Genomic DNA, 72,089 nt, shown 5'->3' on the forward strand with positions numbered 1-72,089 from the left:
AATATATAGAGGAGAATCCTGAAGTAGAGAACAAGCAACCGATAAAGATAATTTAACTAAGGGAGAATCCTGAAGTTATCTATTCTTTGGTCTGTAAGAGAAGAAATACTTTCTCCCATATTCAATGAGATGCTTCTATTAGTTGATAACATAATTTTTTGCTTGATCTTCCAAGGCTCCCAATTAACTTTTGACCTCATTAGTTTTGATGTGTTTTGTATTAGACATGATGCTCCTACATTTGATCTCTTTGTATCCGACCAAATTAATTATGCTGTTGAATATTTTTGTTGTCCCTAAGCAGTGTATAATTTTAAGAGAGTAAAAGAAAAAGCTTATCTTTAATTAAGTATAAAATTCATTTGCATGTTTACAAATTATTGTCCCCCAGCAAATGTATAATTTAAAGAGAAAGAAATTATATGAGAGATAAGCTCGAGAGTTACAACCCAATGGACAAAGACGTTGCACAATCACAAAATGAAGATAGCGAAAAGCTAAAACAAAATTTCAGTACAACAATTGATTAAAAAAAAAGTTTCAGTACAACCACCAAAAAAATAAAGTAAACAACCCTTATTCATTAGCCACCATTTTGACAGTGTAATTGTCTTTCATTGGATCTGAAACGATAGAAATTACATATTATTTTCGTGCTCTATTTTCATTGACATGCTTAGAATTTCAAGAAATATACATGAGAATGATGATACCTGGCTAGGACCTGCTGGTGATATTGTAACGAGAAATAATTGGATGTGCTCTATTTTCTTTTGCATATTTAGCAAGAACATAAGCAACATTATTACATTCACGGGGTACAGAAGTACACTCTAAACCCCTAACTACCTGCAACATCCTACTAATTTCTGTGCACATGTTAGTCTGTACTTACCCGATATAATATACCAAAAAAATAATAAACTAAAGACGATTATGGTGATATGTTTACAAAATAAATAATTTAGTCCACCTTCTTAAAACGGGGGGTTATCAAGGGGAAAAATCTGAAGACGCTTTGACATTGTTTGATGATTTGTTGAACAAGATGTTTTGATGTACTATTTTTCGGATTCCATTTGGAAAGTGGATCAAACGGATTCATGGTCATGGAAGTCAATAATTATGATATATAATCTTTCGCAAGATAAAAGGGAAACGAAGGAAGTCAATAGTTATGATACTTTATACCAAGACAAGAAAAAATATTTTACATCCAAAATAGCGATGATTCCTTACACAGACAAAGATAACCGTTTTAAGGCCAGGACAAAGAGGATGTGGAAGAATGCTAAAAAGAATTCTCTCTTCATTACGTTGTACACCTTGGGCTTAATATTTGATTTAGCATTTGTTCATTCATTTTATTTTCTTGCACACCAACTAAGATATTAGCTTATTTGTTTTTCTATGTGTAAGAAGAATATCATGCTTATAGCTTACTGATTTGTTACCCTTTTTTTTGTTACCCTTTCTTTCATAATAAATACTCCCTCCGTCCCACTATTAAGTGACCTATTTCAAGTTTGCACAATGTTTAAGACAAGCAAGGGAAATGAGTATATTTAAGCATTTTTTACAATTATGCCCTTATGGATAATAACTAGTGAAATTTTGAAATGATTTCTCTCTCAAACTACACCACGGATGTTCGCAAATTTTATACCATTGAAAAGCTTTTTAAAACACCTACGTAACGAATATAAACATGCCCGTCAAATTATGCATATTTTTACAATCAATTAAAAGGATAATTTTAGGAATATCTCCTTGTTTAGTGATATAGGTCACTTAATAGTGGGACAAAATCTAAAAGTAAATAGGTCACTTAATAGTGGGACGGAGGAAGTATATAACAAACATCCAACATTCCATAAGCAATAGCCAGCCCCGTACATCGCACGGGTGAAAAATTAATATAGTTAATAGTCAACAAAAACATGAACGTGATGGAGCCTGAAGTTGTATTCAAACATATCATTCCCTGAATAAGTTGAAATAAGAAAGAAAATGCTTTAGCATGAACCACGCTTTGCAGGCTATATATATTGTATAGGTAGTGACTAAATACAATCCAAACTAATGTTAAATGCAACCCTTCATAAATTTATTAATTTTATTGATTCGGGTAAACAAAACCCTTCATTTATTATTTTTATTGATTTAGTTTTAGGCTGGGTTGCACTTAGTCACGGCCATTGTATATCTTTTTTCGGAGAGATTTTTTCTTTTTTTTGGAAAGAAACGCACAATCTTACTTTTGAATAAGGCATTGCCAAATTCTCTAACCATACTCTACAGGCTGTGTTTGATAATAGAGACAGGAAACAATTCTATGAAAAGTGATTCCATAGAATCAGTTTCCTGGGAGAAACAAGGAAAGTCTTTCCATGAAATTTCATGGAATCAAGTTTAAAACATATTTTAGGCCACGTTTTTTTAACAATTCCATGGAAACAAATTTTCGGCCAAACGACGGAATACACGTTATTTTCATGAAAGGATGACTATTTTCATGGCGGCATCGGGACACTAATAAATTAGAAATGCTGCTCATCTGAAACACATAGCTAATAACAATTTATGTGGATTTTGGTATCTTTTCAAGGAGATGTTTTCTCCAAAATTTAGTGAAAGAAAATATGTCGTTACAATGAATTAAAATCAGTAGAAATGTCTAGTTACATGGTATTAACGTAGAACGTTGATTGACGTGAACAAATCTTTATCCGTACTGTATTTACCAGATTCACCAGAAGTGTAAGAGCTTATTGGTGTCGAATCGATGTATACTCGCTCATCCAAATAAGAGTAATGTTGATTATGGACTCTAGATGAGTCCTGCATCTCTATTTTGCTCAAACTTTCTAGCTCACTAGAAACTTCTTTCATTGTAGGTCTTTCGCTGCCCTTTAAGTTCAGGCATCTCATTGCAAGCTCTGCGACAACAAGGACCTGTTGGTGGTTTCCGTCATTTGCTATTCGAGGTTCAACAACCTTGAACAAATCATTTCTCTCCATTGCATCTATGAAATACGAAGCAAGACTTCGTTGTTCTTGAGATTTCGTAAATGAGAGGGGTTTTTCACCTGTTAAGAGTTCTAGAAGAACCACACCAAAACTATAAACATCACTTTTGTTCGTTAGTAGGTTAGTAGTGAAGTATTCTGGATCCAAATAGCCCAGCGTCCCTTGAACTAGTGTGTCAATTTGGGTTTGATCCAATGAGTTCAACCTTGATGCGCCGAAATCAGCTATTTTTGCAGTAAAATTATCATCTAACAGTATATTGGCAGATTTGATATCTCTGTGAATGATTGGGACAGAAGCTGCGGAGTGCAAATATGCAAGAGCACCTGCACTTTCGGTTGCAATCCTTAAACGAACCTTCCAAGAAAGGAATGGTTCCCCATCCTTTTTCTTGTGGATATGCTTGAAGAGGTTACCATTGGAAACATATTCGTAAACAAGCAAAGGAACTTCGGCCTCCAAGCAACATCCCAAGACTTTAACTACGTTTCGATGGTTAACCTGAGTTAAAATAACAATCTCGTTGATGAATTGTTCGATTTGAGTCTCATCAACTATCTTCGACTTTTTAATGGCAACTATACGTTCATCCGGTAGAGTTCCCTTGTAAACTATCCCAAAACCTCCTCGTCCAAGGACTAGTTTATCACTATAATTTTTGGTTGCCAATTCCAATTCCTTTGCAGTAAATATCTTTGTAGTCTCGACACCACCTTCGTAGGAAGATATCTTTTGTTTCAACAACAAACCACCATTTTGTTGAAATTTTTTCTTTTTCAGTTCGTTTAGCTTTCTGCTTTTGATGTTCAAGTGTATCAATGTCGCAACAATAAGAAATAAGAACCCGAATCCAATGCCTGCATTGACGTCAAGTTATTTTTTCATGTTTAAGTACATTACTTATCCAATCTAGGGAATTATGAGCAATGTGTACACAATACGTACCAAGAGTGACTTTTACTACTGGAAAGTCCTTGTTTCGCCGACTGCAACCAGTCCCACGCTTCCTTCCATCTCCCTGACTGTCCTTTGGACATGTACAACTGAAACTTCCCATGGTATTCGTGCAGGTTCCTATACAAGGATTATTTTCTTGATCCTCACACTCATCTACATCTGTTTATCCTCGCTCACCACACATAAATATATATAACACATCAATTAGCAAAAGGGTTGCAGATATCTTCAAGTACGCTATATTGCTTTAAGATACAAGAATTCAAATATAGCCTAAAGAACTTCATAAGAACACGCACGAGGCCCTGCAGAATTGGGAAAACAACGAGTTCTTACCTTGGCATCCAGGGCTTAGATAAGGGTTCCCAACAAATCCTGCCTTGCAAGTGCAAATATATCCAGGAGTTTTATCTGAATTGTGACAATTAGTATTTCCTTGACATGCAAAAGTGGACAGATCTTTTTGTGCTTCTTCGCAGGTCTTATTACCGATAGACCAATCAAGCACAACCGGTATATTACTCCCTTTGGTACGAAAACTTGCCCCGTCTAAATCCGAAGCCTTAAATGTGTACTTGTCAGTCTCCGATATGAACGAATAACTACAGGGACTGAAGGAGATATTAGTCTTCGATGTTTGGTTAGTACGGCTTATAAACCACTTTATACCTTCAGGTACCGGTATCTGACAACACCCTCTTCCGGAGCAAGATCCATCCGTTATACTTTCTTTAGTTTCGCATGTCGTGGAGCACACTTCACTGAGGTTCTTTCTAGGAGCATATAGATGAGCTAAAGAATTACAACCGAGCCCGAACAGTGTGTTCTTGGTTGATGAAATTGTAAATGGTGTGCTCAACATATACATATAACTTAGTGGTTCATCTAAGGCCGGAACATCACCAGTTTCATTTTGATAACAAATTGTGGATGGAGCGATTCTTACACGTAATTCGCTTTCTGCTATACTTGTGAGTTCAATCATATGATGTTTACCTGTAGTGAGATTTGTACCAAGCCATAAGAACGGTTTTGGAGGGTGGTAAGATGTATCACATGTGACGTTGTAGAACGATAAATCATCTCCAATAAGAGAACATCCATTTTCGTTGGGACCTATACCAAATGGGTATGTAACTGCGATGTCACCACAATTGGCTTGGCAACCTGGTTTCACCTGCGGCAATACAGTTGTTGATGATGATGTTAGCCTCGAGAGCAGCAGCAAAAACAATAAGAATCGTAGAAACATTAGTAGTATACAGAGAATAAAGATATTCCTTGAATTTCTTTGTGATTAAGGTATAAAACTTATCAATTAGTATGATGGATGGAGAATTTAGAAGGACTCATGGAGGAAGGAGAAATGAAGACGGGCAAGAGGAAAGAAGAAGGCATAGTATAAAGATGCTCCTGTATTAAATATTTGTCATTTGACTTTTTGGATAATAATTATATGGCCGGCAACCAAAGCCACAATAATTATAGACACTGCCGGTGCAGCTATGACCTTGACCAAACGGTTGTTAGTTTCAAGCTTAGCCGCTGATAATCAAATCCAAAAATACCACGAAATTCACTAAAATCAACAACTAATTACTTTTATACTGCTGTGCTGGAGAAGTAGTTTCATCCAATACGACAGTATTGTTTGGTTAGTTCACTTTATTTGTAAAGTAACTGGTTTGACTCACTGGTCAAGACCAGAAACAATTTACAGTAAATTTGAAACACGTGTTCAAATAACTCCACCACTTGTCTCCACATGCTGCGGTGGTTTTAATGGTTGTTTTTGTTTTTTTGAATAACTCATAGCAAAAGAGCCCTAGTTATCAATGGTTCCTCCTCCTTCGACAACTGCCGCTTTCTCCTTCACTCCAGTCTCTTTTCTATCAGCGATTAAAAGAAATTTTCAGGCATATGCAGATGAAAACAGAGGGTAGCAAAAGAGTCTTCATCATCTTCCTGTAGCTAGAGTACTTGGGTTTCTCTTATTCTCTTGATTTTTATTCTGGGTTTCGTATGTTTTAGATTTTGGGTTTTCTACAAATTCATTCTGTGCTACTGCAATCGATCGAAGTTGATACTTCCAAGCTACAAATCAATGGGGGTGAGTATAAAAACTTCAGTTTATTTTTCTTTGTAAATAAGCAGAGATTTATTTTATTTTTCTTTGTAGTTTGAAATTTTTTGAAGAAGAAATTGATCAGTTTCATGGATATTCTAGATATGTTTGAACTTGTAATCTGTTCATTCGAATATATGTGGACGAAATTTCTTATCAATTTGTGTGATTACCTCAGGAAAATCGCAATTTTAGGAAATTTTGTAAATTAAAAATGTTGATTTTCATTTTCCGGGACATTTGTTGTGTCTGACGTTGTGCATTTTCTTGATCCAGAAGGCCTCCTTAACGGTTGGCCAACAAGGGCATGCAGCTATTTCCACCGACACTAAGTGGCATGAAGAAGAAGAAGTTTACTTTCCAGTCTTCGTCGTATTGGTCCTCTTGAAGTAGTTTGTATTGTGAAATTATGGAAAACAAAGAAGAGGATTTTTTTTTCTTCATATACGTGCAATTCAAATAACACACGGAAGCCACCAGTTTCAGAACACAAACTTATTCAAGAGGACCAATACGAAGATCATGTTTTTTTCTATGCTTTTCAATCGTACTACAACCCAGCAGGTTACTTCTCATACTCATTGTTGTTATGTTTTTTTTTCCCGATTTTTATTTGAATTGCAGTACAATGATCTAGCTTCTAGTTTTGTTAAACTATATGTTGAATTCATGCAATGTTTAGTACATGTGATTATGATTTACAAACCAAGATGTATGCAGTGAGTTAGGGCAAAAACAGTGTCGTATGTGTTTTCCTTAAAAAGGACAGACTTAACCCTTATTGTTGAAGTAAAGACTTGGGGCTTTTACTTAGATGCAACTCCAGGTAGATTTATCTGTGGATGAGATGAGATAAGAGTAGAAATTTTGCAATGATGAGTCCACTATTTCAGGCCAGTAGGCCGTAATAGTTGCTTTGAGTTCTGTGTGGTTCTTGCAAAACGTAAATGACTGTGGTTGGGAAGAACATGTTTGGTTTGTCTTGCCTGCTCAAGAAGTCCTACTTAGGGCTGCACATGGGTCGGTTTGGGTCGGGTTTGGCCTCACCCACCACCCAACCCACTGATGGTGGGTAGCAGAAGTTGTCACCCACAACCAACCCAACATAACAATGGGTCGGTTTTCACCCGACCCACATTACAATGGGTTGGGTCGGGTGGGTGGTGGGTTACCCACCGTAAAATACGCATTACAGTTACATTGCATCAAAAAAAAAAAGTTACAGACTTACCTAAAACTCTTACAAATGACAATTAAAGAACTGACCCAATTCAAGTGTAAACAAATGATAATTATAATCCAGAGAAGTAAGAAGTTGGTGCAAAATTGCAAAGTGCATACAAATTACAAGAAATGAGTTCAATTGTTCGAAGCTCAAAAGATAAAAGACTATTCAAGGAAGTGATTGAAGAAGTGAAGACTGAAGTGAAGTTAGCGATTTAGGGTAAGGCATTATATATCACTACTTCAACGGCTGTGATTCATCTAGGATAGGTAATCTAAGGGTTAATATTAACTAAGAAATATTTAGGTGGGTGGGTGGATTGGGTCGGGTGAGGGAAGCTTTGACCCATAGTCGACCCACAATACTATGGGTTTTGATGTTTTGACCCATAATCGACCCGCTCCTAGGTGGGTTGGGTCGGGTGTGGGTAATTTCAGGCGGGTGTGGGTTGGGTCGGTGGGTTGAGTCGGGTTTGTGCAGCCCTAGTCCTACTACATCATGTGGCTCTTAACAGGGAGCCATATTTACGGCATGTGTAGCACTCCCAAGAAAACAAGAAAGGCACCATGGTTACACACTAATAATAATAGTAAAACCTTTTGAGCTTGACTCCAAATGGTTTGAGGGGTAGTTTTGCTTATCAAATTTCTCCAGACATTACTTTTCTTAATAGAAGAATGGTTCGGTGGTTCATACTTCATAATAATAACCCTTCCTTGTGAATTGAAGGAAAATCCGTCGGTAGTTTGTTTGTCATAGAATGTGGAGGTCATATACTCATCACCAATATTTTATTGTTGATGTACATTAATCTACCCAGTCACGTGTTAGTAGCCGTCGATCCTATTATATAATAATCTAGAATACCCATATTATTTTCGACGTGGTATAATAATATAAAACATCCATCTTATTTTGGACGTGGATTTTTAAAAATTATCTTTTGGAGCCATTACCGTGCGTTACTCAATTTTAGCTTACCTAACATTAAATTCTTGTATTAGTAAAGCTTCAAAAGCCATAATCAAGATTTGTGGTCGCATGCTCATATAGACTATTCGGAGCAATAAAGTACATTAACCCACTTAGCAATGTCTTAGCCAATTTTTACTCTCCGATCTAAAAATAAAAGTACCCCCAAGAAATAGAACGAAAATAGAACAAACATTGTTGAAGATCATTCAATTTAAGGTTGACATAATCATTCTAGCAAATTCATGATCATTCTTACATCCTAATACAGAATTAAAAAAAAAATAATCAAATTCAAACATATAAATTAGAAGCAACAACACTATCAACACGAAAATTCATCAAATATAAATACCTCTATCAATGTGAATGCAACCGTTAAATTTGATGGTTCTTCGTGTTGATAGTCTTTTTGCTTTTAAATTGTGTACTTCCGGTATTTGGGTGTAGGAGTACTTGGAATTGAATATTATTTTTCTTCGGTTTTGTCGGGTTTGCTGAAGCTAACGCAAATTCTGATTCAAACACAATTTTGTTGTTAAAAATTTAGTAATAGATCATGAAAAACACAAATGGAATTTAAAAAAACGATGCTTACGTTTGATTAGATTGAATTAAGGTGTAATCTTTTAACTCAATCTATTCAAACGTAAGTATCATTTTCTTGGATTTCATTTTTGATGATCTTTTACTTGGAGATAAAAAACGAGCGGCAGTTGAGAATATTAAAGATGAGGATGCTAAATTTGCTATTTCAGAATATTAAAGATGAGGATGCTAAATTTGCTATTTACTTTGCTATCGTTGCTGGAGGAAGTATAAAACTTTTCGAGAACTTGATTCAGGAAATTAGATTTGATATTAAAGTGGACCAAAGATGGTAGAGGTATTAGATTTGGTGGTTCTTCGTGTTGATAGTTTTCATGCTTCTGAATTGTATACTTGAATTTGGTTCTTTATTTTATTCCGTTGTTAGGGTGTGGAAATACTTGGAATTTGAATATTATTTTTATTCATTTTAATTATGTTCAGGGATTTGCTAGAATGATTATCTTAACCTTAAGTTGAACGATCTTCAAAATATTTGTTTTTTCTTTTTCTGTTTATCTTGAGGGTATTTTTAGACCTGTTTATCTTGAGGGTATTTTTAGACCGGATATCAAATGTTGGGGAAGACATTGCTAAGTGAGTTTATGTACTTTGTTGCTCCGAATAGTCCGTATAGCGTATGACAAAAATCTTGATTATGACTTCTGAAGATTTACTACTAGAAGTATTTAATGTTGATAAGCTTAAAATTGAGTAACATGGACTAATGACTCCAAAATATGATTTTTAAAGATCCACGTTGAAAATGAAAGGGTTTTTTAATTTGTATAGTAGGGTGGGCGGCTAATAACACATGACTGAGAAGGATAATATACATCAACAATAAGATGTTGGTGAGGTGAGTATATGACCACATTCTGTTCATAATGACTACTACAGCTCTAATACTAATTCAACTCAATAATTGAGATTGTTAGTATGCTCATGCAGAAGTTGTGAAGAAGGGTTACTTGCAGCTGAATAGGCTTAACAATAATGTTGATCCTATTGTCCTGTCAATGGTCTAATAGTCTAATACCCATGAATTCCAGGTCTTTTAATTTCATAGGTGCTAGGCTTTAGCTGAAGGAATCAGGGTTGATTTTGAAGCTATTCGTTAGAAAATAAAAGATACCGGAGATGGTTTGATTGTTCTAGGTTTATCTATGGCATAGCAATCTACTATTCCATTCTTCATATGGTAATAAACAATAATGGTCATGCTGATAATATGAAGTTCCGTGAGAAAATCTTGGGCAACTTTGTTCACATCGGAATTGGCACATGCATATCTGACATTAGAATTTGGTAGCATGTAGGAACAGTTCCTCTAAGATCTTGGATTTAATCTCTTCTCACTGAATAATAAACCTCACAAGATTTTTTCATCTCATTTTTTATCAACAGCTCTTGGTTAGCAGCACTAGAAACAGTGGCTGTTGTAGCCTTAGATTTGATGATCTGGGAGAATTATGCTCATCAACATAGGTTTTCTCACCCTCCCTCTCTCAGAAAGTACAAGTTATGAGCTACTGTGGTAAAGATATTGTGCACTGGACTTTTACAAAATATTACTTATTTTGTTATACATAATTTTATCATGTACTGTTGTGACTGGCCCCCAAAACTTCATATAATAACAAACTCATATCTCTAGAATGTCACTCCAGCTCCTTGTGCTACTAATATTCAAGTGCAGCGCACAAGCCAAGAAACCCATAACAAGGAAGTGTAAAAGAGCAGTTAAGAAATCCATATTTCACAATGATTTTTCGAAAAATTTCTTATTAAGGAAGAGATGATGTGTAAATTCTCCTATTCTGGGTGGTTACAGTTTGTCAGATTGTCAATCTATCTATCACATTTGAGGTACCAAGCTCTTCTTAATCAGTGGTAGCAATGAGAGGAAAAGATTAATTTGTATTCAGTATCTAACTACAATCAATACAACTACTGGTGCGCTCTGCATCTCTGAGGTGTGCACTGTTTGCTACTTGCAATTACTTTTGTTCTTGAATTTGTACGCGCATTCTCGGGTTCATGTTGATAAATTACTTTCTGTTTTCCTTATTCATTTGAGTTCACCAATGTTTACTGTGTACTAATGTGCTAGTACATTCCTTCTTGTTACAAATCCTTGTTCCTCTCTGCTCACTGTCTGGTTCTTTCATTCGTGATATTGCAGCCTGGTAGAATAAGGTATCTAGACCAGGTCCTGAAGAAGGCAGAATCAGAGTTGCAGGATGATAAATGAAATGGAATCATGGATATAAGAGAACAACAGCCACTAGCATGATAAATGAAATGGAGTCAGAAGATGGCTATCTGTTTTTCTTACTATTGATAAAGAGGGTGAGAGGAAAAGAGAGACAGAGGGATCCTGCAGTAGCTATAGATCTTCATTAGGTGTATGGATGAGATTTTAGAAGGGATCATAATAATGAAATCCAGCTGAGTGACATGAATTAAGCATGAGAAAGATTAGATCTATAATACTGCAGTCTGCAAGCAAAAGTGAAGGTTTCACTTGTTTGAGAAGAATTGATGTTTCCTTTTTTTTCCACACCATGGAAGAAGCTGGAGGGATGTATATCCATGATATTGTTCTCATGAAATTTTTGGCGTCGAAGGCATGACCTCAGGTAGAAATTGAACCATAAAGTAACGACAAAAAAAGACAAAAAATATATAAAATCTTTACCTATTTGTTTTCGCGGGCATTACATTTTTCTTAGTTTTTTTCATGTAATAATTTAAACATGGTTGTTTTGGTTTGTCACCTTGAGATTTTCTGCAAATTCCTGCTTTTCGCCAAGCATTAAGTAAGATATGACTCTTGTTCATGAATTTGGTCTATCATGATGACTCTGGTTCTCTCCATGGGGATTTCAGTATTATCTGTCGGTATTACCGTATCAGATAGACTGGCATTTTGTTTTGTACTTTTACATACCAAATTAGAAGCAAAGATAAACAGAGAGTTAAGGCTGATGCAACCCCCACAGTGACGAAGACGTTTCTGAAGCTATAAAAATGAAGCTGCTGGCTCGATGCTGTATTATCATTCTGGGAAGTATCATAACATGCATATGAGTGAGTACCAAACCATTTTCCTTCAACATCTTTCGTGTTTCTCTCTGTGAACTCCAAAACCCTCTGAGAAACATAGGATACCAGTGGAGACTCTAGTGGAAAAACCTGGTACGAAGCAAACGGATCTTTATAAAAGTAATAATCACCATAACAAATATTTAAGTATATGTGAAGAACTATGATGTACTAAACTTGGATCTAAGAGAAAGGAGGACATACAAAGCCGAAGCCGCCAGCTTGATATGTAGGTCCAGCAACTGTGAACTCACTGCAATGGCGGGCCAGGAAAACTTTAATATAAGGTATCTCATCGTAGATTGCAGACAAGCTTCTATTTCTTAGAGCGCTGGCGTACTCATCTATTGTAGAAAGTTTAACGAGCTTCGAGGGGTGATATCCTAAATCATTGATCAAGAGGTCGTGTACAAATGATCCATTTTGGTACCCAACAAATCCAGTAACTCTATCGATTTGAAGATTCTTGACCGTCAACATAGATGTTAAATTTGCAATGAAGCATCCCATTAGAATGTAAACCGCAAAGCTCCATAGGCTCACAATGAATCTAGAGTAGTTGCTTTCAAGTTGCTCTTCTGGAAAACACGTAGCGCAAATGAATTTCATGAAAGGGAAACAAAATGCTCCAGCTAACTCAGATGAAGCAAATATAAAACTTGCAATATATATACTTGTACTTACTATGTGCAAAAACTGAAATTGAAAAGCTAAAGGAGAGATATTTCCCCAATTGTTGTGATAATGGTCCTTGGAATTCTGAGTTTTTGCCTCTTTCAAATATCCAAACACAAAACCCAGTCGGCAGGAAGAATGCGATGGTTGTAAACCACAGATCCTTTGACCAAGACCCTAGAAACCACCAGAGTCTATTAGTGAGGTTTTCGTCTCGTATAATCATGCGAACTCCAGGTTCTGTATATGGCTGACTAAACTCCACATGTCTTGATCTATCAGCAACAATAGTCACATCTCCAACGACAGCATCAAATTGCTGCATGTTCTCACAATGAAAACCAAAGCCAGTAAGAAAAATTAAATATTATGGTTTTAGAAACACGTGTGGTAAATGATGAAAGTATGAAAATATATATAGAGCGCTGTATGATCACCTTCATGTAGACACAGTAAGTTAGATTACTGTAATTCCCTGCTGCAGCTCCATTTATTTGATATGGGACATAATCATATTTATATGGCAATCCATACATCACGTTTTCAAATACATCTATTGAAAAGCCAGTTACCTTCCACGAGTTAGTGTAGTTATCATGGCTAGCATTCATGAATTCAACAAAACCAGTTTTATAAGGGACTCCAACAGTTAGGGTAATAGCTGTTGGAGTATCTTTGGACCCTCCTGGCCATGTAACACTTGCAAGGTCATCATCATTTGCTGAATAGTGTTTTTGCATGTCATTTTGATTTAGGGTCTTCGAAAAGCCAACCCCCGGTGTCCAATACCCGATTGTTCGATCACTTCCACCAAGAAGGTTAACAATTTTGTAAGTATTTGACTTTAACTGCCCATCTATAAACTGAATCTCACCACTGAGCCCTGCAAATCTTGCCGCCAGAATTGTTTCTAATAATTTTGGACCCATGAGAGAGACACCATTGTCAAACAAATCAGAGACATTTCGATTTTCTTTCTCATTTGCCGGCGGTGATAAAGAGTTTTTATCGTTAAAACGCGGCTGAACTTTGTTAGCTACCATAGCCATCAGAAACATTACATCATATGCCTGCAGTGCATGTATGTTAGGTTGTGGTCTATATAATTTTCGATTATTCTGCTTAAAACGCTTTTGGTATTGAATACTAAACTTTTTAAGAGACTTGGTTTCCGGCACATCAGTTTTGACACCGATAACACCATCCATGGAACTTAAAACGGAAGGCTCCATGTAGGACATAACATCAGCAATGGCGGTCGTGATAATCCACACATACCCTTTACTCATCATTCCCTGCTTATGAACATTTAAGAAGAAAGAGGCAGCTAAAGAGGGTGACATATGAACAATGAAGACCTTGGATTTCATGCTTTTTAATTTAAGCAAACTATTGTTGATTATCGTTGCATTTTCCATGCTCGGTAGGATGGTTCTATTAGATACTTGAGCATCAACATCAGAAAGAGCAACTGTAAGGGATGGCACCAGAGCGGACCCAATTGGGCTATCATCATGAATGATGGATAATTCCTTAAACTTGTATGCTTGAATGATGGCCGCAATCGCCTTTACTTGTGACGAGTCATTTTGGGCAACTCTAATAAGGTAAGGAACTTGAGTGGAAGAAATGGACGAATGGGTAGGAGATAAGGAGAGGATTGGTACATGAGCTTTGCTAGCAATATATGCAACAAATTCTGCTCCTACCGATGAATCCAGGCCTATGATTGCTTTCACCCGGACAGTGTTTATCAAATCTAAGGCTGTAAAGTAAATAATGGAGCAAGTTAGTACACCACACAAAGAAAACAGCATATTTGAAAGCCTATGGCTATGCGCAATTTAGAAAGAGTAAACAAACGCATTCCGTCAGATTTCTGGTTCCAATAACCACAAAATTTTCTAAAATATATTCTTATAATAACTGTACGTTTTAGTTTATTTGAAACTCCAGGCAGCGGTAAATCTGTGGTCTCTCAAGCATACACTACGGTTCACAATCATGACGTTTATATATGTTGTTCGTGAATATAAAAAATTTGGTCAATCAAACTACGTGATTAGCTTAACAATGATATACTTTGCAAACGTGCCTGCAGTGGTCGCAGTAATAGCGTCACCTTTCGAGTTCCGTGTATGAGTAACTACCCTCGTAGCCTGATTAGGATGAGATTTGTAGAAATCGGAAATTGCTATAGAAATGCATGTATCAGTAACATTCCCGACTGTCGAAGTTAAGTCGAGAATCACTCCAACATGAAAAATGGCTATGCCGTTCCTGACTCCATTGTTTTGAGGTTCGACAAAGGAAAATGGAAGACAGAAGAATAAAAAGATGAGAAATCGACTCATTTTTTTCATTCTTATAAAAATGAAAAATCACCTACCTCAATGCTCTGATTTGCTAATTTGTTCATATTTATTAGCTTCTACGTGGGTGTTGGATATACAAGAAAGATTTAACGGAAATTTCCTGGTTTTTACATTCGGCTGGCACTATCGTTTTCTGTGTCCAGATAATAATTTCTATCAACCAAAGATGTCAGCGGCAATCGTAATGACAAAGTGTTTCTTCATAACAACTTAGACTGTAACGGATGTAATGGACTGGCACCCGAATGGAAACCCGGTCATTATCCAAACGTTAAGTAGTTATATGTGAAACTCGAAACGATATCAACACTTGACAAAGTCTCTTAGTTATACTCGATGTCATCCCGATTTTACGACTGGTCCGGTTGAATTACCTTGCCATGTTGAGACTACGGTATTTCATGAGTGAGTCATCAGCTGAATTTTTGTCCAACCACACATACACCATGTTCAACGTGGGAGCAAAAGTGTACATTTTGACCACATTTGTTAAGTAGTCTATATCAAAGTCTTCTCCCGCAGGTAACACGTCGTGAAATTTTTCTTATTGGTCCGGGAGAATTTGATACCGACAAATTTTGAATTCATATCATACTACAGTGATATGGGCTGTCATGAAATTTTATTCGTTTGTTTTTTTTATATATAAATAAATGCAGCAAGGAGCGAACAAGGACGGCTCCAGAACACTTGGGGCGAACTCTTAATTTCCTGTGGAAAATTCGGTGTTGGTCCCCATTTACATTTCTTCGTAAGACTCCAATACCAATGGGGTATGAGCCTTTTAACTAGTATGAAGTAATCGATGGTTATATATTGCCATTACCTCGTACCCGACCATGTGCCGCCTCTTACTAGATGAGACAAGAAATGTACTATGAAATTGGACGGCTTGCTAGTTCTTCATAGAAACAGCCATGAAACGTTGGGATATTGATGTGAGGACCCTACTTTCGTTGCATTTAACCCAAATGGTCTTTAAATGACATTTATTATATGGAAGAAAAAAAATGCAACAATCAAACAGTTGGGAGAAAAGCATAAGTGCTACAAATACATCAAGGTGGTCAAGTTCAAGATAAAGTCAAGGTCAAAATGAAGTAATTAACACTCAAACATACGTAGATCGAGGGAGATTAAGTCAAGGTCAAAATGAAGTTATTAAGACTTAAACATACGTGGATCGAGGGAGATCAAACAACACATAAAATCTAAGAAAATTATTTAAGTTTTCATGAATAAAAATCTTGTGTGACTAAGTAAAATATCTAGCTAATTTCTGATTATTTCTATTGTAATTAATTATGGTATATTCAAGGATACGAGATAATAGTTTATTACAAAAATACCCATAAAAAAGCCTATCAAAATCATTCTGACTACAAATAAATGTAGTCGCCCAAACTTAAAGTTTTGGTGGAATAAAAAAGGCACTGGTACAGGCCTATTACAAAGGGGATAGGTGCTTTGATCCTTCTACTACAAAGGTGTACACTGCTGTGAATGCAGTGTTTAATAAATCTATTTTTCCATTTGCCACAAATCCTAGAGTGACTCATTTTACACCAAAAATCATATTATCTCCGACTACAACTGCACCTGAAGTTTCTCTATCTCCAAAAAGTATTACTTCTTTACTCAATCCAACTACAACTGTTACTGAAAGTTTCTTAAGAACTCTTTCTTAATCTTCATAAAGTATTCCTTCTGAATTGCCCACTACCACAAATGAGGTAAGTCCACACACACCCTATCCAACTGAATCTATATAATCCATACTAAATCCAAATCTGGCATAGATAAGAAGAAGTATCTTGGCTCTGAATATGTTGCATACAATAACTGGACTGCTAGACAACATGCTAGTTCCCAAGTCATACAAAACATCCTATTTCAATAATTTTTAGTCCCATTCCTATATTTATTACAAAACCAAAAACATTTAAACAAGTTTCTAAGATGCCAGTATGGGTAAATTCAATGAAAAGCAAATATACTGCATTGTATGATAATAATACTTGGGAGCCTAGTTAGTAATTCGTGATTCGGCAAACGTACGGAACGGCAAACGTACGAGTATTATACGGTTTTGTAAAATTCAGATTCGGTCCAAAATTCGGTCAACGAGACGTGATTCGTCAGTAATTCGGAACGGCATACGTACGTGTATGATTCGATTTATAAATGTGAGTTCGGCTCTGAAAATTCGGTATCTATATATAACAAATAATTTGTATTTATAAGGTCATAGACCAATTTTTATGCATATGTGTGAGTTATTTAAAGAAAAAATAAACTTAATATGATGATATTAATAATATATACAACATTAGTTATCCAAGAGGACGTCATATGGTGGTTTAGATGCTTGGTTAGTGAGTTTGAGATCTCTCTCACCTTCACCTTCAAATCTCTTCAGTCGTTTTTGTTTCATAAAAATCACAACACGTCTACTATTCGGTCGTGTATGCTCGGGAGGCAGTAAATCCCAAAAAATGGAGTCTTTGAAAAGTAAAAGCTAAAGAATTTATGGCGAATTAAGCGGACGTATCATTCGGGATACGTAAAATTCGTGAACGGTTCGCGAATAATTCGGAAATGCCACATAATACGCGACTTGGGTTCGGAGTTGCAAACGTACGCGAATAAGACGGTAAAATTCGTGATACGGAAAAATTCGCGAATGATTCGCGAATCATTCGCGAACTTACTAACTAGGCTTGGGAGGAGGTACCATATGCTCAAGAAATAAATGTTTTAGGATGTAAGTGGGTATGCAAGACAAAACTCAAGTATGGTGGTACTATAAAAAGACGTAAAGAAAGATTGGTTGCTAAAGGGTATCATCACTAGATGGTGTTGATTATGATGAGACTTTTAATCATGTTGTCAAAGCTACTGATATTAGAGGTGTCTTGAGCATAGTTATGAGCAACAAATGGTTCATGAGACAACTTGATGTACTTATGTAATGCATTTCTACATGGATTTTTTTGATGAAGATGTTTACATGGAAAATTGATGCAGGGCGGAAGCGTTGAATAGTACTTCCTCCGTCCCTATAATAAAGGCGGAGTTGTAAAAATTTGTAATCCCATTAGATAGGCAGACTTTCAATTCCAAGATGGGTTTTTTCATATATTGCCCTTATTTATTATAGGTAGTTCTCACCACAATTAAGTTAATGTTCTAGTGTTGGAAATTGTACAAAGGATAAAACAGGAAAGAGGATGGAAATGTAGAAAATCAAAAAAAATTCTTATTCTAAGAGAAACTCAGTTCTCCGCCTATATGATGGGGACGGAGGGAGTACTAAAATGTAAAACTCATGTTTCCGAGATACCACTCTCGAGGAAAAACACTACTTTTCATTAATCAATATCTTCATTTAATATCAAAACATGGAGTTCTTTATATAGATAACTCCATAACAAATAATAGTTCATTTCCTAATGTATCAAAATATTATTACCTAAAAGCATAAAATATATTTCCTAAATTAATAAAATCCTAAAACATACTCTTTTAAATATTCCTAGAATATACCTAAATAATAAAAGCAAAAATCACCCAACTAATATGATAATATACTTGCTAAATGAAAAAATATGGGTTTTATTTAAGAGAATATCGAATATGTATAACTCAAACTACAGAGTTTTTAGCTGGTATCCGAGCAACAAGCCGAGCACCAACTCCTTTTTGAATAAATTGTAATATTTTAAATAATTACAAAAATATGAAAGTATATATTGTTTCCCTAAATACTCCACCATTCTCCTCTTCTCAAAAAAAAATTCTCCCTCGAATTTTGCCAGTAGTGCTTGTGTAGATGATTCTTTGATGAAAATCTAGATAATCCTTTGACAAATATATGCTGGAAAAAATTATTCTCGGATCAGTTGGGGCACTAAAAATGATGAGTTGGTGCAGTCGTCGATCCACTTGACTAGAAATTACTTCATAACAATAAGGATCAATGGAACTATAACAAACCAAAATCACATCACCGGGATAACTATCATAAATCGGTGGTTGATTCCAATCCACGATAACTTGATATGTTTCGATTACATAATGAGAAAAAATAACATCAAATTTTTGGATTTCAAGCTTTAATTCAGTTGGAGGGTGAAAATATTTTTGAATAAAACCTAAACAATAATGAATTTGATGAAAATATTTCGGGGATATGTTCCTCTTATAAAGCTCTATATACCTACAAAAAATGAGTATACTCTGAAATAACAATCCTCACCGTCAGCAAAACATAATATCTATGGTTGATTTTCAACGATGACTAGTTTGTAAAGTGGTTGATGACGGTGTTATACATCTCGGAATGTGTTCATTTTTGATAGGTTTATAGGGCTTCATAAGAAGAACATATCCCCATAATATTACTTCAAATACGTTGTTGCTTAGGTTTACAATAACAAGTACACAGTTATACACCATCCTATATATTAAGAACATGAGCTTCAAAGAAAAGTAAGATGATTTTTGAGGGATGAGCACCGAACTAAAATTCGTCCATTTGGAGGATTTGAATAAATTGTCTTCTCCATTATTTTCTTCATTAATATGTGCCCCACAACATTACGGTCGCTCCCAATAGCCATTGATCTTCAAAAAAAATGGAGTATTACGTCATGCCACGATGAATTTCCCTTATGGATATATATATATATCAAATGATTGTACCGATCGACTGAAACACCTTCAAGGCTATGAGAAATTGCTTTACAAATATCAAACATCTAACAAGCATTTATTAGTCATCAGAATAGAAAGGCCAAATATCGCTTGAATTAGCGATGTTTAATTTTTGAAGTAGTTTTGGAATCACTGTTCTATGTAATTAAAAAACAGACAATTTTTTATATAACATTAATATACAAAGTAAAATTTCGATAAATTAATAAATTATAGTTTTAGGACTAAAAAAAATATAATCCGAAGTTATTAATTTATCGAATTAAAATATAGCTTAAACAAGCTTATTTGGGACCAGAAAAATTTATTATTTTAGCGAAGTAATTAATTTATCATTTAAACAAGTATTAATTTATTATTGTAGAGAAATAATTAATTTATTATTTTAACAGAATAATTAATTTATCGAAGATTAATTTATTGAAGATTTATTGTATAAACATATTTTATTTATTATTAATATATATAAGGGTCGGGATCAACGGTTTCAACAAAACTTTTTAACAAAATTGGTTGACCATGGGATCCTTTGAATCTGACGGCTAGATTCCGGCACTTAATTCAAGTCTGGTTTGTGTTTGGCTTATTCCTTCAAATAAGGGACCAGCATAATTATGGAAAATATATTGACTGAATAAGAGAGAATATTTAACTAAATTATGACCTTCATCTTCTTTGCTATCATCTAATTGCGATTGCTTTAGAAAAATAAATAAATAAATAAGCGAATGTTAGTATTTTTGCATCTCCTTAATTTACCGTTTTAAAGTATAAAAGTCTGAAATTGATTTTTTTTATGAACATTTTAATCATTTTAATCAAAACTTTGAATTGTTGAGAGCGATGAAAATAGGAAGAATAATAGAAATTTGATTAGCATTAGCCTCCTAAACATTAGTTTAGATATGACTGTTTTTTTTGTTTTTTTTTAATTGTAATCATGACTTTAAACGTGCATAATTGTTCTAGATCGAGGCATCTCACTCCAACTAATTTGATTGCTCTTCCACAGTTGAAGGGCTTTAAGTTTGTACACACGGCAGTGATAATCAAACCACAGTAAGCATTTTCAATCATTCTATCCTAATCTTGGAAACCCTATACACAATACACACTGCATTGTAAGAGGTTCCAAGGTTTCCTTTTGCCATTAGCAGCAGAAGAAAGAGATTATGATGTTGATTATGATGACAAAGATAATGTGGTGAGATGACTATCTTAGCAGGAATGACACGATATATTTAAACGATAAAGATCGAAAACCTTTGGACTAAATAACACGATTATCAGAAACAATTAATTCAAACTTCTGGAATACCACCGAGATTTCATGTTGTTGTTTTTTTTGGAAGGAAAGATGAGTTTAACAACCCATAATTTATTAAATTACCTCATTAAAATTGAGATTTGAAGGATACATTGGTGGAGAATTATCATTCCACCGATTGGAATCATGGTAACATGATAGTTCGAGTACATCATAATGATACAACATAAAAAATACAAAATATGATGTATCTCAGTTCCAAAATACGACAATTCAAAATAGTTGATCACAGAGATAGATGATGTAATCCAAACAATGGTCTTCTCATTAAACTGCAACCATTTGAAAACTTCTTCTTCATTAAGATATAATCCTTCATAAAAGGAATAATCTGCTCCAAATATCATCTTAATTACAACCAATTGCAGTAGCCACTGATCAACTTTGTAAGAATCTTGATCATCGTCACACCGGATTTGGTTCTCTCCGAAAATACACTTGAATCTATCATCAGACTCCATAAGAACATCCAAAGGGAAATAATAAATCGCTGCAATAGCGAATCGAAACATCATATGACAAAGAATTGTCATAGAAATATTATTTATTGAAAACACAAGGTATTACTGAAAACCAAACCCTGATTTCGCAAAATATGCGATTTTATTTTCTTAAATAAGATCTAGTGAGGAAATACTATCTAGATTTGTTCGGAAGATATGAAATCCATATCTAAACCCGAATAAATCTAGATTTAGGGTGAAGAAGATGGAGAAGAAATAGGATTAGTTTTTTTGGAAAAAATGGTTTTGGCAGAGAGAAGGAATCAGATATCATGTTGTTACCTATTATTTTCTTTCCCATTTTTCCTATAATCCATACTACAAAACAGAGGCCTTTAGTGACGGTTTATAAACTATCACAAACAACAATAACCGTCACAAATATTTAAAAACCGTCACAAAAACATATTTGTGACGGTCCACAATCCATCGTTAGTACTGGGTCACAAATGTTGTTTATGACGATTTGAGATCATTTGTGACGTTTCGTCAACCGTCACGAATAGTTATTGTATTTGTGGCGTTTGGTCAACCCGTCAGAAAAGCGTTTTCCTGCCGCCGTCGGGAATTTCCGAGAACCGCAGCCGTCGCCGGGTTTTTATGCCGACATTGATACCAGTCGCCGGTTGTTGTTCTTCGGCGCCGGATTTTACATACTCGGGAGTTACAGAATTCTCAAAAATCTTAAGCATTCACACAAAAATAAAAAAGCTTATACCATCACACTGAACTAGAAACTCGTCTCATTCACACTGAACCGAAATCTTATACCATTCATAACAAAGTTTTACATTTATGCACCATATAAACTTACATATCTGATAGTAACATGTTTAATTGTTTAAAAAAGATAAATTTGGGCAACAGAACAAGACCTAGAAAGTTCAAAAAGCTGGTAACTAAGATTATCAACATCCAAAATTCTCGTGGAAAGTTTGGGACATATGATAATAACGCACCTAATGGCATGAAAAAAAAAGACCATCCCGTTCGCTTATATCCAAAAAAAAAAAAAACACCTGAGTCGCCAGAGTTATATCTATGTGCACCAAGATCTTCCATTCATGGACTCTTCATGATCTCTACATCAGTCGATGGGGTAACAGTCTTGTATTAGTGTCACAAAACTAATACAAAGTTTTTCATGGAAGGTTCAAAGTTTTAAACAAATAACTTAGTGAAGCAACTCAGTTTACCTTAGTTCTGCCTCTCTGCAATCCTAGTCAAGGCTGCCTGATAAGCTGTGTTGGTAGTTCCTAGTTCATCATGCGCAAGAAGTGCCTCCAAATCAGTTATCCATTGCATTGTTGCTTGATGTTATGCAACAGAATTCTCTGGTAGTTTTCTAAGGTTCAAAACTTCATCATTTGAGTCAGTGGTAGGATTGGTGGATGATTCTTCACTCCAATATTTCTTTGGATTCATTTCATTGCCTAGACAGCAAACACGATTCCCTTTATCTCTTCCTCGCACTTGGGCATAAGCATTAACAATATTAAAACCTGGTTGTCTAGCTTGGATCTCTACTCATCTTGGATCTCCACTCCCTCCATTTCATTCTATAGAAATATCAAAAAGAATAAATGGTATTGCAAAAAACGAAAAGAAACTTTTCCCTGATACTAAGAAAAAATAAGTAAATCACATTCAGATTTGTATCAGTCACAGTCCCTACCTAATTCATTATGTAGACAAAATATCTGTGTCAACATACATTGCGTGGGCGATGAAAAAACCACAGCTTAGTTATCTTCTTTTCTTTATACTTCTTTCTTCTTCTCCGTCCGCAGCGGAAGCCGCAGTTCACACTTCATAGATTAGTTGAATGTTGAATGTTGAAAATTTGAAATCGATCTTGAAAGACTTGACTTGAATCTTCACCGAACTCCTGGGTAAGTGTGATTTCTAATTGATTTTAATTTTCGACTTAGAAAATAGAATATGTTTGGACTTTGGTTCCTATAAACTGTAAACATACAGAATTACAGATCGGAAAATACTGCAGTCATGGAAAATTCATCAAAAAATAATGCAGTCATGAGAATAATCCGATGTTTTTGATACTCATATATAACTTCAATTGTTTTTAACCATGTAGGAAACGAAGATTTAGATGAAGACAATGGAATTATTGGAGAAGATGTATTATGATTTGAACTTGGTGCAGTGGAGGATGGGGAAGTAAGTTCTTATGCATTTAATTAGTATGCGTACTTCTTCAATATAAAGCGGGGTAATTATGCAAATTCAATGTTTTTTACTTGAATATTTTCTTTTGTTTGATTTATTTTTTCTTGAAATTACAGATTCATATTGAATAGTTGTAGAAACTCAAAGATAGACATGGAAAATGAGAATTTTTTTGGACAGACAGTTATCACAGTGTCTCCAAATTTTGTATAAAAAAGATATTGAAGATGTTTTTTGGACAACAGAGTTAATTGAACAAGGAAAGTTGAACCGATATCTGGAAGAAGGAGAAATACCAAGGGTACAACTGTGACCTCAACCAGCTGCTATTCACCGCATTCAGATCGTATAGAACTCGAGGAAGATAAACTCAATCATTCATTCTAAAAAGATATCAATAACTTCCATGATAACACTTTGAGCAGAGTTTATAAGAGAAATTACAATGGTGAGGAAATACATCTGGTGACACGAAGTCGCGCGCTCAAAGAATGGCAGAAACAACCAATTTCTTTCACAATGGAAGATGTACCAGCAGAGGAAGGTACGAACTCATACCCTCTGGTAGTCACCATGACTATGCAACCACATTCCAAGTGGGAAGAAAACATAGAAGAGAAAGTGCAGCCTTGGACGATCAACAAAATCTTAGTAGATATTGAAAGTTCCGTCGATATACTATTTTATCATGCGCTCAGAACCATGGTATACCGCGACTCAGATCTGATTCCACTTATACAATCTATGGATTTAATAGTGTTGCTTCGAGACCAAAAGGAGAGATTACCTTGGTCATTCCCGCTGTGACCCTGGAAACAATGGTCATTTTTTGTGTCGTAGATGTAGAATCACCTTACAATGCTATCATCGGGATACCCTGGATTCATGGGGTTATGGGAATCGCTCGACCTTTCACATATGAATTTGATTCCCCATTCCTACAGGAATTTGAGAAATCATGGGAGACAACACCAATGCGAAGAGGTATAATGAAGATGATGTTCGATATTCGAAGGAAAGGAGAAGTTAAAAGAGAAACAGAGGCAAAATGTGAGAGATGATAGGCGAGCAGAGAGGCTGATGATGAACATGATAAGGAAAAGAAAAGAGAACCAAACAACAAATAAGGAATATCGGAATGAAACCGTAAGACAAAAGGCGAGGGGTCAAATCCAATCAGGAACAACCAATGCGAATGCGAGCGTGCGAAGAGTAAAAGGGAAGTTGAGGCGCAGAAGGACAAAGATAGTCAGCGAAGACAACCAGTCGCAAAAGGTGATTCCCAAGAATATAAGAGAGTCTGATGACATAACTGAATACGCGTGCCAATAATAAATAGGCGACACATCAAAGGAGCTATTTATGAATGCTCATGCCCAATTAGGATTGCTCAAAATGGGAAAGAGGGCTCTATTTAATCTGAAGAGAGAAAAGGGGGAAAGCCTGAGGGATCTGGTATCACGATGGAGAATGCAATGCGATAAATGCATGAATCTCGCAGACAGCGAGCAGGGAGACATTGCTATCAAATCTAAGAATAGCGCCGAGCAGCTACAAGAAACTGAGAATAGGGCTGAGGAAAACAATTAAAGAAGAAGGCGATAAAAACAGGCCACAATCAAGAGGATCAACACACTATGATGGGATGATGTAAGAAAGAAATAAAGTTGTGTACCGAGTTAAGGATACACAAACATGAAGCATGTTCTTTTGACAAGAAAGCGAGCAAGCCAAAGGCGAAATCAAGCTACACAGCGAAAATGAAAAAATTTATCGTAAGACCTCAATAGGGGGTAACAAGATACTATTAAAAACTCTACCTAGGGAGGTTGGGACTACAGTTATGGCGTGTCAACTGATTTCGCACAAAACTGTGCGACCGGAGGACTGCACAATGTGTAAGACGCGACCCTTAAGCCCTAACGCGCGTCATAGCTGGTGATCCTGGGAAAGTTACTTATATTGGGGCGAAATGCCTATCCATTGGAGGCCACTGATAACGATTCACTCAGCGAATAAGTTCTCCGGTATGGGGTGTAAAAGCATGCTAGTGGAGATATAATATGGCCTGGAACTTGTGATACACCCGTTCCAAACAAACCCCAGCTAGGGTTTTATCTTGTGCCTAATAAGCCACATAGGCTAAAAGCATGAGGTTGCGACAACACTGGTCGTTGTATCACCGGATGGGTGGAGCCAAACCGAAATGGTTAGGGGTGTCCTCCTTGAAGGGGCGATTCAGTGGGAATATAAACGGACGACACCCTCCATTATGGAGATGATTGTGTCAAAGATGGCAATTTACTGGGGATTTCTACTCATGGAAGTACCTAGGCCTGGTACATTGTCTCAGAATAGCCTGAGGAGGTAAGAATACTAACACAGATAAGGCGAGAACGATGGCCAATGACTCGCAAGAGCACATGGAACTGAGATCTCATAGCCCAACAGGTGGAAGACCCTACCTAAGACGACCATAAGTCCTTTAAAGTTCTATGTGGGGAAGGCGGTAAGACCTTACCTAGGAGACGATTAATACCTATATAAATTTACGCAAAAACAAGCAATCCAAGGAGCACGAATTGACACTGAGGCACAAAAGCGATACACTGAAGCAGGAAGGAAACACACTCCTCTCGAGCTAAGTACTCCCGACTCTCAGATTTAAATATTCTTAGTAACTAAAGCATGATCATGACCATAGCACTGCATTCGTCATACACATTGATATTTGTTTCGCTTCATTTGATATAAACCATGAGAATCACCCCAGGAAACCTTCACATCAACATTTTAACCATATCCATAGACCTCTCATCGTAAAGATTACATAGCACTACGCCAAAAATTATAAACTTTGATTCGCACAAGTACCATTCATTTAGGAAGTCTAACGAGAAGGTGGGAAGCAGAGGCAAGTATGAGAGTGCTAAAACATCCATGCTCCCCACCTCCTCGGTCAAAATACTTAGAAGCATAATAAAGATAGATAAAGTTCAGATTACTTGTTTCAACTAACAACACAGGAACGCAAAGAAGCAGTCAAAGTCAAACTCCCCCCCCCCCTCCAAGCTTGGGAGCACCCAGAATCAAAAGAAAGTTTAGTACAACTAGAAAGATAAAAATCATGAAGAAACAACATCAGAAGAAACAATGGAAGGGTTCGCAACCTCCGACACAGGAGCACTCTGAACTGGGGAATCATCACCACCAGTAGCTTGCTGATTAAAAACAATATCACCATCTTGAGAAGGATCCCTCTTCTCCTCACCACCACCATCAGGATCATACATCGCACCAGGAACCTCTTTCTCAACCAGAACATCCTATTCTTCTTCGTCATCACTAACAGGAACCTGGGGATATACCTCGCGTGGAAGATTATGCTTCTCATAAACCCAACGACCGTGAGCTGAGATTCTTCGTTCACACGACGCTGAGATGACTTAGAATACTTCCTATCAGCCTATTCTGCAAAAGATTGATACTCCTGATCCAGAATCAGATAAGAATTCTCCAATTCTTCCTTGGTTTTCCTCAGCTCATCACGTTCCTGCGAAATATCATCCACCAGACGAGAAGATGCGGAGAACTGCTGAGATGCAGAATCTCGTTCCTTAAGAGCTTTAGTCAAATTCCCCCGGAGAGTCGCCATTTTTTTCTTCAGTGCGACCGCCTCCTATACGAGAAGGAAATGTTAAGACAAATGAAACCCAGATAAGACCGAGATAATAACCACAGTAGCCTTACCGACTACCTTCATTTTGCGAAAAAACTACACGAAGACCAGAGGAAATTATAGGGCAACGACTAGCATTTTGAAGCAATCAAAGATCTTCCAAAGCCTTATCTCGATTCCGACAAGCTTCATCTCTTTCATGCGATAGTTTCGCTAACTTGGATGCCAGATTATTTGACACGTCCTTCTGGGATTGAAGAGAACTTTCCAATAAATTACGATCTCTAGAAAGCCTATAATAAGCACCATCAAAAGAGAGCTACCGATTCTTCAAATTACGAACGTCCTCAGATAAGGTTCGATTAACATCAAGAAGGGCGCGATTTAACAGATTAGATACCTCTAAATCCCTAGAAAGCTGACCAGACAAAATGCAATTTTGGTCCGAACGAGCGCGCCAACCATAATTATCAATTTTAAGATCCACAACCTGACCACTTAGACCCCTATGATCACCCTCCAACCGAGTAATCTGAGCTTTAAGGGCATCGCACTCACTTCGAGCATCATTCGCAGCAAATTCAAAATCGTAGCGTTCGGATGTAGTTTCCGGTTTAAAGCTTAAGCGCGAAAGGCCTAAAATTAAAAGGGATGGTGCGAAAGCAAAACATGCAGAGAATAGCAGCATCATAAAAGGTCTCACCTTTAAGTTCTTCGTTCCTTCCACGAAGTTTGGTGACTTATTTCGCCTCGGAAGACAGCTCGGATAACTGTTTCTTTAGATTTGCAATAGCTTCCTCAGCCTTGGAAAGATTTTCAATCTCAACCAAACGACGACGAAATTCCTGCAAAGCGCCAAGAATCAGGATCAAAAGAAATAAAGAAAGGGACAAATGAATATGAAAGGAAACTAACCTCTGATGTAAGTGCAGTACGTTTATCGCGATCATGAAAGCATGGGAGATTCAGACCCGGTTTGTTTAGGAGACAGACCTAGTGCGAGGGAAATCAAATATGACCACTGCGAAACTTCTGTAGCGTCATTGACCGAGGAAGTATCAGCTCCAGCAGCATCAGTCACAGCAACCTGCTCCTCCTTAGCGACGGCAATGCTAGAAGTAGCATAAAGCATAGTAGACCCCCCCGAAGCATGCTCAGGAGAAAGTGAAGAGAGTGGTTGGGGAGAAAGACTAGTTAATATCTCACCCTTTGGCGGTGCGACAGGCATCAAAGTTAAAGGGATAACAACATGAACAAGAGCTTCACTGCGCGAACTTCCCTTCTTATACGATGGAAATTCCTTTCCTGGTGACAGTTTACGTTAAAAGGAACCCTTCTTCGTCACCTTTTTCCGATCCGCAGTAGGATTAGCTGGAGGCCTCGACAAAGTGGGTCAGAAATTACATAGAAAGTATGAGAGTGCTAAAAGAAAGATAAAATCAAAACAACAATAACAGAGATATGAAAAACCCAAGCAAAACACATAAATACCGAGGAGACAGTTCATTAGAAGAAGGAACGGAGGATTGACTTGACATGATAACAAATCTGTAAGATTTTCCAGAAAGAGCAGAAAAAAGAAAGAACAAATGAAGAAAACGGTAAAGGCAAATTCCTCTCTCTAAGAGTATTTATAAAGAAGGGAGAAACCGTCTATAACTGTAACCGGTCAGCTTAAAACCCAGATGTAAATCAAGAAAAAGAAGAGTCACTACACGTGGAAATAATCATACGGGAAAGCCGGAAGAATGTCGGATAAAAAAGAAACAAGGCTAACACGAGGAATCAATTAAAAAATTCTCACATTATTCCACTTGCAGAAGAATAATGCGAGAAGAGGCAAAATGCAGGGGCGAAATATCGCACAAAATTAACCCATAGCCTCGCCCCACTAAGACAATTACTAGCACAAACGAAGAGAGAAATTAGGCGAAGAAATACAACGCGACGAAAGGGAAAAACACGAAGAATGCCCATGCGATGAGCACGTCAAGAAGAATATGAAACAACAACGCGAGAGATAGCGATATATTACCCAAAGCCTGGTTAATAAGACAGAATGGGCATAGATCATCTAGCAGAGATTTGCATGTGAACTCGTTGTCTTCTACCATGACGATTGGCTATATAAGGATCCAAATAATGAAGAAAAAGGAAGGTTAAAAAAAGAGTTCAGTCAAGAACAAGAGTTGAAAACCACAACTAGAGAAGAAGAAACCACTAGAGTTAGTTTTGTTTATCATCCTTCTTATATGTATGAACCTTTGTGATATTAATAAGAACAACATATTCTCCATAAAAAGCTTGTGTAAAGATCGTATCTAGTGTCTATCGGCGTATAATATCATTAATGTTTGAGTTTATCTTCATGACTTAGACTTAGTGTTCTTATCACTTCATTGGGCGTAGTTGTGGGATTTTCCGCAACTACAGTGAAAACATGCAACAATTTGATGCCGTCGTGGGAGATGTGACTATTATTGCTAGTAGATCAAAATATGCGGAGTTTAGTCATCCATATTCAGATTCTGGAGTTCACATTGTAGGGGTAAAGTATCACACACCTTGTTACTAAGAGAAATATTCATTTCACCATCAAGCGAAGCCGAAGGCATAAAACATATCAAAGATGACGTCACAAAGTAACACTAAAAGTATGAAGAGTCGTGGGGTAATGAAGAGCACGTGCGAGAAACACCAATGTGAGGGTGCGACATTGACGCACGTCAGACCCGAAAATAGGGGCTTTATTAGTTGTCATCCACTATGTAAACACCTATATAAAGAGAAAGGCAGGAGAGAAAGGGGAACACATTTTTTAAACTAGAGGAGAGATGTATCATTATTCTCATCTTCTATTTCATCCTCCATCACCAAAACTAGATCTAGAGGTCTACCAAAAACCCATTAATGGAGATTCTAAATGTAATCACTAGTGAAAATTGAGGTTTTTATGACTCACATCCCCGACCCTCAATGGCGGTCAATTGACCGTGGACCGGTCAAGACGGTCCTAGATCTAATAAAAATGCAGAGAACAACTAGGAGCATCAATATCAGTCACTGTATAAGATTTTTTATTACTATTTTATTCCTCATTCTTTAACCCACATTGTGACTGAGAATCCGAGATTATTCTATAGTTTGAATTTTCTGGGCCCCACCCTTTTGGTGGTCACGATTAACCTAACCGAAGTGAACGGCTGGATTAAGCTAACCCTATTTCTTCTTTTTGACCACCTCCCCATATATCTTTCCATTTCTTATCTTCTCTTCCCTATCAAAAGCGAACGAAACTTATTTATCTTTCATCCTCTCACAGCCGCACCTCAAACACTTCTCTTATTCATTTCTCTTAGGGTTTGATAATCATGCATACTAGAATTTGGTTTTCTATTCAATTAGAAATCAAGAAGTAGAAGAATACATTGGGTTGAATCTGAAACAATCTGAGACCGGTGAATCTGAAAGTGTTATGGTTGATTAGAGATTCGCAGTATCTTGTTTTAAGGAATATGAAACATGGCAAGTTTTTTTATTTTGGTTTTTATTTTTCAATTTTTAGGGGTCAATTGTTTGGATGGGTGTGAATGTTCATGTTATTTTTTCATGATTGGAAATAGTGTGCTCTTGTTGAATCAGATTCGAAAAGATGTTTGTTGATTTTCAAAAATGGAGATGGAAGAATAGGTCCTGCTGCAGATGATGAAGGTTGATGACTTTGAATTCCATGATTAAAGATTAAAGATCTTACTTCTGGTTAATAATCTTCATTTCCTAATTAATTTTTATTTTGATTTTTTTTTAATTTTAGGGTTATTGGTTTTTGGTTCTAATCTGTTTCTGTCTGTGTTTTATGTGGTTGTAGATGAGGAAGAACTTTTCTCGCAGTGCAATCCTGGTGAGGATATTTCTTCTCCTACTCCTTCTATCTATATCTCTATTTACACCATTTTTGTTAACTTTCGGCTATTTTTTCATGTTTTTGGGTTTTTTCTTGATTTTTAGTTATCAATGTGATTAGTAGCTTAGGGTTAATGTGAGTGGTTTTTCTGGTCTGTTTATTTTTATTTTTATTTTTTGATTACTAATTTGACCGAATTAGAGAATTTGATTTGATTTTGATGAAGAATTGTTAGTGTTTATAGAGGATTTTAGTCTTGGGTTCCAAAATGAGTGACTTGTGTTGGCCTGTGATAATAGTTTTGATACTCAAGAATGATATATACATATGATTCTTACAGGTATTCTCAAATGGAGTTGTTGTTATATATTTTTATGAAGTTTTACACTTACATTCTGTATACTCTTTATTTGATGTAGATATTCGGGTTCGTAAATTCTATGAATGTTGAAGATGAGGAAGATGTCGTATCCAGGTAAAATATGTATTACTCTCTTTTCATTTGTTAATGTAGTTATCAATTAGAGTTCTGTAATGACGGTGTGCACTGTTTGGTCTGTGTTTTTTATTGAATTTCTAGTAAACATGTTTTTTTTTTATTGCAGAAGTATAACGACAATCCATACTTTACAAACCGAAGTCTCACAAAGAGAATCATATTCTGTAAATATGGAACTACCAATTTAAGTGTTGTTAAGATCGACTGGAAGGATGGCATGGTAAAGAAGATTTTATCTGTTGCTTCTAAAAATCTATCTAGATGTATGTATTAGCATTAACATAATTTTACTCATTATCTTTTGTCTTAACAGGCCATTATTACTGAATATTTACACGACACACCTGATTTTGATACAGGGCGAGAATTCTTATTTTTATGTTTACAATGTTTGATGCTAATTTGTTTGTCACATGTTTAGCTTCATTAAAAATTCTACTCCTTTGTTTACTTGCACTGATTAACGTATTTCTTTTTGTACATGGATTGATAGTCCAGTTTGTAGTTTCTGCAATTTGTTTTGCACATAAATGCATGTATTAATTCGTGCATGCTTTCTTCCAAATGTTAGGACTCGGAAAGGTTAACTTACTGATTCTGCTTGAACCTTCATTAAATGCATGATAGGCTCATTCACGCATATCGATTTTTTTTTTTTTATGAAATAAGCTTAATTCCTATGTAGTATGTACGCATAGTTTAAAACTCATGGATATATATGTTTTCTTCCCCACCCCTTGGTCCCTTGGATCATAAAGTTTAAGTACTGTATATTTATGGGTGTGGTTTCAATGGTCTAAAATCAACCATATGAATGATTAAGCATCATGATTACTAAAGTTGAGTTTGGTGCTTCTAGGTTGGTTAATTGAACTTGTTCTGCTATATGAGTACTCATGGGAACTTTGGATGCTAATTGGATGTTCTGATCTATTCATATTCTTCAGGTATTGAGATTGTGCATCAGTTCGCAGGGCCATGCGGGATGGTATTGTTGCTGTTAATACTGCAGCTGAATAAGCATTGACACTTGTTAGCCTGGAAAACTCCAAGAAACTCCTACTAAACTCCCCTCATAGTTTTCTAAATGTTCTCTTTTAATGTTTGTGATAATACCTTGTTTTTTTCAATTTTGGATTGTAATTTTTTCTGGTGAATACTGGTGAAATGGACTAATTTTTCCTGAAATCTGTGTAATTGCAGGTCGACGAACAACAATTGTTGCTCAATATTCCAACTAACTGAAGAAGGTTCCAGACCCACTATATCTACTTGATGCAGGTGCTTGCTTTTAAAGATGGAAGGCATTATAAAGTTAGGGTAAACACTATATCTACTGGTATGCCTATGTAAATTGTAATTTTTCATTTCTTTCATTGCATAATTCAATTTAATGGTGGCGTTGGTCTTGGTGACTGTTGCTGGTTCATGCCACCACATATTTGGTGGCATGAAGATTCACTTCCACCACCACCACCATTCGAGCTCACATTTTTGGTGGTTCGGTCATTTGTATAGTACCAATCTATGATATTCGTCGAGATTATATTCCACAAAAATATGAAATTTCATATTTTCAGTTCCCTGTTTAGTTTTTCTTTTTTACCTTTTTTATGTACGTGGAGATTCACAGGTTGCATTTTAGTGTCAAATGGATTCTATCCTATCTAAGCCTCAATTAGGGAGTCAATTACAAAAGTGGGTATTTGAACATTGATTCAACTCTTGATGTTGGAAGGAAACTACCTGAATGTGGATTGTGGCATTTATGCAATCATAATGTTTTCTCTAGGTATGTATCTTTATTAATCTTCTGACCTTGGTACATACATCCTTTATAAATCAGTAACTATAATTCGATATACATGAATAACTTGATTGCCTTCGTAAAATGATATATATCATTCAAACATGGTGTTTTAGATCCTGATATGGTTGGAAAGATTGTGCTTATGTTAGGCATATTATCTAGTAAAGCTAAGAGGTATTCTCAAGCAATTAGGTATTTGGAAATGGCTGTGAATCTATATCCTGAAACAAGAATTCCCATTGCTCTCCTTAAAATAAGATATCATCATAAAGTGCAAAAGCAAACTCATTGTCTCATTATCATGTACACAGTTATACCTAATGAGCTAGTATTTGTAAAAGTCAAAGAACCAATAACCTGATCTTATCCTTATATATGGTAATGAATGAAAACATGGGTTTACTGAGGGAAGCTCATAATCATGCTGAAAAGAGATGTTAGTTGTCTAAAGAGACCCCTAACCTTGCTATTAGTTCAGTATAAGGGACTTGCTATTATAATTTGTCCATCTCATTATATTGTTGCTGCCGCTTGCTTGTCTTCGTAAAACTAGATGAATATATTGGAAGATCTTACTTCCTGTTAAAGGGTTACAATGTTTAATATGGCACATGTTTGTTTTGCATTCTCTCATATATTAGTTTGTTCATCTGTCGTATTTATTTAGAAGATGAAACAAAACATGCTAACAATATATGCTTAACTGATCTATGAGGAATTTGTACTAATCTTCACAACTTTGCACTTTTTATCCTCCTTGAGTTTTTCTCTGATTGTTGCTTGTGTTTCTGATATCGGTTCTATAATGATTCAGTGGTTTCCATGGATGAATTTTTTTGTAGCTCATGATTTGTTTCCTCTTCTGGTTGGGATTGTAATAGGGTTTTTCCCATTTAAAGCCATTGACTCGACAAATAGGTTTCTTTGTTTCCTCATGCTTTTCTCAATCACTGCGCTAATAGAAACTGGTTTATCAGTTGGAAGAACAAAACTGTTGAGTTATTTTGGTTATTCATCTTGGGGCATCTCTGCAATCTTACCTGTAATACCTGTTATCGTTCTTACATTAGGATTCCATGTATAACCCATTTTGTATCTCGTGCTCGAGATATGTCAAGGCCGTGAATTAATGAACTAGTTACGTTTGTGTCGTTTTGTCAATGTTGGATAGAGGAAGGTAAAGAGATTGGCACCATATTGGTTAGGATGGTACCTTTATAGATCACTGTCCTCTCATGTGCATGGTTATTGTTTTTATAAGCATTTTCTTGAGTATTGTGACCTCCCCACATTAATCAGCTGATGGCTTTTGATGTGCAGGTACACCATTATGAAGTAGGAATAAGTTCTTCACCATCATCGGAGTTTATAATTTTGCTGTTTAATCAATAGTTTTTTAGTTCATCGTTTTGTAATCGAATCCTAGAACTACAGATTACACTGATCAGAACTACATATTTTAATCCTTTGTGTAATTTGAAACCAATGAATCAATGAATGTTAAATTGAATGATTATTTGTGTGCAAGTTTAATTTGATTCTCATTTTTATTTGATTTGAATTTGGTTTTCATTTGATTCTCATTTGAATTCTAATTTGAGTTTCATTTGATTCTCATTTGAATTTATTTTTCATTTTGATTCTCATTTGAGTTTCAGTTGTGTTTGATTTCAGAATTAGTCAGATTCTGTCAGGCCAGACAGCTGATAGGTGTCTAAAACACTTTGACATTTATCTATTGTTTATCCTTTCTTTTCTAAGTTTTCTTGTAAATTATGTATTTTGTGTTTGATTTTTAATTTTAGGTACTTTGGAGCAAAAAAAGAAGAAACGTCGCTTAAAAGGGGCTAAAGTGTCATTTCATGTGCAACTTCTATTGGAGGCAACTTATTTCTCATTATTTACTTCTTCTCTATCTGAAAGGCATGTTGGCTTTAGTGATTCAAGTTTTGTCTGAAAAGCATGGTAGCCTTAGTGATGTATAAAAATTGAAGAAAATAAGTGAATATGAGAGGTAAGATATAGATGCTCAAGAAACTACTAAAAGCACCCAGAAAAGTGTTAGAGGCATCCTCATAAATGTCCCGGAGGAGTTGATAAAGTCGCACCCAGGAGTTTTTCACTATATACAACCCAAAATTCATCTTCGTACCCCATAAATTGCTATTCCACCCCCAAGGAATTGCTAAACGTAGCCCAAATTGCTAAAGGGACACCGGTGTTGGATAAGGGGAAGGTCATCTTCTCCATTTGAATTTCGAATTTTGGCGGGAAAAGAGGACCAGAATTAGGGTTGAAGATTTAATGGTGTTCTACTGAGACTAAATTGCTGAGGTTGAATGGTTATCTTTCTTAAGACTAAACAGGACTAGTATGGTCGACCGATTGGATTGAAATTGGCTAGAATGTTCAGTTGAGTGAAACAGATTGAAAATAAAAAGGAGGGAAAAGTTCTCAGTTTACTCGCAAACTAGGGTTCGACTTTTGGGCGAGAGTTCACGAGATTCAATCACTGAATTTAGTTTTGTTGGGCCTGTTAAGGCAAAACAGGGAAGATATGGGTGATTTGTTCGACCCACTAGGGCTGGTGATAGACACATTTTTGTGTCTACTTTGTCCTCAATGTCTGTATTGTTGGAACTCTATTTTTGTACTAATATTGTGTTTTTATGTATTTTTAGGAAATAAACATTTTTGGAAAATTCGGTTCGAAAAGTTGATTTTGGCACCCAGAGGACAAGTGTTATTCGGACTCTCGCTTTTGGATAAGGGGTAACCTAATTACAAAGGGGCACCCCAGGTCACCCCCAAGGCATCTTCTATTTGCACCCCAGTTCAGGATAGGGGGCATATCATCTTCAACATTCAAATTCGTGTTTTGGCGGGAAAACCATTTTCACTCCTGACAGATTTTCAATCAGCAAAATGAAGGTGTTCTAGTGCGATTCAATCGTTGAAAATTGGTTAGAAGTTGTGATTTAACATGGAAAAGATGTTGTGAGTGTTCTCTTAGCTCAAATTTGGCTAGAATTAGCTATCCAATTCATGGGCTCAAAACAGGTAAAACACATGCAGAAGAGTTTCTCTACGACTTCTGAAAGATTTTGTGTGTGTTCTGCTCGTGTTTCATGCATCGAGCAACCTGTTGGAGCATGTGTAATCGAATTGGAGCGTATTGGACCAGAGAAAACGCGTGAAAAGCTAAAACAGGAAAGAAAATATCCGAAAATATTTTCTTTCACTGCCGAGGATTTGTGGAGTTATGAAGGAGATTCGATGCATGCTTCGGGTTTAAATAGAGTCCTTGGAGGTCAGAGAAAGGGTGTCGAGAGTTTTGGGATCTAGGGAGAGCTAGAGAAGACGAAATCAGAGTTTAACAAAACTCTGTTTCTGCTGCTGCATGAAGATGAACACGAAGAACAATAGACTGTAAGAGACTATCGTTCTTCAACAGTGACAACGACAAATCTTCGTGGGTCATAGGTGTGGGTCTTAGAACCACAGCGACAATATCACTTCACCTAATCGCTGCTTTTGCAGAGTTTTAAATTGTTTGAATGATTGTCTTAATTATTTGTTATTCAGTTTGATAGGTTATGCTTGGTTTAATCTCTTGATAATCTATGCTTAAGGTTTACAAATAATGTTTGAGAATCTGTATGATTGATAGTGAATTAAAGATAAAAGAGGACTTAAGAATTGAATAGAGTTTTGAAATATTTATCATTCAATTTTGCATAATAGTGGAATCTAGTGTCTTGGTTACCTCTCGCACCCATTGTAAATAATTTTGTATATAATTTTATTAAATCTTTAAATTTAATCTTCACAAGTCCGAGAGTTTGAACCCTCATTACTACAACCCACGAAAAATCAAAAATCATTTTGGCGCCGCCGAAGCGGACTTGTTTATAGATTTGTTTTTAGGTTTTTTTTTTTACTATTATTTGTTCCTTTTTACGTTTCTTTTTGTGTCTTTGATTTACAGGTTCGAAGTGGAATACTAAGGACTTGGGAACAAAAAGCTTAAAGCTAAAAGCTAAAAGCTAAAAGAGAAGAAAAAAGACATAATTTTTTTTAGGATTTAATTTTTTTTAGGATTTAATTTTTATTTGTATATAGCTTTTTTTTTTTAGAATTTGTAAATAGGCTTTATTTGTCATAATTTTTGTAATTTTTGGACTTTTTTTTTATTTGGACTTTATTCTGGACTTTGGACAATTTATTTTAATTTTAAACCCTACGGAAGGGTTATATAAAAAAAAAATTAAATATAAACTTTTTGCAGGGAAGGACGACGATTACAATATCGTCTCGGCCCCTCGGGTTCGTACATGACATAGGAGTCGTGGCCCGAGTCAACTTCAACGGTTCATCCCCCGTCTGGTACGGGAGGTAAGTCCATCGAAACACTCGCGAATCTCCTGTAAGCGAGTTACTGTATTCCTTAAGGTGATTCATTGATTGAGGACGAATTTGGACTGTTTTTAAATTCCTAGTAAAGGGCAAGGCCTGGCCAATACAAGATAAGGGTTCATATTTCATCATCGCTCCCTTCTTGCCCGCCTTAGGAAAACGAAACCTAACGCGAACCCAAGCTTAAAATTTGGAATAGAACGAGACCGATAGGGTAACGAGCTTAATAGGAAACTCGTTCGAAAAATATTGGTTGCTCTTTAAGCACACTCCAAAGTTCATGATGGTTTCTGTGAGTTGAATGCGTGACTGCGCCGCCTTCTAATGCGGTGAGGCCTTGGGTATCAAATCTCTACTAAGCTTCCATCGCCTCTATTCAACTTACTTTGACTCGGATTGATTCCAGAGGGGTTTGCTCAAATTGCAACGAATTCTCTTTCGAAAGATAGAAGCTGGTCTAGAAACAATCTAAGTGGAGCCATCATGCTTTTTGTTTGCTAGATTTTATAGGTTTGATTTGGTCGAGTCAGCCTTGTTTGTGATTGTGTAGAATTCCCTTGCAATTAAGAATGTCGAGCTGGTATGATAGAAGCCAATACAATGAATATAGACCTGAATTTGAATATGAACATCATCAGTTTTATTACCATGGTGGGAATAGTGGTTGGGAACGCCAAACTCTTCAAGGTTATGGTTCATACCATGGTGAGCCCAATCACTATCCTCACAACCATCAGTCATACGAGAAAAATTATGCTAATTCCTCTTTACTTGAGTCGACACGTAAGTTAGCTGAGACAACACGTAAGTTCGCTGAAATGAATAACTTAGTTATGGACGAAAGAACTACAATAATGAGTGAACCTTCTTTAGAAGACCACCTCAAGCGGATAGCTGAGACGAACGAAAGAATTTCTCGAGATTACTTGAATTTCCAATATAGTGTATCCAATAATACCCTTGATAATGAAGATGTTATTTACATAATCAAGATAACAAGGTTAGAATTGGTAACACTACTTGTTTTGATAAGGTTCGATCATTATCATGTTATTATAGTGATGATTATGATGAGGATAGTATTGATGAATAACATGAAATATGTAGGCATAGTGATCAGGAACTTGTTACTCCGATTGAGCTTTATAATGATAGTGTTGTTTCTAATACAAATCCAAATAATTTTAATAATTATTCACCTATTCAAAAAGATGTGGATTTGACTAGAGATACCACCGTATTAGACGGTGTAGTTCATGATCCTTTAGCCTGCAGTATGTTGGATAATCCATTATTTGATGTGCCTATCAGTGAATCGGAGGAGGTAACTATGATTAAAACCTTAGTTGATGAGCCTTTATATGAAACTTTCTCTGATAATCCTTTATATGATTGTGATGATGGTTTAGAGGAAAGAGTTTACCTGAGAATACTGTTTTAGAATCTAGCGATTTAGAAACACTAGTCTTAGAAGATGATAAACTCGTAGAAATGAGTGAGGATCAACCCAACTTAGAAGAATCTATTGACCATTTCCAGGAATCTGATGATATAGAAATTAGGGAATTTGTGACTAGTCTTTCTAGAAGCACAGAAAACTCTAAGTTTGGGGGTGATTATCATTCTCCGTGTGCTTTAACTCTTAGAAAGTACCCTCCTGTAGGACTTGACATTTGTGCCTCAACCATCTTACAAGATTATCTTCATACATGTTTTCCCGAACCTAATGATGTCCATAGAGAAGCTCAGTTGTTAGAAACCCATCCTCTGGTTGATGTGGTTAACCCAGGCTATGATACCAAGATTGACTTTGTTTTCCCACCAAAAACTTTTCAACCAATTGTGGGAACTTTTGATTTTAAGATATGTCGGTTATTAAGTTTTGAGACTAAACCTAATCACTTTAGGATATTAGGGTCGACACATTTTCTTAAGGAAGACCACCTTTTTCATTGTGGCCAGCTGTGTGAGTCAAATCTGATTGACTTAGAGGATCCCCAGTTATTCAGGTTGTTGTTATGTGCTTCTAAGTTCTTAGTTGAGTTTTTCCAGACTCTAATACCTGAACCGGATCTTAGCTTTGAGGAAATACAACCGATGAAAACCTTTTATTTAGACCCTTTTATAGAGCCTGAACCTGAACCACAATTAGATGTAGTTGTCTTAAGCAAGGGTATGTTCGGTATCTTCTTGGTCTGTTGCAGTTTCCTCTTCTTGTGGGTAACACTTTTTGATCCAGATGACCCACAGTTATTCCGGCTACTACTATATGATTCTACGTGGTGACTAATCCTTGCTTAGTCTGGCTGAAGACTTTAAACTTAGCACTTATTGGGAGGTAACCCAATATTCTTGCGACACGGTAATATCCTTCCTTATCTCTTTTGCTTCAAGTGGTAACAGTTTCTCCTTGTTCATGCTTTTAATTTTATCTTTAGAACATTGAGGACAATGTTATATTTAAGTTTGGGGGTATGGGAGAAACAATTTAGTCGCATTTTTGAAACTTCTAGCGTCACATAGTACCCGGTTAGCTAAGTTTACATACTGTTTCTCACCGAAAAGATAGAAATTGGAATGCTAGAGATAACAACCTATTAAGACATTAGAGAAAAAGACATTGAGATCCTTGAAATTCAGGAGAGAACTTGTTCCTTTTAGAGGGTAACCGTGATGGACCTAACCATACATGATGGAAAGGCAAGTAGGTCAGGAAATGCCAGAAAGACAAAGAAACCTCACAATGTAGTCTTAGTTACTGGATTGCGACTCTCTCTCAGTAGAAACTTATCATCATCAACAAGCGGAGCGACATCAAAATCTATGAAGAAAGTTGAAGACGTTTTAGGTTTAGAAGCAACAATAGAAGAGAATAATTCAAAAATCAAAGTTGAAGTTATAAGAGCAAATGATATAAGTTGTTAGAATCCATGATACCAAGACATCACAAGTTGCGAAGATCCAAGTTTTGAAAGTCCTTTTCTCATGGCCATGTAAATTTTTGTCTTGTAATTTTTTGTTTTCAAAAAAAAAATAAAAAAATAAAAAAAATGAAACATCATTACGTTCTTTTTGGCCATAGGGAAGAAAAAATTTATAAGTCAAGCAAGAAATCGAAGAGAAGAGTTAATTGTCAAGGTTCTATGAGGTTCGAGAGTTTATCATCAACAGTTGAAGACCGAAGAAGGCGTTGTTTATACTGAGCATTGTGAGAGAGTCGAAGAAATATGCATTTTGGTTGCTTTGTTAGTCTGCTTTCAATCTGGCACAAGATCTTTCTAGCACTAGTTTAACTCATCACACGTAATTAGTCCAGCTATATAGCAGATGTCCCTCTCATTTTTATCTCTCTCCTAATCTTATCCATCTGTAAAGCAGCGGAGGCATCTTACAATGTTTATCTAGCTGTGTAGCGGATATCTCTTTATCTAGCAGTCGTGTGGATGTGTCTCCCCTTTTGTTCAGTTAGCTTTAGAGCTGACACCTTTAATTTCTCTAGCATTCTAGTTACTTGGAGATAGGTTGAGAATATGTATGTCCTCATAGATCTTTGGATACTTGTGACCAATTAGGAGTAAACGTTTTGTGGGTACACCTCTGGTAAACCCTCCGGAGACAACACTCCGCCACTAGGGCCACCTAGTGGTTTAACGGCTTGCTGCACGTGCTAAGTGTAGTAATTTTATTTTTTAGATTAGATTTGCTCGAGGACTAGCAAATAATAGGTTTGGGGGTATTTGATAGACACATTTTTGTGTCTACTTTGTCCTCAATGTCTGTATTGTTGGAACTCAATTTTTGTACTACTATTGTGTTTTTATGTATTTTTAGGAAATAAACATTTTTGGAAAATTCGGCTCGAAAAGTTGATTTTGGCACCCGGAGGACAAGTGTTATTCGGACTCTCGCTTTTGGATAAGGGGTAACCTAATTACTAAGGGGCACCCCAGGTCACCCCTAAGGAATATTCTATTCGCACCCCAGTTCAGGATAGGGGGCATATCATCTTCAACATTCAAATTCGTGTTTTGGCGGGAAAACCATTTTCACTCCTGACAGATTTTCAATCAGCAAAATGAAGGTGTTCTAGTGCGATTCAATCGCTGAAAATTGGTGAGAAGTTGTGATTTAACATGGAAAAGCTTTTGTGAGTGTTCTCTTAGCTCAAATTTGGATAGAATTGGCTATCCAATTCACGGGCTCAAAACAGGTAAAACACATGCAGAAGAGTTTCTCTACGACTTCTGGAAGATTTTGTGTGTGTTCTGCTCGTGTTTCATGCATCGAGCAACCTGTTGGAGCATGTGTAATCGAATTGGAGCGTGCTGGACCAGAGAAAACGCGTGAAAAGCTAAAACAGGAAAGAAAATATCCGAAAATATTTTCTTTCACTGCCGAGGATTTGTGGAGTTATGAAGGAGATTCGATGCATACTTCGGGTTTAAATAGAGTCCTTGGAGGTCAGAGAAAAGGTGTCGAGAGTTTTGGGAGCTAGGGAGAGCTAGAGAAGACGAAATCAGAGTTTAACAAAACTCTGTTTCTGCTGCTGCATGAAGATGAACACGAAGAACAATAGACTGTAAGAGACTGTCGTTCTTCAACAGTGACAACGACAAATCTTCGTTGGTCATAGGTGTGGGTCTTAGAACCACAGCGACAATAGCACTTCTCTTTTATCGTTCTTGTGTGACGCTTCCTGTGGGTCGCACATTAGCTGTTTACACCATTTTCTCTTCTTCTCATCATTTGTAAACCATTTTTGAGCCATAATAAATTATTTTGAGAGCATTTATACTATGATGAGCTGATTCCCTCGTAACCAAGGAAATGGAGGAATCTATTCACGCAACATAAATGGGTAACTATTTCATTTAATTATATAATTCACCTAATCGCTGCTTTTGCAGAGTTTTAAATTGTTTGAATGATTGTCTTAATTATTTGTTATTCAGTTTGATAGGTTATGCTTGGTTTAATCTCTTGATATTCTATGCTTAAGCTTTACAAATGATGTTTGAGAATCTGTATGATTGATAGTGAATCAAAGATAAAAGAGGACTTAAGAATTGAATAGAGTTTTGAAATATTTATCATTCAATTTTGCATAATAGTGGAATCTAGAGTCTTGGTTACCTCTCGCACCCATTGTCAATAATTTTGTACATACTTTTATTAAATCTTTAAATTTAATCTTCACAAGTCCGAGAGTTTGAACCTCATTACTACAACCCACGAAAATTCAAAAATCAGCTGGATAAGCACCGGTGATGAAAACAGAGTTAGAAAGACACTCGGGGTTCTGTTGAGAAGAATTGGACCTTTACACTGAGATTATACCGGCCAAATATATTACAGTTATCCTGTTACGACTTAACAGGAATTTTACGTGTATTGGAATGGTTTTAATTCAACAGAAACTGAAGATTTTCTAAAAACAGGGAAGTTACGGAAATAGAGACATAATATCTTCTCTATATGGAAGTACGTGGATTTATTTCCACTCTATGGGGTTCTGTTACATCATGTGATATTTTTGAAGGAAAGAAACATCTAGAAGATGCGTAAGAAGACCTGAGAAGAAATTCTCGGAGCTTGGAAGGTATATTTTCCGTGAAAAAGAAGAAAAGAAAGAGGAGATATTTCCGAGAGATTTCTTACCCTAGAGGTTATTGTGGGTATATATATAGCCTGGGATTGAGTCAAAGGGGGGAGACGGAGAGCCTAGGAGATAATAGATACTGCAGAATCGAAAAAATCAGAAGTTCCAGAAAAGTTCACCCGCTGCTGCTAAACCAAGAAAACGAAGAACATAGCCTGACACATACAGTCGCAGAAAGATATCGTTTATCAAAGACAGAAGGCATATATCGTTTACCATTCAGTAGAGAAATATCTTCAGTCACTGTGCCGTGTAATAGCTAAGCTGCTCAATTCAGTAGCTAAAAACCTTTAGCGACTGCAAAATCATTGTAAGCTTATTTATATATTTTTGAAAACAATGATGAATGAAATTTTCTCCAATTTTCGATCCATGAGTAGCTAAATCTTTTTTCTAGGGTTTTGGAGGAAACTATTTTTAATGGGTAGTATTTATTATTTAAATTCTTTGATATATTTTACTCCATATTTGTGTTTTCAATTGTCTAAAATTTTTCTCTTCTTTGTATGCTTCGTAAAAACTGTTTTGGATAGTTTGAGCTACCGATCTTTTATAAGCGAAGGAAAATTAGGCCTTAGAATAGTGACGAGAGTCGTAAAAAAAGGGCTTATAACGTTATATCTTCCAAACCATGAGATTGAGTTCGGATTGTTTTGAGTAAATTAGGAGTATTATGTCAAAGTTTTAATTATTGAGTTTACAAACATTAGAAGTAGTGGAATCCAAAACCCTAGAATCTTCTCTCCTTGATTAAAAAAATCAGTTTTAATTAGCTTGTCTTAGTATTTTTTTTTTAATCAAAAACCAAATCCTCATAAAATTCCGAGCAACGAATCTTTCTTACCACTTGTAAAAACTACATCAGTTTTTGGCGCCGCCGACGCGGACTTGCCTATAAGTTAGGTTTTAGATTTTCTTTTTGTAAATATTTTGCTAATTTAATTATTTTATTTATTATTTTATTAGATTTTACTCTTGGGTATTTTCTATTTTTGGTGTGCAGGATAATTGGGATTTAAATTGGGAAATAAAATTTGTGCACCAAACAGGTAAGTATCCAAGTTTCATTTGAAGTTTTTATGTATTTTTGTAAATATTTATTTTAGGAAATATTTTATTTATTTGTACATAATTAGTCTAGGATTTTTATTTTCTTTGTGAATATTTTTGTTTTCTTTTTATATAAAAAAAAACACGTTGCACACACCAATTGCATCATCAGACAACCGATTTTAGGAATACCCGTGGAAAAGTACGCTGAACCCGTGCCTTGGGCCTTATGGGAGTTACCAGACGAAATTCCACAAGCCTCAGCCTCGTACCTGTAGGTATATTTTTCTGAGGTAACCTGAGCCTACCTATTTAGTCAACCTTTCATTTGCATGTGCACAAAAAAAAATGTCGAGTTGGTATTATAAGGACCAATATAATGATTATTCAACTAAGTATCTAAATGGACAATATCTGTAATATTCCCTTAGTGTGGATAGTACTTGGGACCACTACCGACCTTCTGAAGGTTATGGTTCGTACCATGGTGATCCCAATTACTATTCTCATGTCCACCAATCATACGAACGGGAGAATTAGCAATATTATTATGAAAAAAATGAGAGTTCTCCATCTTTAGAGGATTTAATCAAACAATTGCCACCAATTCCTGATGAACATAAAACTCATTCCATAGAAGATGTACTCAAACTGTTTCAATTGACAAGTCTTTCTTTACAGGAATCACTTAAGAAGTTCAATAAATCTATCTGTGAGTCTGAAATAATCATGGATAAACTGTGTGAGACTCTTAATAAGCAGGAGGACCAAAATGCACCTAATGTTATTGCTCATGATGAACTTGAATTCCAAAATAGTGTTTCCTATCTTACCTATGATAATACGTATAATTATTCACCTAATTTGGAGGATGAGGGTAGATCTGAAAACATTACATGTTCAGACAAGGTTCAACCATTTCAACCATCTTCATATTGTGATGATGATGATGAGGATAGTACTGATGAAGAATTTGAAATACATAGTCATAGTGACGAGGAAATTGTTACACCAATCGAGCCTTATAATTATGTTGTTTCTAGTTCAAATCCTAATAATGTTGATAATTAGTCACCTATTCAAAAGGATGAGGATTTGAATAGAGATACCATTGTTTTATATGGTGCAGTATATCATTGTGATTATGAAGCCGAGGATAGTTTAGAGGAAAGAGTTTATCTCGAGACTAGTGTTTTAGAGTCTAGTGATTCGGAAACATTAGTCCCTTCTGAGGATTATAAATATGTATAACCACATGATTACAACCTAGAAGTAATAAAAGACCATTTTCCTAAATCTGATAATTTAGAAATTAGGGAAATTGTGACTAGTTTATCGAAGGATATCGACAATTCTAAGTTTGGGGGTGAATATCATTCTCCCCGTGGTTTACCTTTGACTCTTACAAAGGTCCCTAATTTGGGACTTGATATATGTGCTTCTACCATCTTAAGAGACTATCTTCATGCATGTTTTCCTGAACCTAGTTATGTCCAAAAAGAAAATAAGTTGATAGAAACCCATCCTCTGGTTGATGTGATTAATCCGGTCCATGATACCATAATTGATTTTGTTGTCCCACCAAAATTTTATTTCCCAGATGTGGGAGTATCTCAATCTGAAACGTGTCATTATATAGTTTTTAAAACTAAACCTAATTATTTTAGGAAATTAGAATCGTCGACATGTTTACTTAAGAATGACCACCATTATGGTCAACTGTGTGAGTCAAATCTAATTGACTTAGAAGATCCCCAATTATTCAGGTTATTATTATGTGCTTCTAAGTTCTTATTTGAGTTTTTCCAGACTCTACAACCTGATCCTCCGGATCCTACCAATGTAGAAACCTGGCCCATGAAAACATTTTATTCAGACCCTTTCATAGAACCTGAGCCCGAACCACAGCTAGATGTAGTTGTCTTAATAAGAAAATTAGATAAGGGTATGCTTTATAAGTTCATTTTCTTGGAATTTATTTTATTTGTGGTATTTTTATTTGGTTTTTATGACCCACATAGGTTACGATTATTTCTATATGATTTTATGTGGTGACTAAGTCTACCGACATCTGGCCGAAGATACTAAACTTAGCGCTTTATGGGAGTCAACCCATACATGGTGATTTTATGGTCCCTCTGGAGGACCCTGTTGTACACTAGTTTTTTTTTGTTTTTATTTATTTTGTTTCTTTCTCCCCATGGAAGGATTGTTACGCTTCATCCAGGTACTATCTTTCTGACTTCTCTATTTATTGATTCCTCTTGTTACTTACATTTTTGGTACTGCACTTTAATTTGAAACAATGAGGGAAATTTTAGATTTAAGTTTGGGGGTGAGGTAAAAACTTTTAGTTTAGTTTTTAATTTAATAAAAAAATATAGTAATAAATAAACTCCAAAGCCTAGAAATGTGTGCCAATTTAGGATGACACTAACCAGTCTAAGTGGATGGAAACATCTTGGTTGTAGGAGTTAAGGAAACCAATAACAGAGTCTATTCATAAAAAGACAGAGTTCAGGTGCTATAATGGAATCATCACACTGCGTTCATCATATTATATTTTATTGATTCCTCTTGTTACTTACATTTTTGGTACTGCACTTTAATTTGAAACATTGAGGGAAATGTTAGATTTAAGTTTGGGGGTGAGGTAAAAACTTTTAGTTTAGTTTTTAATTTAATAAAAAAATATAGTAATAAATAAACTCCAAATCCTAGAAATGTGTGCCAATTTAGGATGACACAAACCAGTCTAAGTGGATGGAAACATCTTGGTTGTAGGAGTTACGGAACCCAATAACAGAGTCTATTCATAAAAAGACAGAGTTCAGGTGTTATAATGGAATCATCACACTACGTTCATCATATTATGTTCTACTTTTATTTTGCAAACTTATATGTTTCTTTAAATTTGATTTGGTGGTTCCCACACATCTAATTACTACCATTGCCGGATGGAATAAAGTGATTGAGTTACTAAATAATAAATAGACCAGACCAATCAGAATAAAAAAAACACTTGGATAACAATATGTGTGTATTTTCCTTGTCTCCGTTGCCTAAGCAAGTGTGGAACGCAGGATCCATGGGAACTATCATGTAATCTGCTGACAAGAAGCATGCGCTTGGATCCAAAACATCAAATCATGCAGTTAAAAAAATATGAAAAATGAAAATTTTATTATTATGCAATAACACCGACCGCTGGTTTCCTTGTATATGCCAGTTGAGTTGATCTAGAATTAAGATTATCTACCGCTGGTTCCCTTGTATATGCAAAAATATGTTGATATTAGTCCGGACCAGTATCTGAATCCATTAGGATTCATAGGTTCATCTTGGCGGAGGCTTTCAGACAGATATAGGAAACACCGTTCACCTTAGTAAACATCAATATAATCTATTCATGTGATTTGTGTGTGTTTGAGGGTGAAAACGGTTTCTTCTGATTTCGGTAATTTCGGGTGTGTGGGTGAGAAACGAGTCTAAACCCTAAACAATGTACTCCAAGGGAGTATTTTAGATTCAATAGATCAATCTGTACAAATTCGACCTAAACCAAGAAATGGCCGTTCCAGACTTGCTTCGGTCATAAAAAGGATGAGAAGGGTTGGTTTTGGGGAGGGAAGCGAAGAGAGTGTTGAGACCAGAATAGTTGATCCTGGAAGAGTAGTTGTTTTTTGACTTGCATCAGAAAGTGGGAAGCTAACAGATGGGAAAGATAGCAAACATTTTCTGAGTGTTGTATGCTCCTGACCAGAACTTGTTGTTCGGTGGAAATAGGTAAGACCTATTTATATAAGTCGAAGTGAAACGTACTCTGGTCTCGTAAGAAATGGAAAATGGATGAGTAAATGGGAGGAGGTGGTAACCGGTAACGCCTGGAATTGATGTTCCATAAAAGAAAGTGTTTTACCATTACTCCATGTATTTACTAACCGCCTCATCCTTATGACACTGTTGTAACGGGCGAAGTGTACGCCGCACACTGTAAACTGCCAAATCAATACCCAATGAGCATCCCCCAGTTTGTGACATGTGTTGATGTCTCGAATGTTTTCATGAAAAACATGTAGCATGTTGTTTTTGTTTGGAAAGTTGAGCTTGGGAGACTTGCCGGATCGGTGGTGACCTTCGACGGTCGAGATTTTGCATCTTGAGAGGAAGGGTAACCGTTGATTATTGCAACCCTTCGTTTGGTAGCCAGTGGCATGAAAGCATGGCCGGTATGGCTTTAATATGGCCTAGTTTAGGCGTGGCCAAAAGCTAGGGTTTTGGCATTGTTTGGGCGCGACCAAAACTAGGGCTTGGCGTCGAGCCAAAAGGTTGCGTTGCGTTAACTAGTAACCTTGGACGGCTAATATCTACATCTTAGATGGAAATGTGGCCCTTAATTTTTGCAAGCCTTTGTTTTGGAAGCCGTGAAGGGAAGGCCGACATGGTATGGTTTACGCGCAGCAAGGTGACTGTCACGACATGCCATTGGCATATGTGGCATGGTCGGCATCCCTTGGCGCGGTTTAGGCGTGGCCAAAACTAGGGTTTTGGCGTTGGGCTAAAGGTTACCATGCGTTGGTTGGTGACCTTGGATGGCTAAGATTTGCATCTAAGATGGAAGGGTGGTCGTTGATTGTTGCACGCCTTCGTTTTGGCAGCCGTGAGAGGAAGGCCGACGTGGTATTTGTTGAGGCACGGCAAGGTGGCTGGCACGGCATGCCATTGGCACATGTGGCATGGTCGGCATGCCTTGGCGCGGTTTAGGCGTGGCCAAAACTAGGGTTTTGGTGTTGGGACAAAGGTTACCATGCGTTGGTTGGTGACCTTGGACGGCTAAGATTTGCATCTAAGATGGAATGGTGGCCGTTGATTGTCACACGCCTTCGTTTTGGCAGCCGTAAAGGTAAGGCCGACATGGTATGGTTTAGGCGCGTCAAGGTGGCTGACACGGGATGCCATTGGCACATGTGGCATGGTCGGCATGCCTTGGCGCGGTTTAGGCGTGGCCAAAACTAGGGTTTTGGCGTTGGGCCAAAGGTTACCATGCGTTGGCTGGCAATCTTAGACGGCTAAGATTTTCATTTAAGATGGAAGGGTGGCTGTTGATTGTTGCACGCCTTCGTTTTGGCAGCCATAAAGGGAAGGCCGGCATGGTATGGTTTAGGCGCGGCAAGGTGGCTGGCACGGCATGCCATTGGCACATGTGGCATGGTCGGCATGCCTTGGCGCGGTTTAGGCGTGGCCAAAACTAGGGTTTTGGTGTTGGGACAAAGGTTACCATGCGTTGGTTGGTGACCTTGGACGGTTAAGATTTGCATCTAAGATGGAATGGTGGCCGTTGATTGTCACACGCCTTCGTTTTGGCAGCCGTAAAGGTAAGGCCGACATGGTATGGTTTAGGCACGTCAAGGTGGCTGGCACGGGATTCCATTGGCACATGTGGCATGGTCGGCATGCCTTGGAGCGGTTTAGGCGTGGCCAAAACTAGGGTTTTGGCGTTGGGCCAAAGGTTACCATGCGTTGGATGGCAATCTTAGACGGCTAAGATTTTCATTTAAGATGGAAGGGTGGCTGTTGATTGTTGCACGCCTTCGTTTTGGCAGCCATAAAGGGAAGGCCGGCATGGTATGGTTTAGGCGCGGCAAGGTGGCTGGCACGGCATGCCATTGGCACATGTGGCATGGTCGCCATGCCTTGGTGCAATTTAGGCGTGGCCAAAATTAAGGTTTTGGCGTTGTGCCAAAGGTTACCATGCGTTGGCTGGCGAGCTTGGACGTCTAAGATCTGCATCTCAGATGGAAGGGTGGTCGTTGATTGTTGCAACCCTTCGTTTTGGCAGCCAGCGGCATGTAGCGGGGCCGACATGGCTTTGGCATGGAATCGTGGCTGGCATGGTTTTCCATTGACACGATGGCGCGGCTGGCATGGTTGGAATGCCTTGGCGCGGAGGTGTGGCTGGCACGGCATTCTGGCATATGTGGCGCGGCTGGCATGGTTGGCATGCCTTGGCGCGAAGACGTGGCTGGCATGCTTTGGCGCGGAGACGTGGCTGGCATGGTTGGCATGCCTTGGCGCGGTGGTGCGGCTGGCATGGTTGACATGCCTTGGCGCGGAGATGTGGCTGGCACGGCTTTCCATTGGCACGGTGGCGTGGCTGGCATGGTTGGCCTGCTCTGGCGCGGAGACGTGGCTGGCATGGTTTTCCGTTGGCACGGTGGTGCGGCTGGCATGGTTGGCATGCTTTGGTGCGGAGACGTGGATGGCATGGTTTTCCATTGGCACGGTGGTGCAACTGGCATGGTTGGCATGCCTTGGCGCGGAGATGTGGCTGGCACGACATGCCATTGGCACATGCGGATGGCTTGGTTGGCATGCTTTGGCGCGGAGATGTGGCTGGCATGGTTTTCCATTGGCACGGTGGTGCGGCTGGCATGGTTGGCATGCCTTGGCGCGGAGACGTGGCTGGCATGGTTTTTGATTGGCACGATGGTGTAATAATTTAGGGTTTGGTGTACGAAGGTGATGTCGGTCAATACTAAGGAATCTACCTTGGAACATGACACATATATATGCAAAAAAAAGGCACCCTGGTAATTCTTACGTAGGCATGCTGAATGATTCAATAAATTCGCTAGTGGTTCTAGTGACGTCATGTCAGATGTAAGCTAGTATGATTTTAACCCTAATCTAAAAACCACCATCAACATTAAGTCCCCTGCTTAGCTCGGAACATGAGCATTGTTCCGAGGTAAGCATAAGATGATGAAAGGAGAGGACAAGATCGAAATGACAAGTTGTGAAAAGATGGTCAAGAAGACCCGACTAACCTTTTTCGAGAGGTAAGGAGAGTTCGTGATTATCGTGTTGGCAGCCTTGCATAGATTCTACTTGTGGAGTTGCTGGCTAGACCGTGAAGTGGTGAGATGTAGATTGTCGGCTTGGAATGGGAGCCGCAGGCGTTGGTCGGCTTGGAATGGGAGCCGTAGGCGTTGTTCTGCTTGTAATGGGATCCACAGGCATTGGTCGGCTTGGAATGGGATCCGCATGCGCTGGTTGGCTTGGAATGGGAGAAACTGGCTTTGGTCAGCGGAATGGTGGAAACTTTCTTCAGTCCGCAGAATGTTGTAAACTGGTTTCAGAACTTCGGCTACCAAACGACGGTGATGACGCTGGAACTTCGGTTATCAAATGGTAGTGATGACGCCTGGCAACTTTGTCGAAATCAGGGTTTGGGATGCCGAAACCCTAATTAGCGCTCCTTACTAAAATCGTTGTAGAATTCTCGTACCAACTCGTATTTTGACGGTCCCCCCTCCATATGACCGGAAAATAATTTCCTATCTCCTTACGCAGGAATATTTAGGTTTTGAGCTCGTTTAGGAGGCAAAATCGGCCCGACAGTGAAACTCATGAAGAATTCAGGAGGGATGTTGCGGTCCCGGGGTAGCATAGTCGCGCCGAGTCATCTGTTCCCGTTCATGGAGCAAGAAGGGAAATTTATTCTGTGCAAAACTCTAGAAACTCCCTCCGTATGAAAAGAGGTATTGACCTTCTTCTGTTTTCTGTTGCTCGTTTGTATCTGCGCTTTCTTCTACAGTGTCTCTCCAGTGGATTCCAAAATTTACCAAACTCCATTGCATTCTTGGGACGGATGGATGGAATATATGCTCGACAACGATCATGTCAGGGTTAATCTTGGATATTTTGGTTGCGTTGTCGGTCCATCCTCGGCTTTAGGTTGTTCAGTGCCTGGACCTTCTGATCGTGATGATGATGTGTTGTGAATGCTTGTATGGTCGAAAACTTCTGGCGCCCCGGGATGAAATAGGGAGACGTTCCGTTGTCGATGTGCTGCTATCAAGTCTTCCAGTACTTGGTTCCAAGCGACATGCTTCGAACCATCTTATGAATCTTGGACTATCGTATGAAATGAGATGTGGTAAGAAGTCCCCAGTTATACTTCAGTTTGATCCGATGGCATGGATGAATATGTGAATATATATTTGTGGCGTGCTCTTGAAGTCTTCGGTGTACATGACAGCTTCGTGTTGAGAAATTCCCGCGGCTCGTGAAACTTCGACAGTGATGATGTTGAAATCAGAAATAACCTGGTTGAGGGGAGTGAAAGCGTCTCATGCTGGTAGTCCCCATGTGTATCCTATTTTCATTGCATCGCCTTGAATCCAAGTCCACGTGATTTGATACAAGATTATCGTGCTCTTTTGGATGTGATGCTGGGATGCTCAGGATATCGCATGGACGAAATATTCTGGATAGCAAAGATGTAGGAATGAGAGAGTTATGTTGTTTATCATGGCTACCCCTGTTTCTTCAAGAAAATGTTTCAGCCGCGTCTCTGGAGTTATCTCATGATTCTTTGATGGTCGTCGATGGACTGCGAAGAGAAGTCCCCAGTCGCATTTTTCTTCAGTTTCTGAAGTTGTTTTTCTCTAAGCAGGCTTGGGATCCTCCGCGGCCTCGTAAAGTGTTGAAAGCGTCTTCTAGACAAAGAGGTGATGATATTCTTGCGCTGCACCCTTGAAGAGTAGATGAACTTGTTGGGTCTACGGCCTTTTGGTTGACTGTGTCTTATGAGCTTTGATAGTGAAGGGATTCCGTGTATATCCTCAGTCCTCAAGTATGGTTTACATGTTTCCATCTTTGTAGTGATTGATGCTATGGTGAAGCTCTGGATGGTATCAACAAATGAGCGGCAACAATTCTTGGTAGCAGATGTAATAAGAAGAGACTACATTGTCGTGGTAACAAAGTAGGTTGGATGGAATTGTATGGGCATCCGTGGAAGTAAAAGGACTGCCTAGAGTTGTACGGGCATCCTTGGAAGTAAAAGGATTGGCTGGATACGTAAGCGAGAAAACTGTCCATGACTAAGAAGATTGGTTGGCTGTGATCATGATCCTTGACATGGGGAGCGTGGTGGTACGACCCTTTGCAGGAAGAAGCGTCATTGAAGCAGCTTCGGCTCTTGGAGAAGATGTTGAAACTTAAGAAGCCGAACGCTGAAACCTCGTCTTCGGATCCTGGAAAAGCTTAGGGAGAGAACGCTGAAACGGGCGGCTGCTGGAGCGAGCGTTGAAGAGGAGCGGCTGTCGGAGTGCTCGTTGAAGCGGAGTCGCTGCTGGAGGATGTTGAAGCGGAGCGGCTGCATTAATCAGTGTGCTGTCAAACTGGACACCCTTCAAGCGAACAATATTTAGGAGTCCCCAGTTCCATCTATCAATCGTGCTTTCCAGAAGAGGTTGGGATTTGGGAACGGCTTCTCCGGTTGGAAACAGCTGCTTCCCTAATACAGTGCGGTTGAGGGATGCAAATATTCCTTGACATTGCGCCTTGGGGAAATATAGAATCTCACATAAATGTTTCATCATAGACTGCACGATTTTGCGGGAGAAGTCCCTAGAAATCATGCATCTCCTGACAGGGAAAAGAGTCTTTGTGAACTCAGGGGGGTTGCTGATTTTTCTTTGCTTCGATTTTGGAGAAGTCGTTCCTGATCATTTCGTGTAACGAAATTAGATTGATGATACCCTTCTACTGGGCGTTCAAGAGCAACGCTGTAAGGATGCAAGCTGCTGGCGCAGGAAAGATGTAAGTTGCTGTAAAGATGCAAGCTGTTTGCGCTGGAAAGGATGCAAGATATTGACGCTGGAAAGATGCAAGCTGCTGTAAAGATGCAAGCTGTTAGCGCTGGAACGATGCAAGCTGCTGGCGCCAGAAAGATGCAAGTTGTTAGCGTTAGATCGACTTGGAATGGGCGCTGGCTTGGTGTGGACGCTAGCTTGGATTTGGTATGGCGCAGACTGTCGGTTGGGCATGGCGCGAACTGTTGGCTTGGCATGGCGCTGGCTCGGCGTGGCGCGGACTTTTTCTTGCGGTCCCAGTTGCCTTTTTCCATACTATCTCAAATAGGAAATCATTTCCTTATTCAAATTCCAAAAGTTTTATGCGTATGAAAGGGGTTGGCTCTACTTTTTATCTCGTATCTTTGTTCTCACGTCCTGGTGTTAGCGGTAGCGCGGTAGAAATAAATTGGGAAAGCATATTCCAGCTATGTACTCCAGCGTTTCTCTTTCAATTTGTTTTCTTGTGTTGGTGCAAACCCTAGCCATAGGTATGCCTTCCATAAATCTGTAGAAATATTGTTCTTATGAACTGGTGTAAACCCTAGCCGTGGGTATGCCTTTCGTAAACTTGTAAAACACTTCGTCATAAACAATTCCTCTTCGAATATCACCGTAGTAACGTCGGCTACCTCATGAATAGTGACGGGTAATCATTATTATGAAAAGTAGGCACGTACATGTAGGTGACTGTTTTTTTTTTTAAAGGAAAACAAAGTGCTTGGTTTATGGTTTTGATTTTCTGGATTTTTGGGTTGATAGACAAGTATTACCCCTGAGGGTTTTGGATTATTATTTGGAATGAAATGTTTTAGAATATTGATGTTTTTGGTTATGAATATAAGTGGCATGAGTACCCCAGGGAAGTCATGGAATTGTGAATGTTGTGCGATAGTAGAAAGCATGAAACACGGGAAAAATATGTCTATCGGTTTTTTATCTCCCCTGTGAAGATTTGAAGTAGTAGACCATGTATTTTGTCTAGCAAGACTTAGTCGGTTTTTCGGATCTCCTGATGAAAAGGAATCTCCGGGGTGTAAGACCGAGTTTTATGGGAAGCACCGCAGTGACTGTGGAAAGTCCCCAGTCATCCCTTGTCGTGTCATGACTGGTAACCGGGCCGTCTGGTAACTGAGTCGTCGATCCCTGGGTGGGTCGTTTGGATTCTACTGTCCTGACGTCTGGGTCGAAATATGAGATCGAGGATTGAAAGTTAACATTGTAATCGAAATATCAATCTCCCACTGTGGTTGCCAATTGTTTGAGGGTGAAAACGGTTTCTGCTGATTTCTGTAATTTCGGGTGTGTGGGTGAGAAACGAGTCTAAACCCTAAACAATGTACTGCAAGGGAGTACTTTAGATTCAAGAGATCAATCTGTACAAATCCGGCCTAAACCAAGAAATGACCGTTCCAGACTTGATTCGATCACAAAGAGGAGGAGAAGGGTTGGTTTTGGGGAGGGAAGCGAAGAGAGTGTTGAGACCAGAATAGTTGATCCTGGAAGAGTAGTTGTTTTGTGACTTGCAGCAGAAAATGGGAAGCTAACAGATGGGAAAGCTAGCAATCATTTTCTGAGTGTTGTATGCTCCTAACCAGAACTTTTTGTTCGGTGGAAATAGGTAAGACCTATTTATACAAGTCGAAGTGAAACGTACTCTGGTCTCAGAAGAATTGGAAAATGGATGAGTAAATGGGAGGAGGTGGTAACCGGTAACGCCTGGAATTGATGTTCCATAAAAGAAAGCGTTTTACCATTACTCCTTGTATTTACTAACCACCTCATCCTTATGATATTGTCTTGTAACAGGCGTAATGTACGCCGCACGCTGTAAACCGCCAAACCGATAACCAATGAACATCCCCCAGTTTGTGACATGTGTTGATGTCTCAAGTGTTTTCGTGGAAAACATGTAGCATGTTGTTGTTGTTTGGCAAGTTGAGCTTGGGAGACTTGCCGGCTCGGTGGTGACCTTCGACGGTCGAGATTTTGCATCTTGAGAGGAAGGTTAGCCGTCGATTATTGAAACCCTTCGTTTGGTAGCCAGTGTAATGAAAGCATGGCCGGCATGGCCTTAATATGGCCTAGTTTAGGCGTGGCCAAAAGATAGGGTTTTGGCATTGTTTGGGCGCGACCAAAACTAGGGCTTGGCGTCGAGCCAAAAGGTTGCTCTGCGTTAGCTGGTAACCTTGGACGGAAAATATCTGCGTCTTAGATGTAAATGTGGTCGTCGATTGTTGTAAGCCCTCGTTTGGAAGCCGTGAAAGGAAGGACGGCATGGTATGGTTTAGGCGCAGCAAGGTGGCTGGCACGGCATGCCATTGGCACATGTGGCATGGTCGGCATGCCTTGGCGCGGTTTAGGCGTGGCTAAAACTAGGGTATTGGCGTTGGGCCAAAGGTTACCATACGTTGGTTGGTGACGTTGGACGGATAAGATTTGCATCTAAGATGGAAGGGTAGTCGTTGATTGTCGCACGCCTTCGTTTTCGCAGCCGTGGGGGGAAGGCCGACATGGTATGGTTTAGGCGCGGGAAAGTGGTTGGCACGGCATGCCATTGGCACATGTGGCATGGTCGGCATGCCTTGGCACGGTTTAGGCGTGGCCAAAACTAGGGTTTTGGCGTTGGGCTAAAGGTTACCATGAGTTGGTTGGTGACCATGGACGGTTAAGATTTGCATCTAAGATGGAAGGATGGCCATTTATTGTCGCACGCCTTCGTTTTGGAATCCGTAAGGGGAAGGCCCGCATGGTATGGTTTAGGCGAGGCAAGGTGGCTGGCACGGCATGCCATTGGCACATGTGGCATGGTCGGCATGCCTTGGCGCGATTTAGGAGTGGCTAAAACTAGGGTTTTGGCGTTGTGCCAAAGGTTACCATGCGTTGGTTGGTGACCTTGGACGGCTAAGATTTGCATCAAAGATGGAAGGGTGGTCGTTGATTGTCGCACGCCTTCGTTTTTGCAGCCGTGTGGGGAAGGCCGACATGGTATGGTTTATGCGAGGGAAGGTGGCTGGCACAGCATGACATTGGCACATGTGTCATGGTCGTCATACCTTGGCACGGTTTAGGAGTGGAAAAACTAGGGTTTTGGCATTGGGCCAAAGGTTACCATGAGTTGGTTGGTGACCATGCAAGGTTAAGATTTGCATCTAAGATGGAAGGGTGGCCATTGATTGTCGCACGCCTTCGTTTTTGAAGCCGTGAGGGGGAGGCCCGGATGGTATGGTTTAGGCGCGACAAGGTGGCTGGCACGGCATGCCATTGGCACATGTGGCATGGTCGGCATGCCTTGGCGTGGTTTAGGCGTTTCCAAAACTAGGGTTTTGGCGTTGGGCCAAAGGTTACCATGCGTTGGCTGGCGACCTTGGACGGCTAAGATTTGCATATAAGATGGAAGGGTGGCCGTTGATTTTCGCACGCCTTCGTTCTGGAAGCCGTAAAGGGAAGGCCGACATGGTATGGTTTAGGCGCGGCAAGGTGGCTGGAACGGCATGCCATTGGCACATGTGGCATGGTCGGCATGCCTTGGCGCGGTTTAGGCGTGGCCAAAACTTGGGTTCTGGCATTGGTCCAAAGTTTAACACGCGTTGGTGGCGACCTTGGACGTCTAAGATCTGCATCTTTGATGGAAGGGTGGCCGTTGATTGGGTCAACCCTTCGTTTTGGCAGCCAGCGACATGTAGCGGGGCATGCATGGATTTGGCATGGAATCGTGGTTGGCATGGTGGCGCGGCTGGCATGGTTGGCATGCCTTGGCGCGGAGGTGTGGCTGGCACGGCATGCCATTGGAACATGTGATGCGTTTGGCATGGTTGGCATGCCTTGGCGCGGAGACGTGGCTGGCACGGTGGCGCGGCTGGCATGGTTGGCATGCTTTGGCGCGGAGACGTGGCTGGCATGATTTGCCATTAGCACGGTGGTGCGGCTGGCATGGTTGGCATGCTTTGGCGCGGAGACGTAGCTGGCATGGTTTGCCATTGGCATGGTGGTGCGGATGGCATGGTTGGCATGCCTTGGCGCGAAGATATGGCTGGCACGGCATGCCATTGGCACATGTGGCTGGCGTGGTTGAAATTCCTTGACGCGGAGACGTGGCTGGAATGGTTTGCCATTGACACGCTAGTGCGGTTGGCATGCCTTGACGCAGAGACGTGGCTGGCATGGTTTTACATTGGCACGGTGGTGTAATAATTTAGGGTTTGGTGTACGAGGATGATGTCGGTCGATACTAAGGGTTCTACCGTGGAACATGACACATATATATGTAAAGAAAAGGTACCCTGGTAATTCTTACGTAGGAGTGTTGAATGATTCAATAAATGCGCTAATGGTCCTAGTGACGTCATGTCAGATGTAAGGTTTTACGATTTTAACCCTAATCTAAAAACCACCATCAACAGTGTGATTCCGATAGAAGTCCATAGTGCGACTATCTAATTAAAACTCTGTCACTTATATATTTATGAATATGATTCGCATCCGGGTACTTCCTTTTGTAACCAATGAAAGTCTGCCAACCAAGGAGACTCTTTAGTGTCGTTCCTAAGTTCTTCACAGATAGCTAGGGTATGGAGTAAAAGGTTTTGTAGGTACACCTCTGGTAAACCTTCCCGAGACTATAACTCGGCCTCTAGGGATATCCAGGGGTTTAAAGGCTTGTTATACGTGCTAAGTGTGACTGTATCCTCAACAAGATGGAGTTGTATGTTTTAAAATTAGTTTAGTTTGATTTTCTCGAGGACTAGCAAAGTCTAAGTGTGGGGGAATTTGATAGGTGTCTAAAACACCTTGATATTTATCTATTGTTTATGCTTTCTTTGCTAAGTTTTCTTGTAAATTATGTATTTTATATATTTTATGTTTGATTTTTAGTTTTAGGTACTTTGGAGCAAAAAAATAAGAAATGTCACTTAAAAGGGGCTAAAATATCCTTTCATGTGCAACTGCTGTTGGAGGCAACTTATTTCTCATTAGTTACTTCTTCTCTATCTGAAAGGCATGTCGGCTTTAGTGATGCAAGTTTTGTATGAAAAGCACGGTAGCCTTAGTGATGTATAAAAATTGAAGAAAAGAAGTGAGTATGAGAGGTAAGATATGGATGCTCGAGAAACTACTAAAAGCACCCAGAAAAGTATTAGAGGCATCCCCACAAATGTCCCGGAGGAGTTGATAAAGTCACCCAGGAGTTTTTCACTATATACAGCCCAAAAGTCATCTTTGTACCCCATAAATTGCTATTCGAACCCCCAGGAATTGCTAAAATTATCCCAAATTGCTAAAGGGACACCGCCGTTGGATAAGGGGAAGGTCATCTTCTCCATTTGAATTTCGAATTTTGGCGGGAAAAGAGGACCAGAATTAAGGTTGAAGATTTAATGGTGTTCTACTGAGACTAAAGTGCTGAGGTTGAATGGTTATCTTTCTTAAGACTAAACAGGACTGGTATGGTCGACCGATTGGATTGAAATTATCTAGAATGTTCAGTTGAGCGAAACAGATTGAAAATAAAAAGGCGGGAAAGTTCTCAGTTTACTCGCAAACTAGGGTTCCAATTTTGGCCGAGAGTTCACGAGATTCAATCACTGAATTTAGTTTCGTTGTGCCTGTTAAGGCTAAACATGGAAGATATGGGTGATTTGTTCGACCCACTTGGGTTGGATAAGCACCGGTGATGAAAACAGAGTTAGAAAGACACTCGGGGTTATGTTGAGAAGAATTGGACCTTTACACTGACATTCAAACCGGCCAAATATATTACAGTTATCCTGTTACGACATAACAGGAATGTTACGTGTGTTTGAATGGTTTTAATTCAACAGAAACTGAAGATTTTCTTAAAACAGCGAAGTTACAGAAATAGAGAAAGAATCTCGGCTCTATATGGAAGTACGTGGATTTATTTCCACTCTGTGGGATTCTGTTACGTCATGATGATATTTTTGAAGGAAAGAAACATCCAGAAGACACATAAGAAGACTTGAGAATAAATTCTCGGAGCTTGGAAGGTATATTTTCCGTGAAAAAGAATAAAAGAAAGAGGAGATTTTTCCGAGAGATTTTTTACCCTAGAGGTTATTGTTGGGTATATATATAGCCTGGGATTGAGTCAGAGGGGGGAGACGGAGAGCCTAGGAGAGAATAGATACTGCAGAATCGAAAAAAATCACAAGTTTCAGAAAAGTTCACCTGCTGCTGCTAAACCAAGAACACGAAGAACATAGCCTGGCACATACAGTCGCAGAAAGATATCGTTTATCAAAGATAGAAGGCATATATCGTTTACCATTTAGTAGAGAAATATCTTCAGTCACTGTGTCGTGTAATAGCTAAGCTGCTCAATTCAGTTGCTAAAGACCTTTAGCGACTGCAGAATCATTGTAAGCTTATTTATATCTTTTTGAATACAAAGATGAATGAAATTTTCGCCAATTTTCGATCCATGAGTAGCTAAATCTTTTTTTTTAGGGTTTTGGAGGAAACTATTTTTAATGGGTAGTATTTAGTATTTAAATTCTTTGACATATTTTACTCCATATTTGTGTTTTCAATTATCTAAAAATTTTCTCTTCTTTGTATGCTTCGTAAAAACTGTTTTGGGTAGTTTGAGCTGCCGATCTTTTGTAAGAAAAGGAAAATTAGGCCTTAGGTCGTAAAAAAATAGCTTATAACGTTATATCTTCCAAAGCATGAGATTGAGTTCGGATTGTTTTGAGTAAATTAGGAGTATTATGTCAAAGTTTTAATTATTGAGTTTACAAACATTAGAAGTAGTGGAATCCAAAACCCTAGAATCTTCTCTCCTTGATTAAAAAAAATCAGTTTTAATTAGCTTGTCTTAGTATTTTATTTTATTAATCAAAAACCAAATCTTGATAAAAGTCCGAGCAACGAATCTTTCTTACCACTTGTAAAAACTACATCAACAACCAATCTGAATCTTTTTTTTTTATATTAAGGTTTATATCTATGACTGATTGAAGTCAGTCATAAAGTACTGACTGTTAAAATCGGTCGTTGATATAAGATTTTCAACGACCCCCAGAGACACGTCATAGTTGAAGAATATGCTTAAACAGTGACCCTTTCTTTGACCGAAAAAGCAATTCATAGATACAAGTTAAATGACTTGCTTTGTCGGTCGGGAAACTGCTGATTTCCACTAGTGAATACTCATGTAATCCCAACAATCATAGTGAAGAACTATGGATGTAGATCACATTGATAGAACCATGTAAAAAATCCTTACAGTGGATTATGATAAGTGGGAACCGGATAAGATTTTAGATCGTAAAATGTTCAAGAGGAGGAACTATGCAACAACTAAATGGTTGGTTCAATGGAAAGATCATCCAGTGGAGGAAGCGAATTGGGAAGATGTTGATGAACTTCTTTTACGTTTTCCAGATTTTGATGCTTGAGGACAAGCATTGTTTCCAGATGGGTAAGATATTGCGATGCCAACTCCTATAATAACTAATTTCCTTATTTTACTTATGCTTAGTTTCCTAGTTTAGTTAGACTTCTTTTAATAGATAAACACGTTAAGATAATTACTTGGTAAACAAGATTGCCGAGTTATAAATACTCTTCTCTGAGTTTGTAATAAGACATCAATTAATATAAACACAGTTTTTATTATCTGGTTACGAAGCAGAGGTGGTTTATCCCCATAAAAAATGATATTTATCTTAGGGTTCTAGTTCTCTGAGTTCTTGTTTCAGTTGTTTTGGTTTATAACCCTAACATAACCCATCATAAATCTTTGGTTTTCGCAGCTTTTACATCACAAAGTTAGTAACTACTAACCAGAACGAGTACTTGATCAGAATAAATAAAATTAGGATAATAAAAAGATTAGAAGAAATAAAATTACAGTTCATCCAATAAACTGATTTTGATTCAATTCAAAAAAATACTTCCTAAAATCAACTGATTTCACCATGTAAAATTCGCATAACACACAAACTATTTAGTTTATACTATTCCATTTTGCTTTCTTTGATCAAGTATCAGTTATCACCTTACCTGATTTTCGTGAGCCACTAATGAAATTGAAGATATAAAGTTGTTCATTGATAAGACTAAGAATTTTGATTTGGAATTTAGAAAACGGAATCATGGGCAGTGAAGATGAGATGATACTTTTGTTGGTGCCGATGCTGTAACAACGTGGGGAAATGGGAAGAAGATGAGGGTATTTTCGGTGGCTACATGCCACGTGTTTGTTTCTTATCCACCTGCACAAAACCGGTGACTCAACTAACTAGTTTTTGATGGAAAAAGTAACGAGAGGAGGTTTCACTAATTTTATTTCTATAGGGGAGGTAATGCAAATTATGATCTTCGTCGGGGGAGGTAATTTTTTGTCTTAAGATAAGTGCATATCGTATAAACAATCAATTTAGTTATGATTGTTGATCAATAAGAGTGTTATCTTATTATCTCAAATATGATATTGGCTATAGTTGAATGGTGTGTTTTGTTTAATTGGTTGTACCAACTCAATTCCAATGTATTTATTTGCGGTTTAGAAGTACTTGAGAACATTGTTGTGTACTTGATATTTTCTTCACAAATTTGAAATGTTATGTGGGATGCAATATTTCCAATGGCTCGACTATTAAGAGTTGGTATTTTCAAAAGATACGTTGTAAATAAAATCCATGTGTTCCAAATTTTGTGGAAGAACTCACAAAAGATGATATGAGTCAGAAAATTTCCATTTCTCTACTTCATCCATGATACTGACGAACCAGTATATATTGGAATATGACAACAAGAGAACTAACTTTAGTAATCTATTCAACCTAAAGTAATTGGTTGACATGTGTAGTGAGATTCTCTTGGCCTACTGAGATAAAGAAATTTCTCAAATTAAGCTAAATGTAGCAAAATTGAAAATGGAAAGAACCTCGAAGTAATAAGGGTTAGACGTAATGACTCATATAAAGCATGTGAAAAGGGACATATATATCATGAGACAAAGATGTATTTTTTCCCACTAGTAATGACACCAAAAGTACAGGTATCAGCTGAATATGGGATGAAGCTAAGATGTAATTCTAAAAGAAAGAGTTGAAAATGCACCTGGTCATAGGTGTTGACATGTACAATGTAATGTGTGTATGATAGACACATTTTTGTGATGATATAATCTCAATTGTATATATTGTTAGTGCTCGATTTTGTATTTATTATGGCTTTTTGTGTCTTTGTAGGTATTTTTGGAGAAATAAGCTTTTGCGGGAAAATTGGCTCGAAAAGTGGTATTTGCGCTCGTGGGAGAAAATCACTAAAGACACCTCTTATTTGGATAAGGGACACTCAATTACTAAGGGGCGCCCACTTGTTATTTACAACCAGGACACCCCAAGTGTTATAGACACCCGACAGTTGGTTAAGGGGCACTCATCCTCTTTGTTTGAAATCTAAATTTTGGCGGGAAATCAAGTGCAGACACTGACAGATTTGGACTTGAGGTTTGGAGCTGTTGTAGAGAGATTCAATCGCCGAGTTGGATTTATTAGGCCTGTTAATACTAAACAGGTCCAGTATAAGCCATTACTTCGACTAAATTTGGATAGATATCGGGTGGAAGCAAAACAAGGAAGTAAAGTTACTCGGGTTGTTCGAGTTATTTTTGGGAAGATTTTGTTGGAGAATTTCAAGAGATTTAGATGGAGTTTTTGTCGCAGTTCGATTGGGAATATCCTGTTATGTTAAAACAGCATATGTACTTGTCTCAGATTCGAAAAAAGAAAGGAAGAAATGTCACTTGGAAGAAAACAAAGGTGGAGAATATCACAGGTTATTCGGCGTATCTTAGGAAGTTATCTGGTGGATTTGGAGAATATCTTCCCTTGGAGATTTAATTCTATCATTAAAAGAGTCGATACCAACTCAGTTGACGCATAAAAAAAAGAATAAAAAGGGAAGAAATCCCGGAACTTGCGGTGGAGGAGAAAGATTTTCTCGAGACATTGTGGCTGCTGTGTATAAATAGGAGGATAGAAGACCTAAACAAGGAAAGAGGGAGTTGGGAGTTCAATTGGGAGGCTACAGAGGTGAAGGAAAGCAGTGCACAGAATTATTGTTGCTGCTGTAGTTAATAAGAACACGAAGAACATTGGAAGAACAGAAACGGTCGCAATTCTGCTGCAGCATAAGACTATCGTTTTTCTACAGTCATAAAACGTTGTAACAGTGGCGTCTGTAACACCCTTACAGCGTTGCAAATCTATGTGTTAAGCAATTTCTTCAATAAAACACCTTTTTGAGCTATGGATTATTATTTTGTGCGTGTTTTTGATATGAGAAGCTAAACCCCAATATTGGGACAACGGAGGAAGCTATATTTCATGCATGTGGTAATTATATTTAATTCTTTTATGACTACTTGCACTATTATCATCGTTTTATGATTTTTCTTAATTGATTGTGATGTCGTATGATGAGGTATGCTTGGTCTAAGTTCTTTTGATGCGTCATGCTAGTGATTTACTGTCAATCTTTTAAAAATCTACCTTGGCAAAGAATTAGAGTCAATATTGTTTGAGCTATAATTATTTGGAATAAATATATGAATCTCATGAATGAGTTTATGGTGGAATCTCGAGTCTCAATACCTCTCGTTATTGTGACAAACTTTTGTATATATATTTTTCTATTTTTAAGTCTGAAATCAATCTCAACAAGTTCGAGAAACGAACACTTTACTTACCACTACAAAATTACATCAATTTTAGGCGCCGCTGCCGGGGATTTGTATTTAGATTTGTTTTAGGTTTATTTTTATTTTTATTTTTATTATTTTTTTGTTCTTTTTTACGCGTTTTGGTATTTTTCGATTCTTTTTAGATTTGGAACGAAGCTACAAGGAAAGAAAGATTGCTATAAAAGGAAAGCATCGCCAAAGAAGGAAAGAAAACAGGAATCCGAAAGGAGTGAAGAAGAAGATTTTGTATATAGTTATTTTGTTTATTTTTAGAAACTTTAAATAGGATTTTATTTTCGTAATTTTTCTTTTCCTTTTTGGACATTTTTATTTTTGGACTGGACATTATTATTATTTTGAAACCCTAAGGAAGGGTTAAAAATTAAATATAAACTGTTTGCAGGGAAGGACGACAGTTACGATACTGTCTCGGCCCCTCTGGTTCGTACACTGACATTGGAGTCGGTGTCCTGAGTCGACTTCAACGGTTCATTGCCCGTCTGGTACGGGAGGTAAGACTCTATCCACCCACGAATCCCCTGTCAGCGGGTTTTATTTTGTGTGACAACTCACACTCCTGCAGTAGAATGTCGAACTGGTATTACAATAGCCAATACAACGAATATCCGACTGATTTTCAAAATGGACGTTACTACTTTGACCATAGTGTGAATAGTGGTTGGGAACATCATACTTTTGAAGATTATGGTACATACCATGGTGAGCCCAATTACTATCCACATACGCACCGGTCATATGAGCAAAATTCTTATATTTCTCCTTTAGAAGAGTCTCTCAGGAAATTAGAAGAGTCTACACGTAGCATAGCTGAGATGAATAACTTAGTTTATGACGAAAGAAACTTTCTTTAGAGGAATCCCTCAAGATGGTAGCTGAGACGAACGAAAGAATTGCTCGAAATAATCTTAATTTTCAATACAGTGTCTCCAATAATACCCTTGAAAATGAGGATAGTTATTTGCATAATTAAGATGACGAGGATATAATTGGTAACACTACTTGTTGTTTAGATGAGGTTCAACCATTTTCATGTTATTATAATGATTATATGAGGATAGTGTTGATGAAGAATTTGAAATAAATAGGCATAGTGATCAGGAATTTGCTACTCCAACTGAGCTTAATAATAATATTATTTCTAGTTCAAATACAAATAATTTTAATAATTATTCACCTATTCAAAAGGACGAGGATTTGACTAGAGATACCCCCGTTTTAGACGATGTAGTATTTCCTTTTGATTACAAAGCTAATAATGGTTTAGAGGAACGAGTATATTTTGAGTCTAGCGATTTATAAACAATAGACTTAGAAAAAGAAAATGAACTCGTCAAGATGAGTGAGGATGTACCTGACTTAGAAGAATCAATTGACCATTTTCCTGAATTAGATGACCTTGAAATTAGGGAAGTTGTGACTAGTCTTTCTAGAGACACACAAAACTCTAAGTTTGGGGCTCATTATCATTCTCCTTGTGCCTTACCTTTAGCTCTTACAGAGATCCCTCACTTGGGACTTGACATATGTGCCTCAACCATTTTACAAGATTATCTTCATACACGTTTTCCTGAACCTAGTGATGTCCACAAGAAATTTCAGTTATTAGAAACCCATCCTCTGGTTGATGTGGTTTACCCAGGCTATGATACCCAGATTGACTTTGTTTTCCCACCAAATATTTTTCTTCCAAATGTGGGAATGTTTGATTTTCAAATGTGTCGAATATTAAGTCTTTAGACTAAACCTTATTACTTTAGGAGATTAGGATCGACATACTTGTTTGAGGAAGATCACCACTCTCATTGTGGTCAGCTGTGTAAGTCAAATATGATTGACTTAGAGGATCCTCAATTATTCAGGTTATTATTATGTGCTTCTAAGTTTTTATTTGAGTTTTTCCAGACTCTAGAACCTGAACATTTGGATCTAACCTATGAGGAAACGCAACCCATGAAAATATTTTATTTGGACCCAGTTATAGATCCTGAACCTGAACCACAACTAGATGTAGTTGTCTTAAACAGGAAACTAGACAAGGGTGTGCTTTATTTGTTCATTTTCTTGGCATGTTGCACATTCCTTTTACTTGTGATAGCTCTATTTGGTTTTGATAACCCACAGATATTTCGGCTATTACTTTATGATTCTATGAGGTGACTAATTCTTTCTTAGTCTGATTGAAGACGTTAAACTTAGCACTTCTTGGGAGGTAACCATTCTCATGCAACACGGTAATATCTTTCCTTATCTCTTTTTTTTCAAATGGTAACAGTTTCTCCTTGTTCATGCTTTTAATTTGATCTTTAGAACATTGAGGACAATGTTAGATTTAAGTTTGGGGGTATCGGAGAAACTTTTTGGTTGCATAATTAAATTCCAGAGCCTATAAATTTATGCCTATTAAGGATGGCACTAATAAATCTAAGTGGATGGAAGCATTTTGGTTGTAGGGGTTGAGGAACCAATCTGACTAGATGGAAACATCTAAAGAGTCTATTCATAAAAGCACAGAGCTCAGGTGTTAGAAATAACATGATAGTTTCACCATATCTCGTTGAGTCCTTTTCACTTCTGTTTTTTTTTTTTTTTTTTTAAACTATGTTTCTCTAAGTGATTAGGTGAAGCTCACGATTCAAGTTGTTACTAATGCTAGGGTGAATTAGAGTGATTGAGATACAAAAAAAAAATAGAAGAAGAAAAAGAGACCAGACCATTAGACCAACTGGAATAAATTCAATAAAGACGACCACTGGAACCCTTGTATATGCCAGTTGTGTTGACCTAGAGTTAGGATTATCGATCACTGGTTCCCTTTTATATGCCAGTGTGTTGCTATTAGTCAGACTAGTATCTCAGTCCATTAGGATAGGTTAATTTTAACAGAGGCCTTCAGACGGATATGAGAAACACCGTTCACCTAGTAAACATCAAAACCATCTATGTTTTTCTATATCCATCTTCTTGATCTATCCATGTGATTAGTTTTGACTCCGGATATTGATGTCCATAGTGCGACTATCTGAGTAGAGCTCTGTCACTTTATATGAATTTTAGTATGCTTGAGTGCAAACTCGTGTACAACAATTGTAATTTCGCATCAGGGTACTTCCTCCTGTAGTCAATAAGTAGGCCAACCAAGGAGATTCTTTAGTGCCTTCCAAGGTTCTGTGTAGATAGCTAGGATCTGAAGTATAAAGGTTTTGTGGGTATGCCTCTGGTAAGCCCTCCGGAGACAACACTCCTCCACTAGGGACACCTAGGGGTTTAAAGGCTTATTGCATACGCTAAATGCAATCGACGATGCCTGCGACAGTGAGTTGGGATTTTATTTTCTAGATTTGATTTTCTCGAGGACTAGCAAATAATAAGTTTGGGGGTATTGATAAACACATTTTTGTGTCTGATATAATCTCAATTGTATATATTGTTAGTGCTCGATTTTGTATTTATTATGGCTTTTTGTGTCGTTGTAGGTATTTTTGGAGAAATAAGCTTTTGCGGGAAAATTGGCTCGAAAAGTGGTATTTGCGCTCGTGGGAGAAAATCACTAAAGGCATCCCTTATTTGGATAAGGGGCACTCAATTACTAAGGGGCACCCACTTGTTATTTACAACCAGGACACCCCAAGTGTTAAAGACACCTGACAGTTGGTTAAGGGGCACTCATCCTCTTTGTTTGTAATCTAAATTTTGGCGGGAAATCAAGTGCAGACACTGACAGATTTGGACTTGAGGTTTGGAGCTGTTGTAGAGAGATTCAATCACCGAGTTGGATTTATTTAGGCCTGTTAATGCTAAACAGGTCCAGTATAAGCCATTACTTCGACTAAATTTGGATAGATATCGGGTGGAAGCAAAACAGGGAAGTAAAGTTACTCGGGTTGTTCGACTTATTTTTGGGAAGATTTTGTTGGAGAATTTCGAGAGATCTAGATGGAGTTTTTGTCGCAGTTCGATTGGGAATATCTTGTTAGGTTAAAACAGCATAGGTACTTGTCTCGGATTCGAAAAAAGAAAGGAAGAAATGTCACTTGGAAGAAAACAAAGGTGGAGAATATCACGGGTTATTCGGCGTATCTTAGGAAGTTATCTGGTGGATTTGGAGAATATCTTCCCTTGGAGATTTAATTCTATCATTAAAAGAGTCGATACCAACTCAGTTGACACATAAAAAAAAAGAATAAAAAGGGAAGAAATCCCGGAACTTGCGGTGGAGGAGAAAGATTTTCTCGGGACATTGTGTCTGCTGTGTATAAATAGGAGGATAGAAGACCTAAACAAGGAAAGAGGGAGTTGGGAGGTCAATTGGGAGGCCACAGAGGTGAAGGAAAGCAGTGCAGAGAATTATTTCTGCTGCCGCAGTTAATAAGAACACAAAGAACATTGGACGAACAGAAACAGTCGCAATTCTGCTGCAGCATAAGACTATCGTTTTTCTACAGTCATAAAACGTTGTAACAGTGGCTTCTGTAACACCCTTACAACGTTGCAAATCTATGTGTTAAGAAATTTCTTCAATAAAACACCTTTTTGAGCTATGGATTATTATTTTGTGCGTGTTTTTGATATGAGAAGCTAAACCCCAACACTGGGACAACGGAGGAAGCTATATTTCATGCATGTGGTAATTATATTTAATTCTTTTATGACTACTTGCACTATTATCATCGTTTTATGATTTTTCTTAATTGATTGTGATGTCGTATGATGATGTATGCTTGGTCTAAGTGCTTTTGATGCGTCATGCTAGTGATTTACTGTCAATCTTTTAAAAATATACCTTGGCAAAGAATTAGAGTCAATATTGTTTGAGCTATAATTAATTGGAATAAATATATGAATCGCATGAATGAGTTTATGGTGGAATCCCGAGTCTCAATATCTCTCATTATTGTGACAAACTTTTGTATATATATTTTTATATTTTTAAGTCTGAAATCAATCTCAACAAGTCCGAGAAACGAACACTTTACTTACCACTACAAAATTACATCAGTGTATCATAGTAGCAAGCAATTTTCACATCAACTTTAATGGCAACAAGAACTTTTCCTGGCCAAATGTCTGCACTTATGGAGTGAAACCACGAGACATAAATTCTCTAAAGCATTTGAGATATATCTGGATGAAACGTAACATATATTTTCTCTAAAGTAATTGAGTTGAATCCGATTTTTTTTTACGTAATAAGGCTACACCACTTAATAAATTTCTCAAGACTCAATGTCTAAGCTCTGTATGTACTAAGGGCTAATCACACCAAAGGGTGTTCATGCATAAACTATTACCTAACCTTGTGTAAACTTACAGTGAGAATGAAGTTGATTGCATCTATAAACTATTTCTAATGAATGTGGAAGGAAGCATATCCTTAGAAAATTAATATGTCAATCTAGTGAATTGTAAATCACTGAATTTGAATTCAAATTAACCCCAACAACGAACTGATTGGGATTGATTCATAAAAACTTTGAGGCCGTGGATCCATAAAGGAAGTTGGAGAGACCACTAGGTTCGATCAATACTCATCTAGAAAGGAAGTAGGCGAGTAAGGCACAACTTATTTACATCATCATAAAAAGTTTGTCTCTGATATGTCTATGAATCAAACTGGAGGACGCTCCGAAGTTTAATGATTCCAGAGAACAATGACATCCCAAGTGGATTATGAGAACATGCACGAGTCAATGGAAAGGTCATGCGAGAATATTGATGATTAATTTCATATACACTTTCTTAAGTAAATAGATCAAGATGAGATCGAACCAAGCTATCTGTTGCTTAATTTCAATGAAGATCATATTTGGCCTATATAATCCAGGTAGATTTTGGTTCTTTGACAAATATACAGGTATTTGGTGTGGTAGTGCTAACCAACCAAGTGTAAATCCTATTGGACATACATTATTAATTTGTCACATAGCATAATGAGAAGAAAGCAGTCTTAAAGTATAAAGACTCGCCTTGTGGCGCGAGGTTTCTCACAAAGCCCTGGAATTGTTCTCTTGTATTGTAATGAACGTTATAGCGTTCTGCTATTTAGTTATCTTTGTAATTTCAAAATGACTTGAAATGAAGCATATGTATGTGGTTGTTACGTATCACTGAAAGAATCAAGAGATAGCAGATATTAACAAAAGTACTTGATAAACTTTTGTTTCCCAAATCAAGTGACTCTAAACCACAGAGTGCGTTTACAGTTAGATAAAACGCTCACTTATAAATTGAAGCAATCAGGCGGATGTGGTATACCAGTCTAAGTGACTATTTGATTTGGAGGGGATAGACAATTAAGGTATTTTTCCTTGCATATTCATAAGAAAGTTCCTGATTTGGAATTGTATCTATCTATGTCGATGGTACAAACATGATGGGTACTCTTGATGCAATAAGAGACCTTAAATGCTATTTGAAATTCAAATTTGAGATGAAAAGTTTTGGGAAAGCTCGACCAAATACTGATCTTGTGGTATATTATTCCACCAGTTTGCATATGTCTAAAGTTGTCAGGAAATTTAATAAAGACATGTGCAGCATCCCCAAAGCTAGCAGCTGACTAATCCAAGAGATTAACTAAATAAAGAGGCACTAATAATCTAAATCATATACTTAAACATCGTATTAAGAAATATGTTATAAAACTTAACCCAAAAGATACTCCCGCCATGAATTATATATATACAAGAACTCCTCTCAAATGATACATATACAATAGTCGTTTGGTTTACAAATAGAATATACAACATAATAACATAGCAGAAGTTAACTAATAACAGACTCAATTCCTCGAAGCTTTCATTGCGCAACTCTGATCTGTCTCTGAAACTGAAAGTGAGAATGGTTGAGCACATCATCCCTAAAAGGGGTGCCCAGTAGAAATAACATTTAACTTTCAAGTAATC

At 37.7% G+C, this 72,089-nt stretch overlaps 2 protein-coding genes and 1 long non-coding RNA gene across 5 annotated transcripts; 1 reads left to right on the forward strand and 2 right to left on the reverse strand.

Moving 5' to 3' along the window:
• Window positions 1–2,578: 2,578 nt before the first annotated feature.
• LOC113325886 (putative wall-associated receptor kinase-like 16) lies at window positions 2,579–5,362 on the reverse strand. The gene is made up of 3 exons (XM_026573755.1): window positions 4,324–5,362; window positions 3,976–4,146; window positions 2,579–3,887 (listed from the first exon to the last, which is right to left on the reverse strand). Exons 1-3 carry the CDS (start codon window positions 5,237–5,239, stop codon window positions 2,692–2,694), a joined length of 2,283 nt encoding a protein of 760 aa, XP_026429540.1. The 5' UTR covers window positions 5,240–5,362; the 3' UTR covers window positions 2,579–2,691.
• A 4,894-nt stretch (window positions 5,363–10,256) lies between these two features.
• LOC113279092 (glutamate receptor 2.7-like) lies at window positions 10,257–15,083 on the reverse strand. Of its 3 annotated transcripts, XR_003325641.1 has the most exons (6): window positions 14,776–15,083; window positions 13,118–14,445; window positions 12,690–12,999; window positions 12,210–12,583; window positions 11,678–12,095; window positions 10,257–11,112 (listed from the first exon to the last, which is right to left on the reverse strand). XR_003325641.1 is itself a non-coding variant. In XM_026527812.1 (5 exons), exons 1-5 carry the CDS (start codon window positions 15,041–15,043, stop codon window positions 11,805–11,807), a joined length of 2,544 nt encoding a protein of 847 aa, XP_026383597.1. In that variant the 5' UTR covers window positions 15,044–15,083; the 3' UTR covers window positions 10,257–11,804. The 3 variants fall into 3 exon arrangements, 2 of the variants coding, with proteins under 2 accessions (XP_026383597.1, XP_026383588.1); XM_026527812.1 differs by having other exon boundaries at window positions 10,257–12,095; window positions 14,803–15,083; XM_026527803.1 differs by having other exon boundaries at window positions 10,257–12,095.
• Window positions 15,084–32,008: 16,925 nt separating this feature from the next.
• Window positions 32,009–35,199, forward strand: LOC113325895. The gene is made up of 3 exons (XR_003348156.1): window positions 32,009–32,093; window positions 32,821–33,665; window positions 35,004–35,199. It is a non-coding gene; the product is annotated as an uncharacterized LOC113325895 (long non-coding RNA).
• The last annotated feature ends 36,890 nt before the right edge of the window (window positions 35,200–72,089 follow it).

The sequence above is a fragment of the Papaver somniferum genome, chromosome 1 (genome assembly GCF_003573695.1).
Source record: "Papaver somniferum cultivar HN1 chromosome 1, ASM357369v1, whole genome shotgun sequence".
Lineage (NCBI taxonomy): Eukaryota > Viridiplantae > Streptophyta > Magnoliopsida > Ranunculales > Papaveraceae > Papaver > Papaver somniferum.

Excerpts from the sequence above, each read along its gene's own strand:
- LOC113279092 (XM_026527803.1), bottom strand. The coding sequence starts at position 15,043 with ATGAAAAAAATGAGTCGATTTCTCATCTTTTTATTCTTCTGTCTTCCA. Across the intron at positions 14,446-14,775 it reads TATTACTGCGACCACTGCAG|CCTTAGATTTGATAAACACT; the intron begins GCACGTTTGCAA and ends TTTACTTTACAG. Across the intron at positions 12,584-12,689 it reads AATTTCAGTTTTTGCACATA|AAGAGCAACTTGAAAGCAAC; the intron begins GTAAGTACAAGT and ends CGTGTTTTCCAG.
- LOC113325886 (XM_026573755.1), bottom strand. The coding sequence starts at position 5,239 with ATGTTTCTACGATTCTTATTGTTTTTGCTGCTGCTCTCGAGGCTAACA. Across the intron at positions 4,147-4,323 it reads TCTAAGCCCTGGATGCCAAG|ATGTAGATGAGTGTGAGGAT; the intron begins GTAAGAACTCGT and ends GAGGATAAACAG. Across the intron at positions 3,888-3,975 it reads AGTAGTAAAAGTCACTCTTG|GCATTGGATTCGGGTTCTTA; the intron begins GTACGTATTGTG and ends ACGTCAATGCAG.